Genomic DNA, 68,948 nt, shown 5'->3' on the forward strand with positions numbered 1-68,948 from the left:
TAAAAATAGAAAGCTGAAATTTGGTATGGGTATATATATTATAAATATTTTTTGGGATTCCTTCAGTACAAAGTGAGGATGAATTATTATTGATCGTCTACTCCATGGTGGTGACCGTATTTTTATCGATTTTTTTGTGCATTACTTATGGGATTAAACTGCTCATCTTATCTACGGAATCCTACACTGCACGTGGACCGATACGCACTTGGCCGGTTTTTTTTTAATCTAGTAGAACATTAATAAACAATCTAAGATCAAGTGTCAACTAGCCTATTATGCCGAACCAAAGTGCAACATAAGCCACAGTTCGTTTTCCTGTGCACTGGTTAATAAGTTATGTAGGTACATTTAAGTCTAGATTTATCACGGTCAAAGACTTTCATCAAATGGGGGATCGAAAGCCTTTAACCCTCAAAACTTCCCCCGCCATATTGGTTTATTGAAACTTATGCCATATTATGAAACGTCATGCAAGGGTGTTATTTATTTAACGTCTGCGATCAATAAACTGAATATACGGGATATACTTATGAGTCTCGGCAGCGGACAAGTTAAATATTTACGTACAGACGGCTGACGCAAATTATTGCTATTGTGGTTTGGATTCCCCACTGCCACTATATTTGAAATACTAAGGGCAATTCTTGTATGAATAATTATATTTTATTTTATAACAAAAAATCAATTATTTTTACATGTGTTTTTTTTTTATAATAATTTAAAAGTAACATTAAGTCTGATCTAAGATCCGGCATTGGAAATATATACCCTCATCTGCTATTCATTAGTGCTATGTAATAAGTTAATGTTCGCAGTGTCACATTGCAAATAGGTTGTTTAGTTTAAAAAAAATATTTAGCACTATCAGGCCGCGATTTGACTAGGCAACCTATGTGCAATGTGTCAGTGTGAATTATTTCTTATCCCTATATATTATAGAATTATTATTAAATAACAGATGATATTTCTTAAGCTTGATCTCGTACATACATACATACGTATATAATAAATAAACACCGTTTTAGTATTTAAAAAGATATAGATATCTAATATTATTAAAAAAAATTTAATAATACGAAAATAGCTAGAAATTTATTTTTTTAAATTATATTTAAAAGTAACATTCAGTAGCTAAGTTCGTTAAGAGATTAAAAGCTGTTTACCTGAGAAAATAACTACGAACAAAGGAAGCTTTTAAATCGTTAGCACAAAGATTTTCTCTGGCGTCGCAGATATTAATTTAAAAACAAAGCTTGGCTTATAATATCTTATACATTATAATAGGTATTAATTTAGAAGATAGTCTGGTTTTTCATCCTTCGTGAACAAATAAATTATGTGTTTATTTATTATCTCATAGCTGAATGTTTGAAAGAGCACGTAATAATATATTTAGCTGTTTACTTGAAATTTATGATTATAATAAAAAATAGCATACTTTATTGTTAAAGATAGGAAACAAAAGCTTTATGAGAGCGGCAGCGAAACTTATTGTATATCGATTTATGGATTGATATTATGAAAACAAACATAACAGTGAAAATCATTACGATATCAAAAAGCTTCTACCAATAAGACTCAAGAAACCCAAGAAGCTTTTGCTTGGCTGTTAGATTAAGGATCGGTTTAGGCTCTTCAAATGGCGCGATAGTGAGGAGATTTTTCACTTTTCTGGAAAACTGTGAATTTTTCACTCTGGAAAACGTCTCTCAGTTGAGCACTAAAAAGCTGCGAACCGTTTATTTATTTATTTTTAAGAAAAATCAACAGCGTTACCAAGAATACAATTTTATAATATTTCCTCTGTTGTATATAATATGTTACAGCCAATTACAGATTTTTCAGAGTTAGAACAATTATAAAAAAGCAAAATCTGAAAATACACTCAACAACTATAACAAATAACAACAAAAAGAGAGAAAAAAGAACACATTAAAACGTATGTAGTGAACGTTGGTATGAGAAATTGTGTGTGTGTGTGTGTGTGTGTGTGTGAAGACGTGTGTGCTAAGTGTTTAACCATTAACTATTTAGTTTCCGCTAGTCGCTTAAAAGTATTTTTTAACCGACTTCCAAAAAGGAGGAGGTTCTACGTTCGGCTGTATGTATGTTTTTTTTTATGTAGTATGTGTATGTCCATTCCGTCATTTATGGACTGATTTTGAAAATTCTTTTTTTTGAGTATCGGAATAGGTCAATTTGTGAGTATTATTATTGTTTATTGTTTAAGAAAACTTTTTTATACCGGCTGACACAATACACGCTAAGTTTCTGTTAATAAAACCAACAAGAAATGTAAAATGAATGCCTATTATATTCGCCGTGTATCCTTATACGGGCTCAGATGTTTCCAGATTACACGAGAACGGATTTAATTGGACGGCGCGCCGGACAAATAGTACATATTTATCCCCGTCTTACCGCTTACCGGCGATGATATTCATCCTTGGATTATAGGAAATTAATTTTTAAAATACAGCTTTTTATGAATAAAATATTTTTAATTCTATGTTTTAGGGTTCCGAACGTAGTTCTTTTGTTAACGCTGTTTAGTTTAAGATAAGGTACATCTAAATATGAGGCGTGATAGCCTAGTGGATATGACCTCTGCCTCCGATTCCGGAGGGTGTGGGATCGTATCCGGTTCGGGACATGTACCTCTAACTTTTCAGTTGTGTGCATTTTAAGAAATTAAATATCTCGTGTCTCAAAAGGTGAAGGAAAAACATCGTGAGAAAACCTGCATACCAGAGAATTTTCTTAATTCTTTTAATTAAAAAATTAATTCTAATGCGTGTGTGAAGTCTGGACATCTGCATAGGGGCAGCGTGGTGGACTATTGGCCTGATCCCTCTCATTCTGCTCGTTTCTATGGTAAGAGAATGCTCACATTTCAGCTTTTATGAGTAAATTTGTAATAAAATAAGCTTTTGTAATCTGACTTCAGATTAACTTTTTACCTTAACAATAAGTTTAATATACTCATAATAGGTAACTTAACAAGAACCACAAAAGATCGAGAACGGGCTGGGACTACATATGTTCTGCACCAATTCAAGAAGAAGGTGAACATTTAGATATACACTATGTAAAAGTTGTCTAAAATCTTAATTTAAGAAGAAGAACGTTTAATAAATCCAATAATCATGTAAAAGGTAAGTCCTATAGTATGTGAGTACGTGTAATAAAACACGTGTTTAGAAGGAAACAAAGGAGAGAGCAAATGAACTAAACAATTCCGCTCCGTGACAAGTCCATCTGTACAAAAAGGATGCAGCTGCGTAATTGAAACTGTCCACCGGACTCATTAGGAGCCTCTCGGCCGCAAGGCAGATAAAAAATATATTGTCTCTGCTCCTTTTTGTTATGGTATTTTGTGCTACGGTTTGGAGACTACCATTTACATTTTTATTATCCAGTAGGTATAATTAATCATTCTCAATGAATCTATACTAATATTATAAAGCTGAAGAGTTTGTTTGTTTGATTGAACGCGCTAATCTCAGGTACTACTGGTCCGATTTGAAAAAATCTTTCAGTGTTAGATAGCCCATTTATCGAGGAAGGCTATGGGCTATAATATCCCAGTATTCCTACGGAAATGGGAACCACGCGGGTGAAACCGCGCGGCGTCAGCTAGTTAAAGATAAAAGAAAGACTTTCGTCGACTGTGCTTTTACGGGTTTTAAAGTTCTTTGGCCACATCTCCAGAAATCATGATTCAATAGAACGGTTGGTAGTGCAAGGGCAAGTTCAAGGCAAAAGATCCAGATGCCGATCTCCAACCTGCTGAGTACATACAAAAAAAATCGTTGAACATAAAAAGTAATTAGTCCCGTTTTTTGAAAAAACTTTTTTGCAGAAGAAAAAAATTGTGGGTAGTTGGTGTGTAGTTCTGAAATTATTAGCTTAGCTCTATCCGGATTCTGCGAAGTCACATTATATGATAATTTGCATAACACAAAACAGACGCGGTGGTACGTAGGCTGTCATCGAAGCGAGCCCCTTGTTTGTTTAGCATTCCTTTTGTTTTGCCATGGAGCCTTTCCTAACGGAAAATATCAATTATCCCCTTTTGTTGTACGAACAAGACCGGAACAAATTATATATTAGACGCGTTAAATGTAAATTTTGATTTTTCGTTGTATATTATAGGGGGTTTAAAAATAATATTATTTATTAGCTTACCTATTTATGCAAATTATGTAATGTAAAAATTGAGCAATCTTTTACACATCTTAAAGCATTGTAAGATTTAATTTAATTTCTTAATTTCCCTATTATAACAGCGCTCTGCAGAGACCGACGTCTCTTGTAAAATATTTTTTGAAAAAAAAAAATGATTTTAGACCCATGTTAAGCTCGATAGTCGGTAACACTATGTTTTAGTTCATTTTTGTAAACCAAAAATTTTCGGTTTGACGGTTTATTTTTATTTGTGGGAAAGAATTAACCGCGGCTTTTTTAATTCTTAGTAGTATTTTATATCGATATACCAAACATTGTACATAGGCAAAAACTACAATAATGATAAGTGGAGGAGTAATCGTGAAACTATTTACATTTAGGTATAATAATATAGATTAGACTTTTACAACAATAATTGAAAACAATTTTATTATTGTTAGTATGTAATAAATACCTAATCAATGCTGTATTAAATTGTAATAATTGTTACACCACGAAATAACATGGTTAATGCACTGTGACTTGCGATTATTTGTATGACAACTATGTAGTTATGCTTACATGTATTACTAATATTATAAAGCTGAAGAGTTTGTTTGTTTGATTGATTGAACGCGCTAATCTCAGGAACTACTGGTCCGATTTGAAAAATTCTTTCAGTGTTAGATAGCCCATTTATCGAGGAAGGCTATAGGCTATATATTATTCCCATATTCCTACGGGAATGGGAACCACGCGGGTGAAACCGCACATTCATTCATTCATAAAAATAATGTTCAGTTATGTAACTTCATAAAACTCAGTCCACATAACTCGTAAACCGTAATCTTAGTTTAGCAGTCACGCGTTTCGCTCCCAACTCACTTTTTGTGCTAATGCAAAGTATAATAATAATTATTATTCCAACAAAGGTCCGCGGCTCGTGAAGCAACCGTACCTTCGCATAAATTGTCGCAACCGTCCCCGATATGGTTGTCGTTTATTGAGGGATTGTGTGCCGCGTCATGGATAAGCTTGTGGTGCAAGATAATAAGAGATGGCGAATTATAGGTATGCTAGCGGACGCCCGCGACTTCGTCCGCCCTTTGACCTCCTTATCGCAAAATCCGTTCTTAGTGGATACCTACTAACTATAAAATACCTCCCTGCCAAATTTTTATCTTTATACTTTATTGTACATATTGTACGAGTATAGTATGATGGATCTTTATCCCAACCTCAGATACCAACTTAATATCGTAAATAGTTTTGTGACTTTGATTGTAACACTGTCTGTCTGTAACTTAAAGTCTACTGTAAGTATAAAGTTCACTGTAAGTCTGAACCACTAAGCCGATACGATACTAGGGCATTCGCTAGTGCATTATTATAAACGAGTAAAAGGATAACTGATTGACTTATCAACGTACACTAGTTAATAGAATATACCCATAAGAGTTTATTGCTGTCACAATGCAACTAAATTTTAATATTGGCAGATACAAAAAGTTAAATAATGTTATTTATACAACCTCATCAGTTATTTAGTTGTCTAATATGTCAAATGAAAGCTTATTTTATGCGAAATTTAACTGTATCAACTATGATCAAGTTCATGGTTTCCTAGATTTTGTATGAAATATGTGTTTGGCCGCAATTTAACTAGGCAACCTATTTACAATGTGTCACTGTAGATATTATCTGTCATTTATTTCTTATCACTAATAAATGACAGATGAGGGTATATATTTCTAATGCTCGATCTTAGACCATATGACAACAAAATTTAGCAATACAAGTAAGCATAATTAATAGAAATAAATTACCTGTCAATATACCTACAATAATACTATGTTAGAGTTTTATGTTACATTGTATTCGAGTAGACCTAGATATTGTTTTAAATATTTGATTTGTCTGATATAATTTTATGTACGCATTCAGTAGCTGTTAACTTGGACCAAATTAGCAGTTTTTGGTGAAGTCAAGCTCATCAAAACGTTGAGGACGTGAATGAATTTTTCACCAACTTTTCTGCACGGTAAGCTGACGCAGTTCACGAGAGATATTATGTATAATTATGCGTGAATAGACATCATTTTGTTATGTTCTTTATGATAAATGCTTTAATTTTCTCTCATTTACTTGTCAATTTTTTTTAATTATAACAATGTTATTAATACAAAATACTATTAAAAATTTATATAAAAATCAACCTTCCAGCTGCGGGTCATTTGAGTGCCCAAGCAACCGGTGGTCAGCGCTCCAGAGTGAGGAACCTCCTCACAGCACCGTCTAAAGAATCACTGCCTTCTGTATCCGACCCATGAGTCATGAGAAAAACATAAGTAAGTATTTTATGTAGTAAAACAGCTTACAACACAATAATAAGTTAATCTTACACTGACCATTGCCCGCAATATAATAGCTTTTTCGACTTCCAAAAAGGAGGAGGTTCTATGTTCGGCTATTTGTACTTTTTTATATACTAATAATAAATTTTCTTATACGTATTATGTGGTATAGATTCTTAGATAGATATTTGAGCTATAGAAGGGACACACTAGCCTTGAGTGTTACTGGCGATATTTTTATCCGTATTCCCATGGGAACAAATTTGTACTACGTTACTAGCAGACGCGCCGCGGTTTCACTCGTGTAGTTCCCAACTACACGAGTGAAACCGCGGCGCGTCTGCTAGTAACGTAGTACAAATTTGTTTTACCTTATACTAATTTTCATTATCCGTAAACCTACATTTAATGGATTCATAGAAGTGCACAAAAGGAGTGATTCCGGAGTAAGCGATGATGCAGTCTATGGTGGAACACGCTCGCCTAGAAGATGCCTACAAGATGCCTTTACTCTTGACTTGAAGGTACCCCTATTGAAGGTGGTAGGGAAAACGGAAGCTGAAAGAGCATTCCACATCTTTGCAGTGCGTATAAGGAAAGAGGAACTAAACTAAAGTAATGTAAAAACACGTAGAAAATAAAATAGTTGCTAAAATTGATTTCCCGATTACAGTAGTTTTTCACGAGTTCTTACGATCTTTTTTTATTATTTCCATATCCCGTGAAATTTAAATTAATTTCAAATCACGTTCTAGTTGAACAAAGTTTAAATTCGTGTGTTTTTACGTTCTTATTTTATAAAAGTTCGCTCAGGATTTACAATCCGGGTACTTCAGCGTGCCCGAGAGGGCCATAAATAACCGGGTCCGTGGTACTTCGTACGGTGGGCGAAACGGGAAAAAAAGGTTTTAATCGAAAATAAGCTTTATGCTTAATAGTATTTAGGATATGTAATTTATGGTACACTGTACCCCTTCCTCCCTGTACCCACCGCAAGCGGCTAAGGCTAACCCGGAGGGAAGATGAAAGAACACCCCAATATATCTTTTTCCAAGTGTGGATGGTTTGAGAATTTTAATTTTGCGAGTGAAAAGGTTCAAGGGGTACTTAATTTTACGTATTTTTACAAATGCCCACCGATATCGCATTCGGTGTGTTAAACAAAGGGTTTAAAAAGGGATATATCTTTCTACTATGTATTTTATTTATTTTGCTGCAAAAACAAACTAACAGCTTGTTTTAGAAAAACATCCATTTTCTAGTTACTTCGCTTATTAGTTCCATCTTCTAGCTAGCAATATTTATAGCATTCTGAATTATTAGTTGTACAAATATTGTTAGTAGTAGGTACCTGTGCAATAGCAGGTGTACTTTCCTCTCAATCTGGTAGTCCTATAGGACGGCACACCACTGGAGAGATATCAGATGCAGCAGCGACCACTTCGAGGCATGGACTTAGTCTGAAAAGAAAACTTTTTATGTTAATCGGATATGACACCGTCCCAGCGCTGGATAGCAAGGAATCGCAGTCCGCGCACCGAATTAAACAAGCAAACTTATATAGGCCAAGATGCCTCAGCCACGAAAGGGGCTGGAATAAATCACCCAGGGAGGTAACATCCCCCGCGTCTTACTCGGTCAAAGAGGCCAAGGCTCGAGGCCTCGACACTTTCGGGAGGAACTTCACTGCTGCTTTTTTGGTTAATCTGATTCAATCTGGATTTAGGTACGAAATACGAGTACGTTGTTTGACTATAGACTATATAAACTAACGAAGCCCTTAAATTAACAGATTAGTTAATTGATTATAGATTTATCTAAACTAGCGAGGCCTTTAAATAATCATATTGAGTTCGATCAATTTCTGTGGTTACTTAGTTGGTTAACTATATACTATCTCAAAAATGTAGCGAGGCTTTTAAATTAAAAGATTTAGTACGAACTTTATCCATGGGTAGTTAGTTTTTGACTATATACTATCTAATTTAGCGAGGCCTTTATATTAACAGTTTTATTACGAACTTTATCCGTGGTTAGTCAGCAGGTTGACTATCTAAACTGGCGAGGCCTTTAAATTAAAAGATTTAATACAAACAGTATTCGTGATAAGTTAGTTGGTTGACTATAAGACTATCTAAACAAACAAGGCCTTTAAATTAACAGGATAAAAATCAATTTTAGCCTCATAATTTTAAATAGATAGGCTAGTGACTAAAAACAAACTGGAAGCACATTTTGAAACAAATAAATACGTGCACGATGTTTGAACGTTAAGTTTACTCAGACCTCTCATATTTCGTCAACACCACATCCCGTAATTAATTGCCCCAAGGAATTCCCTCGTAACGACCGGATCCTTTTTCCCCTAAATCGGTTTTTTATTTCTTCGTAAACCCAGGCTGGGTTTGAAATTGAGGGACACTCACTTATCTTTATATATTTACGTAATTAAACGGATTAAAGGGTAAAATGTACCTGTGGTATAAATCTGGTGTATAAATGTGATTTAAAAATAGTGTAATAATGAGTAAAAGATAAGGGTAGATAGGGCTAAAATGTATCTGGTTGTAATTTTCTTTAAATATATATTTTTTTCACTACTCTTGCTCAAAAACACTGTCATATTACCACTCCACAGCGGGGCTAAACAAGCATATTAGCCTCTAGGGGCTAAAGTAATTTTGTTTTTTTAATTCTTGTCTGTTACGAGTACTAGCTAAGTACTAGCCTACTATAAAACGGAGGAGGTTTTATTCGAAAATAGAATCATTATAGGTAAGGCACTGATTGTTTTGAAAAATAAATAAAAAACTTTAAATTGGAATGAAATGCAGCGTTCTTGTCTGTGTAATGCGTTTATTTTTTTATTTAATTTTGATTGAGTTGCGAATAGAACGAGATTTGAAGACATGAGACATCCTTTACGGTGTAATACCTTTGCCTCTTTCTCATGTGAAAAAAATGAAATTAAAAAGCGAGAATTTAAAAAACAATTGGCGTGAATAATACACACTTGATTTTTTTCAGAAATTCATTGTCAATTTGTGACCGTAACTTACATATTTTTCAACAATAATTGTTATTATTGTCTTTATCTAGTGAGAATGGTGATCTTAATTTGGAGATGGATGAAATTTTCAATATGTTACCATCAAAGTCGAGACGCATTTACTTAAATAGGTACTTACCTACGAAAAATTTTATAAGTGGAGAAAACAACAACGAATGTATTCACTTACGAAAGGAGTTTTTTAAACTATTATCTCCCACGTTTATCTTACATACTTATTATTCATCTTCACAGTAGTCGGAAATTATGTTACTGGGTAAAAGCATCTCCCTAATATCCAAAATTGTAGACTTTGTATATTTAATTTTCAATTAAAATAAATCATTGAATATTGTACTAAACTATTTTATTTTCTCGCAATCGTAGTGAAAACCAGAGTGTAACATGTGGGGCTAAACCCATTATAAACTCGGTTTCTATTTAGGCGTAATAATGGCCTAAAAATACCTCGTATATAATGGGTCTTTTTAGCCCCTTGTATAACAATCTACTATTTATTTTTATGCCTACTATCGGTTGGGACGTCGGATTGTAATACCCGGAAGCTCAACAGTAGATGTTTTAAAAAAATATAATATTTATTAAATAATTAAGCACTATGCTCTGAGTATCTCTGCGTGATCGAATCAGAAATGAGAAGATCAGATCAGATGAAGTGGCAATGGGCGGGGCACATAGTTCGAATAGCCGGTGGACGGGGTCACAAGGTTGGAATGGCGACCCCGCACTAGAAAACGCAGTGTTGGTCGACCTGGTCGACTGACGACATCAAGCAAGTCGCAGGGATTTGTTGGATTCAGGCGGCTCAGGAACGAGATGTTTGGAAGACCCTAAAGGCTTATGTCCTGCAGTGGACATCTATCGGATTATATGATGTTGTTCTTTTTTTGGGTGATTGTACTTATAGGTTCTATTAAGCATTTTTAACAGACTTCTAAAATTAGAAGGTTCTATGTTCGGCGGCTTATTTTATAAGGTTTTATTGTATCTCCTGTCCTGTAGAGGTTTGACGTTAATAATATAATAACGATGATATAACAAATTGTAACAAGATTAACTCGCTCCGCCAAAACTAGATGGCGCTAACGGTAGATTAACCCGCTCTATCGGTTGTCGCTCGGCGAAAGGCTAAATGGCACCCAACTCAAGTCTCATTATCAATCATAAATCATCAAATCTCTTACCATTAGGTTGAGTAGAGTGGTAATTAGTGCTTCCACCTTGGATGGGACACTATTGAAAGCACCAATTCGGTGTATAAATTGTAAGTAAATTTTATAATCGGCAAATAGTGCTTTCACCATGGGACGCTATTGAAAGACCTCATTAAATTGTAGTATTATAGAATTAATAAATAAATTACTTTACAAATAAAGTAGTGGTTAAATAAAAGGGTAGCTACATATTTAACACGGGTATACCTACTTAAAATTTCCACGTCCGCCCCGGGGCTCCTGGGCAAATAAGACCCTCTTTATTTAGTCTACGCCAGCAACATATTTTAATGAAGTAGGCCTGTCCAGCCTACTTCAGATTAATTAACATAATTAAACCTTTGTCAGTTTTCTTTGTGTATACCTTTTGTATAAAGTAGCAGTTTGGATTTAATTCTGGAAAATACAGAGGAAAAGATCACTTTTTAAGGTCGCCTTTTGCCTGTAGAATATTGCGTTTTTTTTTTCTTTTTTGTGCAATAACGTTAATAAATAAAAATGATCTTTTAATTTCTAAAATCTGTTTTTGAAAATATGACTATTTTAAAGCTTGTAAACTGTACAAGTATGCTAAACAATCTTTAAAAAGAGCACTCAATTGAGTTTCTTGGCGGCTCATCTTCCTTATAGGAGAGATATATTTCCTATTATGGCTAACTTGTTAGGAGGAGGATGAAAATCCACACCCCTTTCGATTCCTCGTACCGGAACGCTAAATCGCTTGGTAAGCCAGCCAATATATCTGAAAATTTCCAAGAAAGAAAAACCCGCTCTAGGGATTTGAACCTAGGACTGCGTGATCCAAAACATAGGCTAAGCACTTAACCAACGAGGCAGAGAATAAATGAATTTTTAATTGAATTAATCGGACTTTTCCAGTTTTATATCCAGGGTTGTTGTCTTCGACAGCATTCAATTTGAATGTAATCTCCATGCATTAGGCCGATGTGATTGGCGATCACAATCGGCTAATTAGATTCCCGCCCCTTCTGATTTAACGTTGTTAAGACGACATTTATCGCTCCCGACTGAGTTGGAATTAATGCGGATGTTCTATATACATAGATCTATCGACATAATTGTTATAAACTCGAACCAATTCGTAGGTGTATATGATGTTAAATGTGAGTAAGTAGGTACATGCTGAAATTATTTTATGCCTTTATATGTATATATTTTTTTTAATAACAACCCATACAATAGCTTACTTATTCTAATAGGTCAAGCCATATTCATGTGGGATGATGGCAAGAATACTGGCTGCAATTTCGCGTTTGACAGTTAGGCTGATCCATTGCAAAGAACATAAATAATAAAAAAAAATTAACCGACTTCAAAAACATAAAATGTACTGACTAAACTTAAATGCGAAAAATAATATCATTCGAAGTTCTTTAAATCATATTATGTACCTACTAACTGATGATCAGTTTGAAGGCGGAAAGGAATATTTTTTATTAATTTTTTTTATATTCTGATTTCTCCAGGATCCCATTATCAGATCCTTATATGGTGACAATGGGACCACTTTAGGAGTATACACATTCCAACGAAGAAAAACAAAACATACGCGTTGAATAGAGAACCTCCTCCTTTGTACAAAAATGTATTTTATTCATAGTAATGTTTACACTAGGTATAGTCGTCTATAACTGAAAATTATTATTTAGAGTGACAACTATAAGTAACATTTCTGAAGATGCTTTAGGTATACTAAAATTATAAAGAGGTAAAGCTTGCGGTATTGTTGGGGATAATCTCTGTATCTATGAACCGATTTTGAAAATTGTTTTATCACTAGAAAGCCACGTTATTTGTGTCGATCATAGGCTATATTTTATCCCTATATTCTCACGGGACTAGGAAATACGCGTTTGAGGCGACAGGGCGTCGGCTTGTGTTAAATGATGAAAATAACTAAAAATATATGATGACCAAACTTTATACTGGTCAATTTTGTACGTAGTCGAGTAAAGAGGTAAGGCTTTTCTGCCATTTCTAAAGTGTAGGTGTAGGTGTGATCGGTGGCGCGAGGCGGGGAAGTACCGCGGTGGAAGTTGGGCAGAGGCCGGGCGGGTCTTGCGGCTCCGCGCCGTAATGAGTTGGAGGTCGCGCTGAGTAGGCGGCCGGCAGATGTGCCGATAGGCATAAACGTGATGGCTTAATCAAAATTATAATAAAGCCTTAATAGCTCAACACTAAAGGGTCGGACTCATCAGTGGTTCATTTCCTGCCCCGTTGGACTATTGTCGTACACAGTATTTTGCGACTAGTTGAAGAGGATTAGAATTCATTTGGAAGTCATATTAAAAAAGCATGACAAATATTTGTTAAATATAAAATAAAATTATATATAACGTGGTGCAGTGGGCAATAAATCTGCTTTCTGGATCCATAGCCGTGGTTTCTGGGTGGGTTTTCCGGTGTCTGGGTGTATTTATACACTCTCGTATAGGTATTTTATGTCGTTTATAAATACATATAATATATATGATAAAATCCGCTATCTTAGTACCCATAACACATGGTTACTTTGGGGCTTACTTTCGGGCTTTTTTTGGTGATGTGTGTATTGTGTAAGTATATTTTTTTGTTTATAATTTTTTTGTTTGTTTATTTAATAAAACAATAATTGCACACCATGATTGAGTAGTTCTCTGATTTCCAAAATAGGGGTCACTGTATCTGAATCCAGTCGATTCCCTTTATTGTTACTTGGTACTTATTAAAACAAAGTAAAAGTAAAAATTTACTGCAGAAGACAAAAGCACGAAAAGCAAAATTATTAAAACAATAATTGTTAGTGTATAATTGGGGTAGACCTGCCTTCTGCATCGAAGGTCGTGAGTTCGATTTTCACAACTAAAAATATTTATGTCACGAGGTTGGGCGTCTATCAGTGTGAGTTTATTCATATAGTTTAAGTTATACGTCTATCTTATTTAAAGCAGCTTATGTTTGTCGCCGATAGCTTATTAGTTGCTTGCATAACTGTACTAATCAATACTACGGAAGTCGTCACGACACGCCACTTGCAGGGCCTATTTCTAGCAATGAACGTTTATCGACTGATGTTAATGATAATAATTAAAATTTATAAATAAAAAGCCAATTGAGACACAATTTTTAAGGATCGCGAAAGAGGTTCAGGTCCTGATTCAGATCCTGATTCAGAAGAGTAGGTAGTGACATTATAAATTAGTATAACGCTTCTGTAATTTATTATTCTATGATCCAAGTTAAATTTTGGGTCCGCTCTCGAGACTACTGATATTTATCTGGCCGCGGTCCGACTTTTTTAATATAAATGTTCTTTGTTCCTGACGGGAGAAAGTTTTAATGAAAATTCAAATAAGGACAACTTTTAACCTTTTGCTTTTTTGGTGTTTTTAGAGAGGAATTGTTTTTTTTTGTTATTTCAAGGACCAAGGGTTAAGTCCTTTGGGACCATTGCTATTGCCTCTGTTTTACATAGCATTTATTTACTTGGCCAGAATTATGTAAAATTTAGGGAGTTCATAAAAATATTATATAAATAAAGTCATTAACGGTAAAAAATAATATATTATTTTGGTTTTTTTGGATAATATTTTTCAAAAGAATATTTTTTTTCTTTTCATTTAAATAATAGGTAATTATAATTTAGACTTTTTAAGAAGGTTTATACCTTCTCAAACCGGGACAAATTAGTAAGAGGTCCGGCCCACAATGTTAAACGTTGAGAAAATTTTCAATACTCTAATTAAATAAAGGAATAGGTGATATGTCGTGTAGAAACCGAAAGGAGTGTAGATTTCATCCTATTCCTAACAAGTTAGGCCGCATCTGTCTTAGATTGCATCATCACTTACCATCAGGTGATATTGTAGTCAAGGGCTCACTTGTAGAGAATAAAAAAAAAGATAAACGTTATTTCTCTTTATGTTTACAATAACCTTTAAACAATTTAACCGATTTAATTTTTGTACGTATTCTTATTATTTGTAGAAAGTTTTATCAGTAAGAACTATTAGGAAAAGTGCGCGAAAATTTGGGAAATTTCAGAAAAGTGAACGAATATTTACTGTAGGTATGCTTGTTACTCAATCATAACTTAATGGCTTAATGTAGCTAACATTTTGAGATACAATTACATTGTAATATAAAGCATGGCAACTTCGTTAGTAACACTCCCGAAAGGCCGAGCGGGCTGGGGGGCGTGTAGCGATGAATGAAAAACCGACGACTGCCCGAACGCACAATTTCACACCCGCGCAGTCTTTCCCCACGTCGCCCGCATATCATGGGATTGTCATCAATGAACTTGCCAGAATAAAGCTTTGGGCGTGCGGACTTTTATTCCATTATTCCCAAAATAATATAATTTACGCGGGGGAAACCAGGGGCATAGTTAGTTTTTATATAATACTCATTTTAAAACAATATCCTACAGAAGTTATGTTATCTTAAACCAACATAATATATATTTTCAGCTTAACCGAGGATCGAAAGTTTTGTGAAATTACCGCTTGCCGCAGCTACAGAGCTTTGCTTCATGAGAATGTACCGACAGCAACGAAATATAACTAAAGATATAATCTGTAATTACTATGAAGCTTATAAAGAGTAGGCCGCGATAGCGCAGTGGATGTGACCTCTGCCTCTGATTCCGGAGGGTGTGAGTTCGAATCCGGTCCGGGGTCCACCTCTAACTTATCAGTTGTGTGCATTTTATGAAATTAAATATCACGTTTCTCAACCGGTGAATGAAAACATCGTAAGGAAACCTGCATAGCACAGAATTTTTTCTTAATTCTTTGGGTGTGTGAAGTCTGCCAATCCGCATTGGGCCAGCGTGATGGACTATTGGCCTAACCCCTCTCATACTAAGAGGAGCTCAGCAGTGAGCCGAATATGGGTTGATAACGACGATATACAGAGTTTTCTCAAAGTCCCGAAGCAGTAGCATCGCTGCAAATGACAAATTATATTTTTTTTTCAATTTGTGAAAGCATTTTAAGACTAACTTCATTCTAGTACCTAACTCAAGTAGGTACCTACGTTATGTGATATATCTTTTTAGAAATAAACCCGTAAGTGGCACAAGTATGCCTCTCTGACTGAAAGTTACATATATGTACCTTTTGCCGTGGAGACCCTTTGGCCATAGAGTCGCAGTGCCAAAAAATTTCACGGAATCATTTCACCGCGGCTAGTTGCCTCGACTGGTGACAGAAGGGCTGCCAACATTCCACGTGATCCTAACCTTCGCCTTGTGACGCCTTCGATTCCTAAATCGATTTTAGGAATCGAAGGCGGCGATAACTTAAACCATTCGCTGCGCGCGAGTATTTTATCGGTGAGCCCGTCTGCGTTGAAGAAGCCGACAGTCAGGGAATGCGGTTTTAATCTACCGTTGTGAGCCATTTAAAAAAACTTTATATTCCTCTATCGCGCGGAGCATGATACTGTGCTCGCCTATTGCCCTTAGTTTACTTTATATTTTATTACATGTCACGTAACGGATACGATTCCGGCGACCGGTCGTCCATTTAGGAGTCAAGTGTTAAAAGCATTTAAGTCTTCAGTCTTCTTTCAGTCAACTTAAAATTGACCTCGCCATTAATGCAATAAAAAGTAAAATAATTATTTTAGTTTTTTAATAAAAATAGATAAAATGATTAAGATATTTTTATGCTAACCGTACTCAGTATAAGTTGCCCCCCACATAAATTACGACCGCCAAAGGACAGCGCCGTCTAACTTCGCACTTTGCTCATATTCCGCCTAATGGATATATGAGCGGTTTTAACTTCCTACGCAACTTGGTAATTGAGTGCGTTATGTATAGATACTAGTGGTAAAGCACAATATTAAAAAAGTTTTTATGACGGCCTACGTGGCGCAGTGGTATGCGCGGTGGATTTACAAGACGGAGGTCCTGGGTTCGATCCCTGGCTGGGCTTTCATTTTCATCCTCCTCCTACCAAGTTAGTCCGCTTCCATCTTAGATTGCATCATCACTTACCATCAGGTGAGATTGTAATCAAGGGCTAACTTGTATAGAATAAAAGTAGCATCGTTGGCCCAGTGGTTTCAGTGAATTCCCAATTCGGAGTTGGAAAGTAGGTGATTTTAGAACTCCGTGGCTCCGTATTAACATTTCTTGAGACGCTTATTGAAGAAGATTAAAGCTTAGAACCACCGCGCTGCCTCATTGCGGATTGGCGGGCTTAGCGGAATGATTGATTTTTGTCACAATCTGCTCATTCTTCGTTCATTCTTTCTTAGGTTAGTCGATAGTCCAATAATTTACTAGCTGACACACCGCGGTTTCACCCGCGTTAATCCCATTACCGTGAGAATACAAGCAAATAACGTGGTTTTCTAGTGGCAAAAGAGTTTTCAAAATCGTTTCAGTACATCCAAAGATTACCTTGTACAATACCACTAACTTTACCTCTTTATAAACATAATATATAAATGCGAAAGGTCATAAAGATATCTCAAAAACAGCTTGATGTACAAAGTTTTTTTATATTCCTTTTTCTCTTTTCGTGTGTACACGCTTCCCTATATAAAATTATTTATTATTTCCGCTATTTATAGGTTGCCTGGGAGAGATCGCTTCTTACCGATAAGTTCGCCTATTGTAGGTACCTACCTAATTTATTTCTTTTATATTCATTTTATAATCGGTGTACAATAAAGAGTATTTTCATTTCATTTCAAAGTTGACATGCAGGGAGGTAGTTCATAAAATAATTTCTTAGAAAAAAAATGACAACACACAAAAAATTCACGCGTGCCTCGAAGAGCTGGTTAATCTGTCGGTCTCTGTTATTATCATTAACATCGGTTGTGATTGTTAGAAAGTCGAACCCTAATTTCGCCTGGTAATTAGAGCAGCGTAGTGGGTTCTCCATATCCCCTCTACAAAAAGTAAGCTTTGCCTTGTAGTGTACCGTTATAATAGGCTGATACAGAAAGTTATATATATTTATATATCTTTACTCTGGTTATAGGTACCTATTGAACTAACACAATGGTAGGAGCATCATGCATGAATTGAAAATCTTTCAGCTTTAAATTTTGAATGTATCGAACGGGAATCGAACCTACACCGCTTTAATTTGTACGCCCTGTTGAGCTATTAAAGTTTTACTTAAGTACATAAAATAGTAAAAGATTAGTAAACGTACTATATTAGGATGTTCTTCGGAATTAAAAAAAAATTAAAACATCTTTTAAAAATAAACTGAAAATCACATTACCAGCGCCATCTAGCGGATAAGGCTTGAACTCGGCTGTCGGAAGGGTCCCAGAAACTCGACTATTAATTTCCTAAGGGAACTCTACACCCGCAACCCCCGTACCACGATTCGCTGAAAGAAAATGTTTTATTTTTTATCTGATTTCTTTTTTATAATTTTTTGTTGTAATAAAAAAAATAATTTAGTTGAGCTCGTAATTTATACTACACTTTCCTAATAAATTAAATAAAATAACTTTATTGCCAATAAAAGGTAGTTGACTTATATCAAATTTAATATAAACAATATTAATTTCGTGTAGTACATGGAATAAGGGTCCGAAATATATCGATATCAATTAATAAAAGTTAAGGATTTCTTATAAAACTTAATTAAATTAAATATCATGTAAAAAATCGCATTTGAGCAACTTGCTTTTAAATAAATGCACAACAGACGTCGCGGGACGATGCCAGTATCTAGCGATAGGATAGCGATTCCTCATCCGAGGAAGTTGATACAAAATTTCTTTATCTCGGAAACGCATGGCTATTGATTTACAATAAAGTCATTACTCCGGTCTACAGTCCCTTGAAGCTGTGAATAATTAATGTAACTTTTAAGTTAACGTAAAAAAATCGCTTTTGAGCAACTTGTTTTAAATAAATGCACAGCAGACGTCGCGGGACGATGTCAGTATCTAGCGATAGGATAGCGATTCCTCATCTAGGAAGTTGATACAAAATTTCTTTATCTCGGAAACGCGTGGCTATTGATTTAAAATAAAGTAATTACTCCGGTCTACAGTCTTTTGAAGCAGTTGAGCAACTTGTTTTAAATAAATGAACAGCAGACGTCGTGCGACGATACAAATATCTAACGAATTCTTTTGACAGGAGAGCAAGTTGGTACAAATAAATGAACAGCAGACGTCGTGCGACGATACAAATATCTAACGAATTCTTTTGACAGGAGAGCAAGTTGATAGGAACAGCCGACATCGCGAGACGATGCAAATATCTAACGAATTATTTTCACAGGGAAGCAAGTTGGTACTAATAAATGAACAGCCAACGTCGCGCGACGATGCAAGTATCTAACGATAGCTTTTCGCATCGGAGCAACTTGGTACAGGGCGGGACACGCCGGTCCCAACTCCGGGCTTATCTTCACGCGCGCATGACTATCCTATACTAATGTAATGAAAAATTACGCCCATCTGATACCGCCGGCTCCTTTTTGTTCTACCTTCCATTATAAATACCCGGTATTATGTAATCTGATGCGCTAACTTAATTGGCTTGCTGCGGCGGACGCTTTGTACCGTCTTCTATTTAAATGGGCTCTATAAGATATAATGGAAATTATTGATGCTTTCCATGTCTGTGCACGAGCGTCTTTTTGAATTTTATTGCTTAATTAATTAATTTTTTGTATGATATGCGATGTATAGAATATTTTTACCAATATTGACGTAATGTGTAAGGTTTTTTTTTAAATGAACGTTCTCTATGCGTTTTATCAATTTATAAGTAATTTAGTTTGGTCAGTGGCGTAGCGTGCCTTAGAGGGGCCCTGTATCAAAATTAGTGGGGGGTTGTACCAATAGACAAGCGGCAAATATATAGTTATATAGTTTTTTATTTACTCTACTCTAACTCTGTCAACACATTGCTTTTTTTTATTTACTTTAGTAATTTCTGCAGTTTTTTTATTTTTTTTTTACAGATTAAGTAATATTGTAGATAGTTTTTACAAATTTTTGCTTTCATTCGTAGGTATCAATGATACGGGGCCCTTGTCGTCTAGGGGCCCCGTATACGGCTGATACGGCTGATACGGCGGTAGCTACGCCCCTGGTTTTGGTCATTATGGTCTGCTGTAGTTCATTGTCTTTAGACAATGTAGTTCGATGTAGAGTAGTAGAGGGTGATGTAGTTCGATATGCAAATTATTTTTACACGATTAAAAATAATCTAGAAATGAATTGGCTTTATATTTATTTATTTGAAATTTTAACCCTCATTAGCTGTGTGGTTAAGGGTAGGACTCAAATGTGAGAGGTCTAGGTATCCTTGAGGCCAGCGGCGTGCATAAGGTTTTGTTTAGGGTATCACTCTGCCATATTTTTTAAATATGACCAATACTCCCATTCCCGTCCAACTAGTCGGGAAAGACTGTAGTATTAGGAGTGGGCACGACAATAGACCAACGGGGCGGGGATCGAACCACCACCCCTCGGTGATGAGTCCGACCGCTCTTACCGTTGAGCTATTGAGGCTCTATAGAATATGATTAGAATAGAATATGATAGATAATTTCTGTCAAAAGTTTTATTCTAGCTAAATTCGTGACGTGCTGAGCGTTTTCAAAATTTCTGTATATTCGTATACCTACTCGTTTTAGACTTTTTTTCTTTTTTTTTTTAAATAATACCTTGTTGGATAATTCGAACTACGTCGCCTGTTGGCATCCACAGTGACGGCTTCAAAGCGACACATTCATTTGCCAATTGACCAGTGATTCACAAGCGGCTTTTATTTTAGGCTTAAAGTAATAGGACGCGTAAAGTGATTGAATTCAAACTTTTTTTTACCTTTGAAATTGTTTTATTAAATATCAGATTTAAAATCTATTAAAACCTTAGAGAGCTGTAACGGTAGAATATTGAAAAAAAACGGGGTTTTTTGGTTTTTATAAGCAAAAAACAGAGTGTTCCTGAAACTGACTTAAATCAGTGAAATTTTTATGATTTTTATTAATTAAAGATTTCTTTAATGATAAAGCCGAATGAAGCCAATTTGGATGATAGGCTTTTATTTTCACTTAAAAATTGTAAAAATGTGTTAATTATTGTAAATTTTTAATGTTCTCTTGAGTCTTTTCCTGTAGTGTCTGCCTTAGTAGGTTGACTAGAACCAGAATTTTAATAATAAGTTGTTTTACATAATACTTATTATTTACTAGCTGACGCCGCGCGGTTTCACCCGTGTGGTTACCGTTCCCGTAAGAATACGGAAATAATATAGCCTATAGCCTTCCTCGATAAATGGGCTTTCTAACACTAAAAGAATTATACAAATCGGACCAGTAGTTTCTGAGATTAGCGCGTTCAACCAAACATACAAACTAACTCTTTAGCTTTAAAATATTAGTATAGATGTGTAGGTACGTAAGTAGCTAAGAACTGTGATAATAGCCCAGTGGATATGACCTCTGCCTCCGATTCCGGAGGGTGTGGGTTCGAATCCGGTCCGGGGCATATACCTCCAACTTTTCAGTTGTGTGCATTTAAAAAAACATACATACAGTCGAACGTAGAACCTCCTCCTTTTTGGAAGTCGGTTAAAAAGCAATATCACGTGTCTCAAACGGTGAAGGAATAACATCGTGAGGAAACCTGCATACCAGAGTATTTTCTTAACTCTCTACGTGTGTCAAGTCTGCCAGCGTGGTGGACTATTGGCCTAACCCCTCTCATTCTGTGAGGATAGTTGAGCTCAGCAGCAGCCGAATATGGGTTGTAAACGATGATGATGATGATGTAGGTACGTACGTTATTATAGATTTTGCATAAATAATTTGTATTAGTAATACGTTTAATCGTATAGTTTCCGTTTACGGTTCAACAATAGATTTATTTTCAGTGTTTTTCACAATAAATAGTCGGGGTACTCAACATAATTACGTGCATTGTGAGCGGGTTTTTGCGCGCGGCGACCGCACAATTTAGTTAGGGTAAACAGCTGCCTCTAATTTATAGCGAGTTTTATAATTGCGCAAAATTCACATAAAACAAGCCATATTTAAACCATAATCGATTGTCTGTATTGTTGAGCTGCCAGCCAGGAATAACGGTAAGCCGAAATTTGCTTCTACAAAATTGTGCAATTTAAAAGGGTATCTCGTATTGGACATGATGATTGCCCTGTCTAAAATTACATGACGAAAATCGTGTCAATTAGTTATTTAATAATATGAAATCAATTTTAATATTCATGGCTTAATTTGTTGTATTAATAATAATTATGCTTTGAACTTCCCTCGGTGATTCCCTTTTTTTGGAAAGTCAATCGATTTTTTTAAAAAGAAACTTGCAACGCCATCTTGTAGTAGTTTCAGGTAACTTAAGTTTTTGGTAAAAAAATATTCTTTCACGTTTTTTGAGGAAATTAATGTAGATATTTATTTATTTAAAAAATAAAGTAAGTCCTTTTTTATTTGCGAAATTTATTGAAAAACTTAATTTAATTATTATGATATAAAAATGTTGTTTTAGATATTTAATTTTTTCAAGGACATAATTAATATATAGGTAAGGAAAGAAATTAGCATTCCTATTTACATATTTAGGTATTTATTAAAAAACAGATAGGGTATACATATAAACATTTAATGTAATCTAAATAGGATGATCGGTTATGGCTAAACGACGTCTTTACTCGAGCATAGGTCTCCGAGTAATGCGTCTTGTCCCCTTGCGTACGCGGACTACCATCATCCCCACAATTTCACCCACCTCATACCCAGCTTTAAGCTACGGGTGGCCTTTTTATTGTTCACCGCCTTTACACTGAGTCCTCGGCCGTTATTGCTATGCGACTTTTAAAAGACGAACTCTCCATTTCCAAATTTACACTATAATCAGCCTTATTACGTTAATGATAAAGGTGACATTATTTTTTTAAAGAAACAAGAGTTAGATCCTTGTCTAATAGGATGACAGATAAGCAAAACTATATGCTCTTTGTAGAAATTTGTCCGCGCGATTGTACACATGAGTTCCAAATTAAGCCGTATTGCTTTGGCGGCAGATTCGATTTTTAGAGAATGGAATTTGGTACAGATAAGTCCAATTCTCTAGTGTAGAAATGGAGGTGCAATAATTTAAGCAAGGGTGGAAAGCGATGGAGAGTTCTTTTTGGAGTTTGTGCGAGTGAGACGTGCGTAGAGGTCGAGGGTGCGGGTTAAACGCGCCACAGGGACGTATTGTGCGTGCAAAAAAATGTGTTTTTATTTCGTTTTTTTTTTTCTTTAACCTTTAGTTGCTTTCCTAATCGAAGATATTATAATGCTTATATAATTGATAGCAACATGTTTCACCATATTTTGAGTTCAGTAGGAAGATACCTGAAAGTTAAATGAAATAAATTTAAAAACGAGAATATTTGAACTAATGAATTTTAATCGTAAATACCATTTTTTCATCTATATTGTTTTATTATAATTGTGAAATTGACAATGAATAAAATGCTATTAAAAATGCCAGCAGCAATTCATCCATCGACCAATAATAATCAAGGGAAGTTTTGAAATGAAAACAAAAATACATATGTACAAATTTAATAATTTTGATATGCCTAGGTAACAACTAGGTCCACTTCACACTTTTATGGATAGGTATTATATCCGAACCCCTTTCATTCTGAGAGGAGACTCGAGCTCAGCAGTGAGCCGAATATGGGTTGATAAAGACGAAGAAGAAGAAGGGACTATATCCGAAAATCACCAATGACCAAAATGTTTCTTAAATATTAGATTGAAACACAATATTGCACATCTTTAAAGTAACCTTCACTTAGAAGATTAAATTTACCAGAAATTTTAATATTTTTTGGAGACCTATTTTAAATGTTTTTTTTTTTTTTTGTGAAAAGGACATCGCATTATATGTATTTAAAAACATTTACAAAGCCCGCAAATACCTACCTCCCATGGATTTTTCAGGTATAAAAAGTTTTTTTTAATTCTTTACAAGTAAGTCCTTGACTACAATCTCATCTGATGGTAAGTGATAATGTAATTTCTACACGACACTGTACCGAAACGCTAAATCGTTTGGCGATACGTCTTTGTCAATAGGATGGTAACTAGCCACGGCCGAAGCCTCCAACCAGCTAGACCTGGACCAATTAAGAATATCTCAATCGGCCCAGCCGGGGAAAGAACCCAGGACCTCCGTTGTAAGTCCACTGCGCCACGGAAAACGTCATTTTACATTATGTTGCTCAATTTTCAATAATGTTCAATATCTTCAAGTAAAAATCCCATTAAAATTGGTTTGGCCGTTCTGAAGATTAGCCCACATGAACAGACAGACAGACATAAATTATAAAAAAGAAGTTTGTGTATGTTTGAGTATCGTATTCGACTTCGCAACTCCGACCGGCATCTGAGAACTTTTTAGAAATAAAATCCTAATACCAAATCCGGGTCTAAAACCCGTCCCTAGCGTGAGAAGGCATTTAACACCTGGTATAGAAATGAAAAATCCGTAGAAGTAAAAGTTAAGTAAAAAAAAAATAGATATAAAAGTTTTCGTATTCCGACCCTGACACCCATCAACACCCGAATAGGCCGACGCTGCGAACGCTAAAAACATTCCCCTCTTCCCTTTCTCCGATTTTTAAGCCTACTCCCACCCCCTCTAACTCCCGGGTTAGCCAGAGGTACATTTATGCGCAATAAATTTTGACCGCCAACATCAATTCAAAATGGCGTCACTCCCACACATCCTACTGTACAAAAAGTCACCCTAACACGATTGAACAGAATACACAATCGTATGCGTCAACATTCGCTATGTAAAAGAAACGGTTTTGAGTTTTGAACGCAACTGCAAAGCTTAGCAATAAATGCCTTTCGACCTTTTATTATAAAACTCGTTTTCGCCTGTATCCCGTTGATTGTATAAAAGAAGGCGCCAGCTTTGCGGCCGGGCAGACAGACAGAGGTAAATAGGGTAGATATTGTCTATTTCTCATTTGTCTTGGTGATAGTGCGGTAATAAAATCCATTGTTCTGCGCGACCTCCGTTGCTTTTGAAAGGCAGTGAATAGAGAGAGGTAAAATGAGTTTGATTAGGACTGCAGATTTATAATTGCTATGAGGATTGTATTACGAATAAAATTAAAAAAAGTAATATGAAGTAGGAATCGGCATAATTTTATTGTTTTATTTCTAACGACATTTGTCGGTCTACGGTTGGTATTTGACTGCAATCGCTTGTGACTAGAGATAATGCGAATTAAATCAACTAGTAGACGCCGCGCGGTTTTACCCGCGTGGTTCCCGTCTCCTTCGGAATAAAGGGATAGTATATAGCCTATAGCCTTCTATCTATCTAATGGGCTATCTTACACCGAAAGAATTTTGTAAATCGGATCAGTAGTTCCTGAGATTAGCGTGTTCAAACAAACAAACTCTTCAGCTTTGTAATATTAGTATCTATTGTAAGACAGTCTCACTAATCATTTAACAAAAGTATAACTCGAAACATGAACGATTTATATTTAAAAAACTTCAACCTTTTTTAACCCTTTAGGGGTAGAATTTTGAAAAATACAAACTATCAAGCACTGTTTTAGTATCTATCCAATAACCTTTTAAGTATTATGATCTCAAACCGTGCTAAGCTTCATTTAAATTCATTAAGTAGTTTCAGAGTGATGCCCGGTCAACATAAATAGGATAAGACAAAAAATTAAAAAAGATATATTTCTCTGTATCGATTAATCCTAGTGCAAATATTTTTTAAAAATATCTTCAATGGAAAAGATTTTGACATGATAGTTTTATTTTATGTAGGTTTAGATAAATATCATATTAAAATTGTCTTTAGATTAAGATATTTCCACTTATAAAAACAAATCAACTCATTCGCAGGAGTTGGGGACTTAGATCACCCACCAAGCTACTCTAATTCGGGTAGGCGAGCAACATCATAGAGCTCGTCAAAATTGATGCCTACCTGGGTCTTGCATAGAGAATTCATAAATTTGTTATCAGCAAAGCACTTACGAAGTATCCAGTAAAAGCCGTCACACGCTGAGCAAACTTTCACCATAGATTGACACAGCTCTCTATTTGTTTGGTAATACGATGTTTTTAGGCTTCAGTGTGTACCCATTCGGGTACGTTTTAGTCGCGTTGTATCAGAATATGGGGTGACCCCCGTATTTACTTACTGATGTCAATTTGTGACTTGGTTTTAAACTTTTATGTCGAGTTTCCCTAGACATACATTTTCGAGGACAATTTTGTCACAGTTAAAATATTATTTTGCGATATAATTTACTCGTAATTTATGTCTCTGAAATGTTAAAAGGTTAAAAACGACTTTGAGATCGGTGTAAGCGATATTGAGGTCAGATAATTAAGAGAAAAGAGTTTTAAGAGTCCCATTTGAGGATAAACGATGAAATTTTGTGAGGTCGTTTTAGAATATTTTGTTCATCACTGGGAACATCTCTGGATCTACTAAATCGATTTTGAAAATTCATTTAACTTTAAAAAGCCAAGTAATTAATTAGTGTCATAGGCTACATATTTTATAATATAGGCTATTATAGGCTATTATCGGACGCGAGAATAGAATTTAGTATTTCACAAATCCCGCAGGAACCATGGATTTTTCCGGGATAAAAAGTAGCCTGTGTTAATCCAGGCTATAATATATCTTAATACCAAATTTTAGCTAATTTGGTTCAGTAGCCGAGGCGTGAAAGAGTAACAAACAAACATTCATATCATCCAAAATAATCAGTTTTCGCAAATCTCGGGAAACCATGGATTTTTTGGGATAAAAAGTAGCCTATGTAATAATCCAGAGTAAAATCTAGTTCCATTCCAATAACAGTAACAAACATACATCCAAACATCCATACAAACTTTCGCGTTTATAATATTAAGTAGAAAGTAGGATATTGTAACTATTGCGGGGCGTCGGCTACCTACTCAACAATTTTAACATGGAAAGTAGCTTCAACAACAACATTTATTACAATATCACATTACCTAGTAGCCCAGTGTTACCAACTCTCCAAAATATTTATCCCTAAAGTTTGTGTCAAAAACCCCTAAAATCGCCTTAATTATTGAGTCGTCCCCCTAAAAATATAAATTCATAATAATTTAGAAATAATATGTTTCAAAAGTCTATATTTAATACAGACTAAATATTACGTCTTTATCTGAAAATTCAGATTTTTTGAAATCATAGGTACATGTTGACAATGAATAAATTTAACATTTTTTTTATTCGATGAAAATTGCTGCCAGTTGCCTCAGAGTGGTTGTAGAATAACGTATTATATATCGTTATAAGTCGCTAGGTCAAGAAAGAAATATTAAAATTATCATCAATTTAAGAATATTAAAGAGTCAAAAAATCCCTGAAAATACCCCTTAAAATTTCAGACCCTTTTTTTAGGGGTCTGAAATTTTATGGGGTACTTTCAAGGAATTTTTTATTCCCATTTCACTTATTTGCCCCCTAAATCTGGGGGGGAAACCCCTAAGTTGGGAACCCTGTAGTAGCCATTTAATTATGTGTCTTTACGATAAATAGAATACTGCTGGTACTTATAGCCTCTGAGAAAATTGAATTTCTTGATAACATTCAGACGATATCGCAACAAAATTGAATATGTAGAGGGCTTTCATTTCGAGTTATGACAAGTAAGTACGAGTATAACCCGCCTTTCTTGTGCTAGAAAAATAGCGATAAAGCGCTGTTGACTCGTCGTGTAGGGTAGAATAAAAAAACGTATAGGATTATAGGTATTACCGAGTACCTGTCCCCAGCAAAAAACAAAGGGTCATCAGTATCGGAAGTGTGAGCCTCATCAAGATAAATAGAAATGTCACAATGATGGATTACAGCTCCAGGCGAGCAGCGGCTACCATAATTTAGTCGTTTAAACATCGCAACGAACGATCTTATTCATAGTGACATAAGGTTGAAATTCGTGTGCGTTCAAGTTTAAAATTTACAATAAAATGGCTCGGCTCCTGCAAGGCTGTGCTATCTGCAGCAAGTAAATAGGAGTGTACATACTATGGGGGTTTATCGTTTTTAGGGAAAAGGGTGGATCTATTTGCGCAGGGTAATTGAGTATACAGATAATGTGCGGATGTCGGAATAAGCCTTGGTTGGAGCAGACTTGCCCCTTTTTATCCGAGTGTGCAAAAGTAGGATGTTTTAAATTTTTGTGTTTGTAAAGGAGATGGTCCATTTTACGTCCACTCTTGTACCCCGTATCATTAAAATTTTAAAATTATAGGGTATTTATTAAAATCTAAATAGGTGATTATATGTAACTAAATAAAAAGAAATAAATAAAATTAAAACCCAAGTTTTTGAGTTATATCAAGATGGCGCCCATACCTATAGCAACTATGACATTACATTTGACAGCAAACGTCAAAACGACTATTGCGTTGAAAACGTCATCAATCCGCCATTGTTACTCATATTAGTGTCGCATTCCTTGGGAGAGAATGAATATTATTTCGAAAGAATTAAAGTAAATTCATAGACTTGTAAAGGTAATGGAAAATAGTTAAAAGTTATATTTTCTATTATTTCCGCCAGGGTACAATGACTGATCCTGGGCTCCATACAATTTTTTACCATCTCCTTTGTAATTTTTACATTTTTTAAGCAATTAGTTATATCTTTAATTTGCTATCTATACTAATCTTACTATATAAATGCTAAAGGTCATTCATCACGAATTCTCTAAAATCACTTGACGTTCAAAGATGAAATTTGGCAGGGAGGTAGTTTATAGTTGAAATAGCTCCATCTGTTCGGGAGTTATGGTATCACAGACACCCCTCTTTTTGCGTCAGGGGTTAAAAATTAATTTTTTATCTATATACTAATCTTAATAAATAAATGCTAAAGGTCACTCATCACGAATTCTCCAAAACCACTTGACGTACAAAAATGAAATTTGGCAGGGAGGTAGTAGGAGTAGGGAGTTTTTAGTTAGTAGACGTCCGCTAAGATCGGATTTTGCAATAAAGCCGGATTAAGGAAGTCTAAAGGCGGACGAAGTCACGGGCGTCCGCTAGTATTGTAAAAAGGCAAAGTTAGTGGTTTTGTTGAGGGATAAACTCTAAATATACTGTAATGATTTTAAATATTCCTTTACTTTTTTTTTTTTTTTTTCATTTTTTACAAGTTAGCCCTTGACTACAATCTCACCTGATGGTAAGTGATGATGCAGTCTAAGATGGAAGTGGGCTAACTTGTTAGGAGCAGGATGAAAAATCCACACCCCTTTCGGTTTCTACACGGCATCGTACCGGAACGCTAAATCGCTTGGCGGTACGTCTTTGCCGGTAGGGTGGTAACTAGCCACGGCCGAAGCCTCCCACCAGCCAGACCTGGACAAATTAAGAAAATCTCAATCTGCCCAGCCGGGGATCGAACCCAGGACCTCCGTCTTGTAAATCCACCGCGCATACCACTGCGCCACGGAGGCCGTCAAAAAAAAAACTTCTAGAAAGCCACACTATTTTTTATATTTTTGCTATACTTTATCTCCATATTTTCACTGAAACGGGAACTACGCGGGTAAAACCGCAGGGCGTCGTAAGTTATACTACGTATGCTAGGAATAGGGGGTAGTAAGAAATACTGCTAAGTGAACTATAAGTGCATATTTTATTTATTTTAATAATTACTGAACATTTACCTCAATGTAGTTATTTGAATTTCTTTCATCACCTTCATTATGTGATTTTCATGTGTGAAGAAATTCTGAAAATAAGAAAAAAAAAGTTAGTTTTAAATGGTTTATTAGTGATGGCCAGAACGCCGAACACGAAGACTGGCCGGAGACGAATATCTGCCCAAGCGTTACCAGCACGGCTATTCCTTGTTATATCTACTGTGGCTATTGTCTAATGATGTTTTGCATTACTCGCAAGTGCGAGTTTCGAATTCACCGCTATCTTTTTTTTTATTCTCTACAAGTTAGGCCTGGACTATAATCTCATGATGATACTGATACTCATGATACTGATGGTAAGTGACGATGCAATCTAAGATAGAAGCGGGCTAACTTGTTAGGAGTAGGATGAAATCCACGCACCTTTCGGTTTCTACAAGTCATCGTACCGGAACGCTAAATTATTTGGCGGTACGTCTTTTTCGGTAGGGTGGTAACTAGCCACGGCCGAAGCCAGACCTGGACCAATTAAGAAAACCTCAATCGACCCAGCCGAGGATCGAACCTAGGACCCTCGTCTTGTAAATCCACAGCGCATACCACGGAGGCCTTATTGCATCACAAACAGGAACTTGTTTAGATCAATTCGGTAGCTGCAAATAGGGATGATAACAGTTTTTTAAATTGTATATAAATTAGGAGTATGATAATATAAAGCAATTTTGTAAAAATAACAGGGCATCTGCGAATTGCGATCATTACTTTCGGAGCTACAGGGATTTAGAGGGTCAGATTTGCGGCATCCCTGAAAAACGCCCCATACAAAATGGTACGCTATGATGACGTCGTTGATCATAGTGATCGTTAGATTTGTATGGGCGTTCAAACAAAATTACTAATATTTTTGTTATTTGTGCGTTTAGGTTCGTAGTTAATGTATTGAAAAATGAAACATTTAATGTAAAAGTCGCCACGATCAAATATTCTAACGTTTGAAAAGCAAACGGCAGTACCCACGCAGCATACTATACAAGTCATGTACGCAGTGACCAACACATGATCAATTATAGTCGTGGGTGCTACAGAAACGTGAGAATAATTGACCGTTTGTGGCTAGCATTGGGAAAAAATTATCATGTTCGTTACAGTTTTCTACTGGTCTATATTGTAATGCAACAGAAAATGTTAGCTTGGACGTGAAGTCGAGCATGGGCAAAAATGGCCACTTGTTTTTAAACAAAGAGAAATTAGGTTAATTTTCTTCAGTTGAAAGCAGTTTATGCAAGGTTTGTTATGAAAAAGTTTGTAACAAAAGGCAAGTAATTAAGTTTTCAATTCCAGAGCATATTAAAACAGTTGTCTGGAGAGAACTAAAAAATAGATGAAAAAAAATGCAATGACTGCGCAAAAACAAAATGGAAGGCTAGCTTAGGTATTACTGGGGCGAGATTCAAATACGCATGTGCGTTCGGGCCGCCCTATGCGACGTGCCGCGGGGAGACAGGGGTAAACCAGCACTTGGGGCAATAAAGGGAGGTGGGGTTTTATTTTCGTAGGCACGGTTCCGTCCATCTTTCTTGAGCATTTCCCTTTGATATTCGAATAAATTTGATGCGGTTTATGATTCTACCCTAAGGCACAATACGTACGGGCAGGTACAGCTACATACGTATGCGGGTGGGCTTTTGTGTTTGCAGAATTAATTAGAGGGTGCTTTAATTTTTGCTCCGCTTATGTTGTTTCGTATTAGGCGTTCGTTATAAAAACATAGGACTTCGTTTTTTGTTTAGGGTCAGCTTTGAAAACAAACGAATTCTTAATGAATCTCGTGGCGCGTGTGGAATGGAAAACGCGGCGAATATTTTCCTTCATCAAAGACGGCTTGATTTGAATATCTCATTATCCTCCTCTTTTCTGTAACACGCGCGAATGCAAATGGTTTGGTATTCGTGGAAAAATTCCTACGTAATGCTTGGTTAAATTGTAGTTCGTTAAACAAAGTAGGAATGGTTTGTTTTAACTTGCTGGGTGTGGAGGAAAATTTCATTTTATTCTGTAGGTGTAGGCGGGGAAAACTGTGTAGCCTCACACCTTGTAAAATAGTTTCATTACTTACTTATATAATAATTTATACAGTTATTAGTATGTTTGTAAATTATAAATATCCTTAAAATAATTTCAGATTATGGGGCGAGTTAACAATGCTAACAATGCATTTAGGTATTTTATGCGTGTTACAAATATTATACTCATATGAATAACATTTGTGAATCGTTTACATTTTTTGATGTCCTACATTGAATAACTAAACAAATTAATATCAATATATTGTGACGAAGTTATTCCGGGTAATTGCTTATTGAAAATATCGTACTGCAATATTAACTAAACATCAAATCGATATTTATTCAGTACCTACAAAAAGTTCAGCATTGAATAGGAAAACCTACAAAATTATTGGAAAAAAGTCCATACTAAAATACGCTCTGCCGCTCTAAAGCCCAATTATTCACTTTGACGTCGGCCGTAGATAATCATCTGTCATATGACGCTGGGCGGGAAGCGTCCATTTTACCCTGACCTCCTCGCTCTCTTTCAAAGCCTATTTTTTAACGTATTTCGTGTACAGGATCAGTGCGGGTAGGGTCTTATTATGGTGGTTGACGCGGATGCAAAGGACAACGGCATATTTTGAGTTGGGTCTGTTTGTGCGTAACGTAAGATTCTTTGAGTGACGTTTTTTGGCATGGTGAGATAAACCGGAACGCTGTTGGCAGGTGTTATTGGATACCTACCTACGTCACTCCACTTAAGTGGACGAACGGATTTTTTTGGATAAATATGTGACCTTAATATTTACCATATTTTCTTTGGCAGACAAGCATTAATGACCTATTCTGCTTTAACATTGATATGCAATATTTAGCCATTTTTCAGCATCGCTATTTTATTTTAAAGGATCATGGTTGCTCGTACAAATACTGGTATAAACTCTTTACACCTACCTCGGTGCAAAACTGACCTTTGTATTAGGAATTGTTCCTAACTTGCGCTATGCCAGCAGGATGATTTTTTTATGGAAGAAAGATTTCCACATAAGGTCAGGTGGATTGTCACCTTGTTCCGTCAATGAATGACGAGTAATGTATATATATAAAAATCAATGCCAAATTTCGTAGTAATTTTATAACTCAAGAACAGGTTCACAAATACAAACCAAATGTTAAGGCTTTGTTCGGACTATTTAGTAGATGGTTTATGTGAAGTCAAGCGGTTCTACATATATCACATTTTTTTGTAACCGATGAATTTAGGGGTAGGTTAGTAGGGCCTACCCTACTAACTACCCTACCCTACTAACTATCCTACCCTACTAACTACCCCTAGGGGTAGGGTGGGGATCAGGCAACTGCTGATTTTCCTTTCGTATCGGTAGTAGAATCACTACCTATTCGCTAAAAGGATTGACTTTTGTTTGTACTTGTGTTTTAATTAAATAAATCTGAATAAGCTATGAAGTCCAGAATGACAACATAAGTCTATTCGCTGTATTCTAAAACGATTTGTAAGTAATAATTATAGAATCCTGTAAAATAATAATTTATTTTAGATTCAGAGCATTTACTAAAAAAAAAATAATTTTTAATGGCCAAGAACAGAGGCAATGGTAGTGCAACTTCGTAGAAAGTCATTATATATTATAATTTAATCATTAGAATCATAATTTTAAATTGTATATACACTTGCAAATGCGAATGCACTGTTTGTATGTTCTGTAGTCTACTGTCTAACGCCTACAACCAACTTTAATTAAATAACCAAGTTACCAAAATGAAACTGTAACTGACAGACTTGAAGTTAAATTAACCGTCTTTACAATGAAGCATGTTGCCTACAGCCTTAGTTAAAAGACCATTCAACCCCTCTTCCGGGCGATCCTATAAAACCCCATTAGGCCGAAGCTCGAGAACTTTCTATTTAATTAGGTACGGTGAAAGCATCCTTAAGTAAACCGACACAACTCGACGAGCTAATGGACTTCACCATTGTTAGTGTGCACCCGCCTTAAGTCAATAAAGTAAAGTAATAGCCTATTAGGTCAAGCGTATGAAGTTTTTATGAAGCTGATTAACGTATTAAAACTATACAGTATTGACAATCTGTACATGTATAGAAAAAAATAATCTATATAACCTACTTAAGCTACTAATATTATAAAGGCGAAAGTTTGTGTGTAAGTATGTTTTTTCCTCTTTTACGCTGCGGCTACTTAAGCGATTAGGCTGAAATTTGGAATGGTAATAGATTTTACTCTGGCTTAACTCATAGGCTACTTTTCATCCCAAAAAATCCACGGTTCCCGCGGGATTTGTGAAAAACTGAATTCCACGCGGACGAAGTCGCGGGCGTCCGCTAGTAATCTATAGAAGTAGGTAAAGTTTGTAAGTAATCTCAAGATCTACTGGGGTTCTAGCCATGTTGACTGTCTACATTGATAACGCTCACGAAAACTTAGGGGGTCAATCATCGATACCGATATGTCACGTGATCGACGCTAACGAATAGAAAAGTCGTAGCCATATTTACCACGATAACTATTCGTTCAACAAAATTCCTAGTATAAAATATGTAAACAGAGATCGCTAAGTGGTAGTTAAGTTGCAATTTCGACAAGCACTTACGCTTCAAAGTCGAAGTTAATTGACGATATGTAGACGATCGCTCCAACCCTGTAGATTGCGCTACAAAATGGCAATATTTCAACTTGACTAAGGCCCCTGAACAGATTTTGAAAGTCTTTTACCTACAGAAAGCCCCGTTATTTGCGAGTGTCATAGGCTATATTATACGTATTCTCACGGTAGAACTACTAAGCTAGAATAAACGAAACTCTTGCAATTTACGTCATCGTCAACAAAAAAATAAAAATTAATTTAAATCCCTCAGTCTAAAATGTGGAGCAAACAAGAAAAAAGGCAATGAAATAAAATCGAATGAGATCCGTATGTATTAATCCTTATTGTGTGGACCTTTTATGTAATCCGGAAAGTACGAATAAAATTTTATCACGTACCGAAAAAAAAGTTAGACCTCCCACAACCCTTATGCCGGGGAAAAAGGGAATATTTCTTTTTGATTACAACAATATAAACTGTGCCTTTTGGTCAGGCCCAAGTTATATGACATAGGCGATTTCATTACCTAATTTGCGTTGAATTTTTAACGTTATAAATAAATATATCTACTATTTATTCACGTCTCTATTTACTGGGCTATCACGTCTCACCTAGATATGATAGATTATGATCTCTGGCTTCGATTCGGAGGGCGTAGGTTCGAATCCGGTCCGGGGCATGCGCTTCCATTTTTTTAGTTCTGTGCATTTTAAGAAATTAAATATGGAGGCAAAAGAATTTATGACTTAAAAATAACCCTTTGTACCTAAGTATGTAGGTATATAAAACATAATTTTTACGAAGACACGCATTTATTTTAAATAAGTTTGTAAAATGGTGGTAAACAAAAAAAAATAAACCTTGGCTGAGTTTGTTGTGGGCTCTTATCGGACCAACCCTCGTAACTTTATTTTTAAGTTTTCGACTATTATTACCACCATTAGATTAAATTAAATTATGACATAATCCTGACATTTCAAAAGAGCCTTTAAACTAACCCTATTGAAATAAATGAATTTTGAATTTTGAATTGGAATTTTGTAGGCTCGCAAGGTAGATCGCGGAGTCTAGTACCTCAGACCATACCAAGTAACCCTTTTCAGGGTACGGCAAATTAAGCAGGGACGCCCTTTGCGGCTCGAGGCAAAAATTCAATTACAAACTTCAGGCCCATCCCAAGAGCACGCCTAAAGGGTACGTTTTTGCCTCTAAATTTTTATGCCGCCCTTTACAAGGCCGTAAATAGGGTGTTTTTTATGAATATTACATTCATGCAACCTCCAGGGTGTTGGAGGGATACATAATGCATGATTATGTATTTGAAAAAAACGGCTATTATATTTGAGTTTATGTGCCTTTACTCTACATGAATTGTGTATACTCGTATATGCGTAAACATTACGTTTCAGCGTTGTGTAAAGAGGGAAAATTGGTTTTAATTTCTCTGTTGGAAAATCTAGGTATCTGCCCCATATTAAGGAAAATTCAGATCATCTGAATAAAATGACACAACCTTGTGAAGGCTAAGATAAACATTATTTTACAATTTAAATTTATGAGTGCGGATGAAGTTAGGTTAGGTACTTTTGTTATATTTAATTCGTAATAATTTTAAAAGTTCATCATTATTAACAGCCGATGGACTCCTGTACATAGGCCTCTTGCATGGACTTCCAAACACAACGTACTCTAGCTATAAGCATCCAGCGGCACCCTGCAACCCGCTTGATGTCCTCGCTCCACCTAGTGGGGGGGTTATCAATCACTGAGCTTTCTAGGGCGGGTTCGCCAACCCAGGGACCTAACGTCCATCGGCTCATCGAAGTATGTGCCCCACCCATTGCCAGTTCGGCTTCGCGGCTCGCTGAGCTATGCCAGTGACTTTGGTTCTTCTGCGGATCTCCTAATTTATGATTCGAACACGCAGAGTAACTCCAAACATAGCTCGTTCCATTGTCAGAGTTTGAGCCTTCTTATGAGGGCCACATCTATTCAAACAAAATGGAAAATCTTTTTATTTGTAACTCACATACCTATTTCAGTTTCAGCAACGTTTGTCGTAAAAAGGCTCAATATTTAAAGCGGGCCGCAAATCACCTAAACTTGGCGCAAAAGCCCGCGGAATTTGCATAATGACTTCATATTATACTCCACTCGCCGAGCGAATTTTAATGTTGCTGTTTTAACATAGGTATACATAGTATTTTTATACACTTACATTATGTTTAAACTTCACCCATTCTATGCCACGCCCACTAACATAAGGTTAACGAGAGAACTTTTATTTATTTATTTTATTTATTCATCATATCAGCCGATGGACGTCCACTGCAGGACATAGGCCTTTTGTACCAAACATCACGATACTGAGCCACCTGCATCCAGCGAATCCCTGCGACATGCTTGATGTCGTCAGTCTACCTAGTGGGAGGTCGACCAACACTGCGCTTACTACTTCGGGGTCACCATTCCAGCCCTTTTGGACCCCAACGTCCATCGGCTCTTCGAACTATGTGCCTCGCTCATTGCCACTTCAGCTTCGCAACTCGATGAGCTATGTCAGTGACTTTGGTTCTTCTGCGGATGTCCTCATTTCTGATTCGATCACGCAGAGGAACTCCAAACATAGCTCGTTCCATCGCCCGCTGTGTGACTCTGAGCCTTCTTATGAGGCCCATAGTTAGCGACCAAGTCTCGGATCCATAGGTCATCACTGGAAACACGCACTGTTCGAAGACTTTTGTCTTCAGGCACTGAGGAATATCGAACGAAAAGATGTCGCGAAGTTTCCCGAATGCAGCCCAGTCAATTGTAGTTATTATTGATAGGTATATAAAATGCCTCGTAATCGAAGTCTAGTTTAAATCCCCGACCGTTAGACTATTGTTTGTTTGTTTTTTATTTTGTTTTTTAGATTGAACGCACTAATCTCAGGAACTACTGGTCCGATTTGAAAAATTCTTTCAGTGTTAGGTAGCCCATTTGTCGGTGAAATAATAATATATATCATCGGCTCTATAATATCCCCGGCGGTGAAAACGCGCAGCGTCAGCTAGTTAACTATATAAGATCGTTTAAAAAAAGGGTCAACTAGCCTATTATACTCGATATATGAGTAGCTTTTTTCGCTTCCAGATATGAACTTAGACAACTTAGACAACTTACCATATTTCGTTTTAAAATAGCACTTAAAAGTAACAATGACGGGTATTTTAATTAATATAAAAAAAAATAAAAGTTCATTACATTGTACGAGCAAACGACGTTGGTTTTCGGATTAAAAATCTCCAACGAGGTACAAAGCTGATGCAGTGCCGTGCAAGTCGATACCTATTAAGCGCTTTTGAAAGAAAACCGCTGATAAATTGAGCCCTTTGTCTTGTACACCCACTTCTCTGCCTGCCGTTAATCCTGGCCATATTGAATTTAAAACGATTTTGCTTTGCTTATTACAATTAAATAGCCTTAATCACACTTTACACTAATATTATAAAGGCGAAAGTTTGTGTGTAAGTGTGAATGTGTGTAAGTATGTTTGTTCCTCTTTTACGTTGCGACTACTGAAGCGATTTGGCTGAATTTTTGATTAAAAATAGATTTTACTCTGGATTAACATATAGGCTACTTTTTATCCTGGAAAATCCATGGTTCCCGCGGGATTTGTGAAAAACTGAACTTCCACGCGGACGAAGTCGCGGGCGTCCGCTAGTTTACTACAATCCATCATCATTCAATATCATTATTCTCACTCTCCGTTTGTAATAGGAGAATAGAGCTCATACCCACCACGCTGTTGCATTGCGGGTTAACGGGCTTGGGGTGAGAACGTTAAATTGTTTTACGACTTTAAAATTCCCAAACTTTTGGTAGTTTTATACCCACGTGCACATTTGTAACACCACCAAATTCCCAAATTCAGGCTGAGAAATTTCTTTAAAAACAAAATTGTATTTTACAACCTGACCCTGGACTCGATCCCAGTACCTCTTGATCTGAAGTCACCCTCGTTGGTCTACTCCAATCCATAATATTACCTACTCGTATAAATGTAAAAGTTGGTTTGTAATATGTCACATTTTCACGCATTGTCTTCTCAACCAATCGTCAAGGAATTTTTGCATACACGTTGTCAGGGGTACAAAAAGAACATAGAATACCTTTCATCAAGGAAAAACGTACTGTTCCCGAGGGATAGAAAAAACCAACTGATCCACGCGGCTAAAGCTATGGGCAATAACCAGAAAGTAAGTATTAAAAGTGCGAATTTGACTTTTTTTGCTTTGCACGCCAATATCAATAAATCCTCGTCCCATTTTATTTTCAGGTTCATCTTCAACCGTTGATTATTAAATATGGAGAGCGAACGACAGCCAGACCTTCGTCATTCTATAAAAGCTGAAAGTTTGTCAGAAAGTTTGTCAGCTTTTATAGAATGACGACAACTTTTATTAATTCCATGTACCTACTATGCAAAATTACTATTGTATTCAATTTCATATGAGTCATCTACCCTATTCTCAGACCAAACACATAAGGACTAGTATCGCACCCAAATTCACGAACAAAATTTTCTGCCACTTTCTAAGGAAAACTAGCTTAGATTTCATACATATTTTAAACTAAACTAGCAGTTTTTGTTCGTTTTTTACCCCATATAACTACATAAAAAGGTATTTTTACGGAGGTTTTTTACCGACGGACACGATTTTAAACTACGAAACATCGATTCTTTAGAGACAGTGTTTATAATCGCTTATGATCGTTGATCATATACGTTGACAGAAAAATAATGTCTTGCGAGGCAGGTCCTTATCTAATTAGTCTGAGACCCTATTACACTAGAAACCATAATCTTGTGAACCTTCGCTGTTACGGTCTAGAAGGTGTTGCTAATAAAAGGTAGGTAACGTGTCATTAATTTTTTTGACTCCCAATATTTAAAAAAATCCTGTATCTAAGCCAATGGCCACCCTAGATAAAAGGGTAATCCCTACGATTTACGTCACGTCGTTACTCATTACGCACGCGAAGGCTTTGAAGGTAAAATTACTGGCCCTTGAGGGGAGGCTGGGGTCGGATAATAAATGACGCCGGCCGCGCTGGGGCGAAGTTGCCAACTTTTTGTGACAAATTGCCCGAAACTGCGTGCGACTAAGCGAGGAGTTGAATTAGGTACACGTCCCAATTTTGTAAATAAAATCTGTTACATAGAATTTTTTTGTTCTAACTACACATATTTTTATATAATTTTTAGTATGTTCGTATAAAGCAAGATTATACCTACACGTTGATTAAATAGTAAACATTTTGTCAGTAGTTGAGATTACACCGAGAAATTTATTATTTTTTTATAACTGTGATATTGGGTCACAGTTATTAAAAAGTAATAAATTTCTCGTTGTAATTATATTTGCATCTTTAAAATATTTATTTATTGATTTATTAATATTTTAAATAAAGAAAATTTAAAATAAACTAATAATAAAACGACATTACAACTTCAAGTAACAGTTTTATCCATAATAATTACCTATATCGTAAACCTGTAAATTATTTACCTTAATTTTGAAGTGACTAAAGAATGATCGATGAAAAGCACCCATTCAATCTCAAATTATTGTCTTATTAAGAGGTTTACAATAACATTTTGATAGGCATTCAATTTATCTTTAATTACACATTAACTACACATTTTATCTTTAATTCTGCAAACTATTTTTCCTTATTTAGAAGGCATCAAAAATGAAGAAAATCATTGTCTCCTTAGGAAATCCACACTTCCATACATACTTAGATAGATATTAAAAGATTAAGTATTCCAATAAAACTTACCACTAGCACGCCAATTTAAACAGAATGTATCTAGGAAATGAGAAAATTAATTAAGTGGGGAGACAAACACAGCCAATAAGCGATGTTGTTTGTTTAGGACCCGAAACGATTTCGCGTTACAGGTGGCTATGCAAGATTCCCCGATTTCCCCTCGTTTGCTCAGCGCTGTGTAAGGAGATTTAACATATTTATTGAAATCCAATTAGGGATTTTTGTTGTTAAGCTAAGTTAGGTACTCCCACCTACAAATACTTGAATGTGTACATAAGCTTTTTGTTATCGTTGTTTAAAGCGATGGACTATCAATATTGGTCATTGGTCTTTTAAAAGGTTATCATTATCGTTACCAGCCGATGGACGTCCACTGCTGGACTTAAGCCTCTTGCATGGACTTCCAAATACAACGGTCTCGAGCCACCAGCACCCATGGTCGACCTACACTGCGCTTTCCTTTAAGGGGTCGCCATTCCAGCACCTTGGGACTACAACGTCTATCGGCTAATTGGTTAAAGAGTTAAACGTCTTTTAAAATTCACAATAATGTTCTTTATATATGTTACTGCCCACTAACTTAAAGTAAATAACAGCTTATATACATAAAATATTTGACACTGATTTTTATACAGTATCATACCGGAACGCTAAATCACTCGACGGTACTTTCTTGCTGGTAGATTGGTACATATAGGTATGTACCATGTATCGTAGTAGGTACCATGGTGAACTGACTAAAGCCTTTTTTTGCGGGGGAAATCTCTTTCTGAGATACCCGACTTATTGGGGGACAAGACGGGTTATGTGGAATTTAGCACTAAAACCAGAGGGTTGCAACCCTCAGCGCATTTTGGTAGTCTCCGGGACCTCACTTAAACTCGCCGGTGCCTCTAGTGCTCGTCTTCGAGTGCCATGACTAAAGCCTACAGTCAGATTATAGCTTAGCAACACTGCATCTCTCTGAAACAGTTTACAGTACCAGCTTAAAGGTATATAGGTACCTTCTGATTGGTATTAAAAAGTAATGCTTGCTGAAATAATGTCCTCCATTAATTCTAACCTCAGCATAATCCGATAGGCGCTGCCCACTCCAATCACAAAAGGACCTCCCCAAAACCCTCGGCGCTAAAAAAACGTAAAAAAAAACAAAAGTTATTTAAATAAAACCGGGCACCCGCGCTCTGTGCGCATAAATTGCCTTCATTAATTTCCGGACCCGCGAAATATTGTCTTGAAAGGATAATCAAATACAAAAACAGGGAAATGGCGGTGCGTCATTTCCATACATTTTACCCCTCCCCTTGCCCCCTTTTCGTTCCATTTCGTCCCCTTTTCCGGTCCCTCCGACCCCTTTATGAGTCCTCCAATTACAATTCAACGGCCGAGCTTAAGGTAGCATTAGAGAGAATGGTAATGGACGCAATTATCTATATACCTACATCGCTAATTAAAAAAAATAACAATTTGGATGTGGAATGTCGCTTCCATGTAAATTTAATGGCGTTATGTGTTTGTACATGGGAATCACTGGATACTTGGATAGGTATTGTTGCTATGTTAACTTATTCGATTTTAGCGGGTATCCGCAAACTTGCACGATAGCTATCGAATACTTACCTATTTCGGCCTCACTGCTTAGCCAATCTTGACGAAATACATTATGATACTTGTTAATCCCAACAAAGTAAGAGTACCTGCGGGATCTTATTATCTTAAAACACCAAAATACAATATAGGACAATGTCGCGAGGTTTTATTTATCTATTTGAAACTGCAATTCTTGTACACCTACATACAACCTATAATACATCTTGAATCATCATCATCATCATCGTCATCATTAAAGCCGTGGAACATGTGTACTAGAACCAAATTATTAAGTTTTTCGATAAGCACTATGTAAATATATCTATGTGAATATGTACACAAATCACAAACACCCTTATAGTTGGAGAGCCGAAGAGGGGATTTTTGCAGTTACTCGAGCGCGACAGATAAATAGGACTACACCTTACACGTTATTGAGAAACTCCACAAAGTATGAGGTATACCACCATAATATTGGTGGATACGTTCAGGCAACCAAAAAAAATTAACTTCAGAAATACTCAACTAGCACGTCAGATTAAGATAAGGTAGGTGAATTGATAGCTTAAAACTGCGCATTTCGAAAATCTGACGATTTGAGCGTAACGTGCCTAATGGAACGGGATGGTTCCAAAGTTACAAAATAAAACCCTTATATTTTAGTTCTCGAATTACCGGCTATTTTTAACTTATTTTGAAGAAAATAACCTCCTATACAAAATTTTCTGACAATTTCAGTTAGCCAAATTAATATTTTTTTTAAAGTCCACCGCTAAAAGCATAAAAAGTAAATTAACATTTATTCTTCCTATAATTTAATTACCAAATGTAATTGGTCCCCATGACATTTTAGTAACTGCTAATATAGCATCCCAGGCTCTCCTACTATGAGATTCCACTATATAGATCCAACTCACCACAATACAAGCTTCTAGCGCTAGCAATTTAAGTAAAACAAGAACGAATATCCGACTGTTGTAGACTGTAGTCTACAGTGAGACCACAATTATTTTACTGTCTTCCTTTTCGTTCGTTTAAACCTATTCTATTTTAAATAAAAGCGGGAATCTTGTCCAATATTGTAACCACAATGGTACTAGAACTTTTTAGATATAATCAACTATCTATACTAATATTATAAAACTGAACAGTTTGTTTGTTTGTTTGATTTAACGCGCTAATCTCAGGAACTACTGGTTCGATTTGAAAAATTTTTTCAATGTTAGATAGCCCATTTATTGACAAAGGCTAAGACTATATATTATCCCCGTATTCCTACGGGAACGGGAACCACGCAAGTGAAACCGCGCGGCGTCAGCTAGTAGGTTGATAAAATGTGACTGCGTTTTTTGAAATGATTTCACGCTCTAACTATAAAACTGATTATCATGAAAATCTGTATACGCCATGGTGTCACGGCTACAGAACATTTCATCCAGAATATCGTACTCGGAGGATGAAAAATAACTTTTTCGTCTTGTTGGAAAAGCTTGACAGAATCAATAAGCAAAAGACAACAGTCCCGAACTTGTGAGATAAAAAAAAAATATATTTACTATACTAATAGCATTAACAACTGAGTCTTAGGGCCATAAATCATTTCTCTATATCTATCTCGCTTGCACTTATGGGTCTTATGGAGCCGTCTAGTGAAGGGTGTAAGTAACAATGAAAGACATATTATCGATAAGTAAAGTTTATTATCGTATCTTGTTCACAAAATTAAAAAAATTAACAATATTTGATTTAATATAATACATATTTCATATTATATAATTATTAACTAAATAAAATTAATCTTCATCTGAGTCTTCATCATCAGAATATTAGTATCCATAGTGCGCAACGAGTAACACATGAATGTATTTATTTAATTGCAGTAAACACATTTATAGCAATAAAAATACGCAATGCAATTACATTAGAAACCGACCAATCAGAATCGTCCAAATCATTATTGACTCATCATTAGCACGTGCGCAGGTAGCCGTTTATCGATAATTAGGGTGCGCAGGTAGGCGCGCTGCACATTCCTATCTTTTTTGACTTTTATGACCGGACGACTCAGATGATAATGCGCATACTATAACCAAAAATATCCTGCGAGAAACAAATACAAAGATCATAAGATGCTGAACACCAAAGGATTAAATAAAATATACCAATAATACGTGACAATGTACTCATGCGTCTTTCAAAAATAACCGCACTACGGCTTGCAGTTAGGTAACGTATGGAAAAAGGTCTTAAAAGAGAAAAGGGAGCTAAAGAAAAAAAAACGAACATAGACAAAGTTTATTCTAGAGAAAACGTCTAGCATATTTAGGACCCTAGTGCTTCAATGATTATAGCTAGGTGTCGAAATTTACCTACTGCTTTATTCGGGTACCAAATCCCTCTACTTAAAATTTTGCACCAGTCTTTATGATATCTGTACACAAACCTTGCTGTTTTACGAAGCAAAATAAAACACAACACTAACGTTTTAAAAATAGAGTCCATTTTCAAATAACAAAAGATAAAAAGATTGTGTAAAAATCTGTTTTTTGCATTCTAAATCGTATCCCAAGGCGGGAAAGCCTCTTTTCTATTAGTGAAATCTAAATAAGCCTTTGAGAAAACGCGCGTTATGTAATAAAAACATTTATTTTGTCCGTACGCGAGTAAATACGAGCTCTCTTCCCCTTATATACAGTGATTTAGTGCAACGGAGATCGTTTTGATAATTCTTTCATATTTCGCTTGGTCGAGCGTTATCTTAGTAGAAAACGCGACAAAATAGACTTCTATTTTCGCGCTGTTTGCTGTTCGTTAATTCTTTGAATACTTATTTATTTTTATTGCTAGTAATATTATGGTTCTTAATACTTACGTGTAGGTATAACGGTATCATATATTACTACTGGGCTTTTTTGAATGTTTTGGACAGTGCCAGATTTGAGCACAATTTCAATTAAATTGGCAATCGAATCTAGCTGTTACTGTTGATAAAGCGACTAACATGTATACACTAGACCTTTTTAGTTCTTGCTAGAAAAAGTGACGTCATATTAACTAAATTTCCAGAAATTAATTTCCAATATGCCAATTCTAAATAAAACATAAACAGTTAATACGAAGCTAATGTAGGTAATCATAAAATAAGGCTCAAGTTCTGCAAAGACTTTAATTATTCGTACGGTTGTTGTATGAATATTCACTACGAAAAGAACTATAAGAGTTAGGTTTACAACTAAGTCAGACAAGTTATTATGTTAAATAATGTTGTTTTATACTTTCGCTACCAGTTTAAATTGTTATGACAATACAGTAATTTTTTGCGTAACGTTCATTTTACTTGCGCCAAACAAAACTTTGTTCGACGCAACTTCGAAAAACGAACTAAAAATGGTTGCCAATTGCAGCTGTTTCCCGCGCTCCGTTGCATTATACCACATCCCCTCATTGTAATCGATTACTGGCAACTTTATAAAAAAGCAACAAAGAGGTTGTTTATCGAGTCGCGATCCAAACCTGTTTCTGCAGCTACAAGTTTGCATTCCGCGTACCTGTGGCGTTGCAAAATCAACCCTTTCGAGAGTTGCACGTTAAAGAACCCTTAATATGTTTTTAATATGCCTATTGATATAATTGGACTGGTTACAAACGGGTTCTATGTGTTCGTTGAGGACAATGTGCTGCAAATCAATGCAGCGACGTTGGCTTGCAAAAATGAGGTAGCTATCTCTTGTAGGTGCCTACTAATAACGGTTGACGTTTTACGTTTCTGGTATTATCGTGGCAACGAGCACCTACGTGATTGATCTAATAGTTCACTCATATGAAATTTAATATACCTAAACAATATTAATTACATGGAATAAAAAAAACTTAAATTCATGTATTTTTTAAAATTTTCCAAACGTCAAAATCGCTGTCGCCATTTTGACGTTTGGAAAATTCTAGAATGATCTGAAATGAGAATTTTTTTTTTGCTATTTAGCAACAATCAAATTGTCAAATTAGAAGTTGAAAGGAAATTTTAGAAAATATAAGAAAGTTAGAGGTGCATGTCCCGGATCGGATTCGAACCTATGCCTTCTTAATCGAAGTCAGAAATCATATCTACCGAGCCATCACATAGCTATCATTCTTATTTTAGGTATTTATAAAAGTAATGCTTGTAAGGTTGTAGGAGGTGACCTCTGGATCTACTGAACCGATTTGGAAATTTCTTTTACCACTAGAAAGCTACGTTATTTGTAAGTAACATAAGGTATTTTATCTCCGTATTCTCTCGGGCATGGGAACTACGCGGATGAAACCGTGGGGCGTCGACTAGTTCTTAAATAAATCATCATAGCGTAGCAATTTTCGATCACGAAGCATTTCATAATTATGTGAATTTTACATTTGCGGCATCAAATTACAGCAAGTTCGACATATTCTACGCTATAGAAATATTAAAATGTATCGGATTATTCGCCTGAGGCTGTACGCAATTGTAACATCATGATATTTAAAAACATACGTAGGTACAAATGTTATTTAAAACTAATAATATAACAAAATGTATAAATATTACAAATGAAAACAGTAATTTACATAAAATTTCATGATTTGCTTATTTGATTAATTAATTTAATTTGGTTATAAATTACTGAATTGTGATAATGCCTTTTTAGATAGTAGGTAGGTACAATCTTGAAAAGGGCAAAATACTCGTAGCATAAATCGTCAATGTAGGTAATGTTCGTTTATAAAAAGTTTTATTAGAATTTGAACTGTTCAGCGGAACCCAGTAACCCGCTTGAAATCCTCGGTCCACTTAGTGGGGGGTCGATCAACACTGCGCTTTCCGGTGCGGAGTCGCCATTTCAGCACCTTGGGACCCCAACGTCAATCGTCTCTTCTAACTATGTGGCCTGCCCATTGCCACTTCAGCTTCGCGACTCGCTGACTCAGTGACTTTGGTTCTTCTGCGGATCTCCTCATTTCTGATACAATCACGCACAGAAACTTCAAGCATAGTCCGCTCCATCGCCCGCTGAGTGACTTTGAGCCTTTTTATATGGGCTGCAGTTAGCGACCAGGTCACGGATCCGTAAGTCATCACTGGCAACACGCACTGTTCGAAGAGTTTCGTCTTCAGGCACTGAGGAGTTTTGGACGAAAAGATGTTGCGGAGTTTCCCGAACGCTGCCCAACCGAGTTGGATTCGGCGGTTTACCTCCTTCTCAAAATTGAACTGGATTGTGTGTACTAGGTATATATACTCGTCATCATAAATCTGAGTCCTTATTTCATATTAATTTACACATACCTACTCGTAGTACGCGCTCCTGAGAAAAACGTCTTGCAAACAACTACAGATACAAGTGATTCCAAATTCCTTTTCTACAAAAAAAAAAAAATCTTTTGAGAAGGACCTGAAAAATCACTTTCTTCAAACCAGTACTTCTGACGTCTATTCAAAAAATCTAGGTATAGATACACAAACCGACTAACTCACCTACAATAAATTAATGTATCTATTCCTCACACTACAGAACTCTAAAATGTTAGAGAAGTTTTATATTTGCAGTGAATCGTATTATTCAAACTCGTGTAAAATGTCCATCGAGTGACCACATCCACGCAAACACCTATAGCTAACTTTATGAATTTGTTTTGAAATTGGGCCGGCATAGCATAGCATAGAAGATAATCAATAAGGTCCAATATGCTACCAGTAATGCGGTTGCTTCATTTGCATTTAGATTAGTTCTGTGTTTTACTTTCGCGCCGACCTTTTCACATTTATTTTAATAGATTATAAAATAGATACATAACTAAGCCTATGTTTTAGACTGTAAAGTACAGGTTTCCTATGTTTTAGACTGTAAGCCTATGTTTTAGACTGTAAAGGTTAAAAGGTTATTGGATTCGTTAATATTTCGTCATTATCAACCGATAGACGTCCACTGCTGGTCAAAGGCCTCTTGCATGGACTTCCAAAAACATCGGTCTCGATACGCCAGTGTCCAGCGGCTCCCAGCAACCCGCAACCTTGATATCCTGGGTCCTCTTAGTGGGGGGTGGACCAGCACTTTCATTCCAGAACCTTGGGACCCCAACGTCCATCGGCTCTTCGAACTATGTGGCCTGCCCATTGAAACTTCGCGAAGCTGAAGTGGAAGTGGAAACCTTTTTTTTGCTATATAAAAATTAATTAACGATTTAATATGGATTACTTTGTTTGAACCTGCTCACATTTTAAACTACATACTTGGAATGTTATGTATTGTGTGGTATGATCCACTTAACATCCGTACTTATAATAGAAACATAGACTGCTAAACAAAAGCCGAAGGTATGGCTATGGCAGGCTCTTAAACCACTATGTATCGTACAAGTGTCGACATAAAACATGCGACCGTGACCACGTCACAGCTACTACCCAATTTTTTTTAATTTGATACCGTACGAAGCTTTCTTGGTTTGCATATTTCTGCCACTGAATTGCACATGTCCGCTAAATTAAACCCGCTATCGTGAATGAAATTTTTATATATCTGAAATATAATCGCAGTCTCGCTATGTGGGTTTTTTTTCAATGAGATTAGCCCTGGACTGCAATCTTTTTTTTAAATCCCCTTAGGTACTTAAGTTGAGGGCACCTTTTTATGTTAGCTTGAGCTTGACTACAATTATGCCTGGTGGAAAGATGATGAGTTCTATGGTGAAGCGCGCTTGCCTAGAAGATGCCTATTCAGTCTTGTCTTAAGGGTGCTCAAATTATACGTGGGAACACAGAAGCTGGAAGTGTATTCTACATCTTAGCAGTTGATATACGGCGTTCTGTTGTTCTGTGGTAGAATGGAGATGGAGGCACTAGATTGTAAGATTGTAAAGTTTCTGTGCACACTCTCCAAAGTATGGTGTCGTTACCCTCCTCACAAAACGTGCCATTTCGAGTATTGATGTATGGGCATAATAATAAGCCGTATGTAGTCAACCCTTGCTCCAACAGCTAATTAAAAACTTATGGATTAAGAGGAAGGTCTAGCCAAACAGTCACTCGTTCTATTAGTATTTCTTTTCTTTTTAATTCTACACATGTTGTAGATTTTTAATAATAGGTAGTTCATTTAAAAAATTTGTATTACAACCTAACTAATATTACAAACGTTTAAGTTAAGTAAGAAAATATCAAAATTCATATTTTCAAGCGAGCGAAATCGCGGACGAGACTAGTCTCATACCTACCATATACCTACCTACATTATCTAAGATCCGTCATAATTATTATCACCATAATACGAACCAACCCTTATATAAAACGAGTAAGCACGGATAAGGGTTAAGACCCTTCGCAAAGAGCTCGGTTCTGCATCAACGCCACTGCAAGCTTATTTACCTGCACACTCCAGTATATAGGCTAAAGCTTTGCCAAACAAGAATTGAAACCAGTTTGGGAAACTTATTTTCATCTGAAATTTGCATGCGGTTATAAACTTTATGTATATTGTAATAAGGATTATTTAATATAAATTATTTTAGCGAAGATGTTTAGGTGGGGGGATGATTTATAATAGCTGGTCAATAGTATCGCTGATTTCATTCGGTCGATATTCTGTTCGCGATCATGTAGTGCACATGAAATTTGTGTGGCCAATATTGGCGTGCTTTGGGCCAATATTTGCGCAAATTCTAACAGTTTAATTATTGATTTAAAATTGTGTGAAAAGTTTGTAATGTGAAGAGTGCTTATAATGGTGAGTAGATTTTGAATATTTTTTCTGGAATATTTTACCTAGGTATATTAATCGAAGCCATCAAGAACTTTGCGTGTATAGAAAACCGTCTATTTTTTTTAAATTGCTAGCATATGTTTCTAGTTGTGTATTTTGGTAAAAATAATGGCCTTATTGGTTAGCCAATGTAGTTTCGGAACACGAGTTTCTGGGTTCGAATCCTAGATCAGACATGATCCCTAAAAATTCTTTCAAGGACACCTCAGCAATAATTTTCAGCCCAGAGTCCAAAATTTGTGGTGTTACACCCCCGTGTCTTGAATCAGATCGGTCTGATTTCCCATTCCGTCAATCCTTATTGGAGTAGCGTAGTGGGTGTGATCTCTATATAACCTCTCCCATAAGAAGACCTGGCTCTGTAATGAAGATTTCATTAAAATAACTAGCGGACAACTAAAATTGAACCTCGAACCGAGAACCACGAATTTTTCAAGGATAAAAAAAAGTCTATAAGTTCTGCAGTGAAATAGTAATAAAGAAATATCCAGTAGCGAAGACTGAAATTTTCTCGTAGGTAACCCGCTCATGTGGTTTTTTTAGGCTGAGTGTTTTTGTCTGAGTACATTAAATTATATAGTCCCTTAAACTCGTGGATTTTTAAAAGGCAACCCGATAGAAATCGTATTGTTAGGAACCATCGCCCCTGGTAATATCTTGCAGTGAAAGTCCCATTAATAACAGCTCAGCCGTTCCAAACATTAAACAGAAAGACAGAGAGACAAACAGATAGACAAATATTTAAAAAAGAACTTGATTATGTTTTAGTATTTTGCAAATAGCTATAAAGGTCTTGAAAAAACAGTTACGTATTTATAAATCGCAAACAGACACTTTTATTTAATTTATATGTATAAACTCCCAAAAAAGTGACAAAACAGTAACTTTAATAAAGTAATAAAAAGACAACTGCAGTAAAAAGTTCCGCATTCCCAGTATTAGTCCGATAGCAAAGCAGACCGCAAACAAAAAAAATGTTTATGTATTTTTTCCCGGAGAGACGCACGCCATATGGGCGACGGATCGTACGCAAAATGACAACAATCACACTGAGACAATTGTTGTTGTGTACTTTCAGAAGCTCCCATAGACTTTGTATTTTTTTTTTTAATTTGACTACACCATTCCGACTGTCAGACCATAGCGCTGGGTTTAATTTATTTATAGATGAATTTGTGGGGCTTGGATTGACATCTTTTCTTTTGATTGTCTATGTGAGGATAGGTTTAAATGTATCTACTCTTTTCATGGTCATTTCATGATCAGCGTCATCATCATCATTATCCAATTTTAATGATTCAGTTTTAATAAATTAATTCCCTATTGGAGAAGATTAGGAGCTTAGAGCTTTTTAAACTGAAACAATATTGTCGTTCTATTCGGAAGCTCCCATAGACTTTGTTTTTTTTAAACTTGACTAAACCATTTCGAGTGTTAAGCCCATAGCGTTGCGGTATTTAATTTATTAATAAATGAGTTTGTGGGCTTTAGACTGCGACATCTTTTGTTATGATTATCTATATATACCTACACTAGCGGACGCCCGCGACTTCGTCCGCGTAAAAATCGATGTCAACTTTCAACCCCTATTTCACATTCTATTTTGCAAGTTTTATAACTTATACCTAATAAATAGTCCACTTATTATTTTACATTTACAAATGTACCTAGAAAAATTGAGGACTTTCCGTACAAACTTTCTACCCCTACTTCACCCATTTCTGATTTTGTTTTCGCGACAAAAAGTATCCTATTATCCTTCTACGTAGTATGAAGGCTTGTATGACAAAAACTGTGTTAACTCGGCGAATATATATCATACTAATATAAAATATAGCCTATAGCCTATAGCCCACTCCCCGATAATGTAGCTTTCTACTGGTGAAAGAATTTTGGAAATCGGACCAGTAGTTCCGAAGATTACCCCATTTAAAAAATGTGACAAACTTACAAACTTTACCTCTTTATAATATTAGTATAGATATAGATTAGGTATAAATTTACTCTTGTGGTTGTCATTTAATGGTCATCGTCATAATTATTTTAATGACCTACTGTATGGCCAGGCCTCTTCCAGGAGTGGATTAGGAGCTTAGACCTACAGTGCTACAAATCGGAGAGGTGCTGTACAGCTGCTACAAATAATATTTGTATCTGTAACGATGACAAATAAATACCAGAACCGTCATTATTTGTCACCGTTTAAAGCTCAAGGTTGTAACACTACAGTCAGTAGTGTTACAACCTTCAGATTGTTACTGAGAATATTTTAGAACAAGGAATGCTCAATATTTTATAGACCGACCTAGGTCTCGAACCCCATAACCTCATGACAACGAGATAGTGTAGCCGATGAAAATGTTACTTACGGTTACGCTATACCTAGTAGTAAAATGACACTTATTATTAGACGTAGAGTCATCATCATTTCATCATTATCAACCCTCGGCTCACTGCTCAGCTCGAGTCTCCTCTCAGAATGAGAGGGGTTAGACCAATAGTCCACCACACTACATACATACAGTAGGTACCTACTCGTTTTTCATATTCAAATAAAACAGACTGACATTGTATAAAAATCCGTCAATGAACGGGATTAGTAAACAACCTTTTTTGTTCCAGAAAAGGCGCGAAAACATTTCATTGACTGCGGCCATTAAAGAAAAAAAATAAGTTTGAAAATGGAACACCAACCTCTAACTCGGCCACGGGCGCTCCGTAAAAAGACAACTACAATATTTGACTCCACCGTTCGAAAATCGAATATTGTTTCATCGACGCAAGCCGGTATCAGTTTGTAACGTGTTCTACGAAATTTATGCACTCAGAAGCAGTTTATCGAAATGTGACAGATATTTAATATCGTCAGAAAATAATCGGTATTTTATTCTTCATTTATATCTGTCTGTGAACAATTCTGTTTATATTATGCATTACTCATTACGTGTTTTACATTTAGTTTAGTTACCATGAATCTATTGTAAGGCGTTAGTGTACAAAAAAATAAAATTAACTATCAAAACGTCTAAAATTTACGTAGGAACAACTTTACTTATTTAGGAACAATATTATGTAGGAACAACAACTATTGAAATATAACTTATCATACGATCTTCTCTACGTAGATTCATTATTTAATTGGTTTGAATATTAAATTTGTCAAAAGTCAGTTTAATGAGCGAGCCTGTCGTTCATTACATTTCGTTCAAAATAACAGTGTAAACTCAATGTTACCTAAAACTATGACTTCTGTTTTTTCCCTGCCGAATTAAAAAAAAAAACATAGCCCATATATGATTAAACTCAAATATAATATCTTTAATTTTTGGCACAAGTATTAGCATGAAATAATCTTCGCTACCGAATGAAACGAAAGTGAAACTTGTGAGTGTTGTGAAGCGGTAATAATGACGAATCGACTTCAGCATTCGGAAACCGATAACTCTTTCTACGAAATGTTCCACAGTTAATTCATATTGACTGTTGTTGAAACTGGTGATTTTAGAAATAATGTATAAATGTTATCAATGAAATAATTAATGAATTTGTGGGCTTTACACAAATTCATTAATTATTTTAATACATATTGAGAAAATAAAAGGAGACCATCTAAAAATTTATGGCAATATCGTACTCGTAACTCATTTGTAAGGTAAACATAGAAATGGCATCTTAATTTCTATTTAATTTAAAAAAAAAACATCAATGTTTTTATTATGGATTTTAAAATACGCAAATTTTTATATCTGGATATATGTCATAAACTAATATATATCTCTTCCTTTTTTTGAAGTCGGTTAATAACTCCTATAAAGAAGAGAAAGAAGAAGCCTATGTAAAAAGAACTCAATGAAAAAAAATACGAAAACGACATACTGCATATTTTTATTGTTGTAATTATTACCGATGTTGTTCTGTGATCGTATCTTTTTAATGTATAAAATACTCGTCGATCTGAACAGTCTACTTTAAATCAAAAGCCATGATAGCAGTTCCATATATAAATTTATACTGGTCATTATATTATACCTATGTCGTCTATATGTATGTTTATCTTTGTTATTCTAACAACAGCTGAGTTTCAGTAAACATCATCGTCTCCTTCACTTAAAATATCAATATCCGGAAGTATCAGGAATCGATAATCAATATCAACAGCGTATACTTTTCTAAAACTAATATTGTAACATGCTCGAAGCTTTTTATTTTGTTAATTTTTAAAGCCACGGAACTTAATAGACTATAGAAAAATATTTACATTTATGCTTACCTATTACAAAAAGATAAATGTATACTGCTTAAAACTGTAGGGTGTAGGTAATATTAATTAAAACTTAAAAGAGTTTGAATAGCTAAACGCTACAATTATTTTCAATGGATGATTTTCAATTTTTAACCAAGGATTATTTCCAAAAAAAAAAACAAATAGAAAATAGAATAAAAATTTTAAATGTAACTATAAGCAAGACTTATTTTCAATAGAGGATTTTCAATTTGAATCAAAAAATAGAAAAAATATAGAATATTTCGGAACATATTCAATAATGTTTCGAAAAGTAGTTTTATTATCCAAATATTCCTTAATGTCAGATACTAAAACTATGTTTAGATAAACGTACTATAAATACTGACCTAAATAAGACGAAACAAAGAAAGTTAATGTCTAATTAAATTTATAATTTGTAAAACTGTCTAGCCTCTGTAGAATAATTCTGCCCTACTGTTTCGCATAGCCTAATTGCGCATAGCATTACTCTTAAAAACACAAACAAAACAACATTCATTTTTCACGAAAGAGAATTTTTAAAATTCAAACGACATTTTCTGGGAGAGGTTAGTAATTATACGAAAAAAGCGCGCAGCGAAACGCCGCCATCTTGAATCCGCGAGGCGTCACAAGCGACCTTTTTGCTAAAAAAAGGCCTAAGTCCGAGTTTAATACATACGTATTATGTGGGAGACAGCGGTGATTAAGTAGAGAAAACGTTTTAAGCGAACGTATGCTGTATTCTAAAGTTCTCAAGGTGTGTTTTCGCTTGATTCAAAATTCGTTGTTTTTTACGTTTTAGCGCATAGGGATCGGCGAGGCACATTTAGCGGACCCACCCTCGCAGGGATGAGATTTCTTATATAGTGATATATTTCTCTATCAGAGAGGGGTAGCAGAGTGGAACTGTGTAATGGATATGGAAACGCGGTGCTTTATCGCCGAGTCTGATGTTTCAAAAAGCACAGATTTTTTTTTCATTTTGCATTGTGCTTAACTACCATAGACAATTTTTAAGTTCATAATCTACGTTTGCAATATATTAAGCAACCATAAAATTAATTCAACTTTACAAAAATTAGACCAATCTAATTGATTTCCATTAATTTGAAGTTAGGAGAAAAGCTTGCAGCATTGTTTGGTTTACTCATAATGCTATTTTCGTGATAAACTGTATTGAACAATACTTAATAGCTATCTCGATTACATTGCTTTTTTATTTGTTTTATCGTTTACCTTAATTGTAGTCTTCCTTGGATATGTATGTACCTATTTATTTTCAAAATATAGAATCTCATTACAAAAATAATTTTCTTTCCAACTTGCATAATGTCTCTGCAATAAACATTTTTTAAAAAAGTTACGATCCTATTCACGCTCGGTTTTAGTTTTGCGCGCGAAAGATAAAGGTTGGCTGTTGTGTCGCTTTGCTTTATGCTTTATGCCCGTGGAATTCAAAGGCTTTAATTTTTTAAACTTCACAAAGAAGGAAAGGATTCCAAAGAGTATTTATTCATTTTAATGATAACTAGTTTCTCTATACCTTTATTACATTTTGCTACCTACTGTATGTTTTAAAATCGCAAACGTTTGATTGTATTTTTTTAAACCAATAACTTTTCTAATAGTGCGATAATATTTCATTTTACTAATTTTAATTTGCTGTATTTAATTTACAGTTTTTGAGATTTCATGATTATGTCATCTGTAATTGTTTTCTATGTAGTTGTCCATCTACCAGTATTTTGCATTAGATATTTCATTGTTATTTATTCATAATTTATTAATTAACCCACAACAGAATTAATAATTGCCATGACAACTTCTTTCATTTCATCCTCAAAACTTACGCTAACTTTGCAAATTAAAAAAATTCCAAAATTCTCTAATAATTTTCTAATATGAAATAGGTATGAAGGTAGGATATATTGACAGAATCTATCCCTTTTGTATTTGTAAAATCTTGTATAAAGAGAACTCTGGACATTGGATTTCCAGGTTGGTTGAAACAAGACAGTATTCTATTAATATACTCTCCAGTTCCTGTATTTAATTCATTTGCAATAAATTTCGATATGGCGAAAGCCTGGAGAGGCGTTAACGTTTACTGCAAGCAAAAATCTGGTCAACTTTATGACGTCTCTGTCGTTTTCTGTATTTTTAATCGAATTCCCTATTGAAGCTTTTCGTTTTTTACTATTAATTATTTTACCTTTAGATTGAAAATTGCAACTTTATATTGCAGAATTAAGCTCCATTTACCCTCTGCTTACATTGCTGGAGAATAAACTTCTCCATTGACAAACATCGATATCTCATTTTAGATGTGCATTCAACTATCTAAGTACAACTGAGGCGTGGTTCAGATTCTACGTTTTATCAAATTTCTAATGCAATTTCTTCTGATTGTATAAACTGAATTATTTTTGTATTGCAAATGATTTGACAGGTATTTATAATTGACAGTGGATAGAAATCCATATTTCTGTTTATTACTTTGGCCATCTTTGAGTATCGATGGAAAGTAAGCTTAATTTTTTCAAACAGTGCAAAGAGCAGTTTTAACTTCTGTGTTGAACAATGTTGTGGCTGCAATGGCGACTATACGAGCCACAACTTGTTCTGATTTTTAATGATGAATCTCATCATATTCCACCTCATTGCAGATGAACTCCTGCCATATAGCTTTATAGTTTGAATGATGATAAAAATGATTAACATCAAGGATTTTAAAATTCAATATTAAGATTGAGATAAATAAATAACATTGTTATCCATTCTGAGTAATTTATAGAAATAAAAATTAAAATATTTAGACCATACATTTTGTTTCCGAAATTTGCCTAACTTAATTACATATTGTCTGTTTTTAGTTAGCATAGGATTAACATTATTATATTCAATTCGAACAATAACAGCTAAATTCAAATAAAATGTATTTGTTAAAAAAAATTAAATAGGAACATACTGATTAAACTAAAAAGTAGGTATACCTACTGGCTTAAAATAGACGCAAAATATGTTTCGTAAAATTTGATATAATTTTGATAATGTATAACAATGTAAAATAATAATCACCAATGTAATACCGAATTATAATGTAACATAAAATGTTATGTCCAATAAACAAATTCAAAATTCTGTAATGTTGTTTGATTTTTGTACTCAACCTGCATTTGCAATGTTTCCTCTAAAACATTACCTATTTTTAGTTATGCTAGTTACTTGTCAAATTGTATATATCACCGTAAAATTGTAAATACCGTTAGTTTATTAACTATATCGCGAGATTGTGAACTGTCCATAGATTGTGATCTCTATACATACTCCTAAGAACCAGAACTGAGTAGCTCAAAAACCAATGGTTAGGTTATGTTAGTTATTTTTTTATTTGTGAACGTACAAATAAAAAAGTTCCTTACAATCTACCGAATAATAACACGTTAAATTGTAAGCAGTAGATAGGTAGTAAGTAAGTAATAGTAATTTTACAATCAAAGCATGTATCACATTCTAGCAAATTAATAATAATTAGTAGGTATGTTGCGCGGTTCACAAACTATCGAGAGTTTACAATCTCACGAGATAGATTATAATCTAAAGCATCGTTTCCCAACCTGTGGTCCGCGGACCTCAGGGGGTCCGCGAGTATGTGTATGGGGGTCCGCGGTGCCGTCTCTAGACCATCATCATCATCATCATCATTATCAAGCCATAATCGGCTCACTGCTGAGCTCGAGTCTCCTCTCAGTATGAGAGGAGTTAGGCCAATAGTCCACCACGCTGGCCTAATGCGGATTGGCAGACTTCACACAAGCAGAAAATTAAGAAAATTCTCTACTATGCAGGTTTCCTCACGATGTTTTCCTTCACCGTTTGAAACACGTGATATTTATTTTTTTTAAAATGCACACAACTGAAAAACGGACACGGACCGGATTCGAACCCACACCCTCCGGAATAGGGGGCAGAGGTCATATCCACTGGGCTATCACGGATTCTCTAGACCATATGTAAATGCTAATGTTTCATAATTGCTATGCTTACTTAGCATTAGATTTGAGATTACAACTTAATAGCAACATCAACCCGAATATCACTGATTTAGTTGCAAAAAAGCAACACCAACCTTGAAACATGATTTTTTTTTCATATTTTTCATATTATGCAGTTAGGTATAAGTACCTATTTTGTAACTGTAAAACTAAAATAAATACCTAATCGCAATTTTTTGCTGTTTATTTTATTAAAGAGGTCCGTGAAAACTGTGCTTGGTTTCGTAGGGGTCCTTGACTGAAAAAGGTTGGGAAACGCTGACCTAAAGATATTTACGGTGACATAATATTAATAATTCTATATTGCCTTTAATTCAGTTACCCATTCCTAACAACTATTGCAGGTAGTGTTACAGTGAAGCGGCAAGCCAGAAAAAAGCCTACACAGTCGGTTTTATGTAAACATAGATTTGGTATGTACTATGTAGTTATATAAAAACAGTGCTAACCAAAAATCGACTCTATCCATTTCGAATACGATTTAAAATTAAAGTGCATCGAAATTCACTCCGCCCTTGTCTAGGCGCCTAGTTCGCTACAGGGGTGAACTATTTTAAAAAGGGGTCGCTATTCTTTTGTAATGTTATGTATTTATATAAATTATGTAGTTTTATATGTTTTCTTATTGGTAATTTTAAAACGTGGGTGAATTATTTAATAATATGGTAATCTATGTAATTTGTGGATAAAACTATGTAGGTACCTTAATAATAGGGTTACTATTTTACCCTATTATATCTATGAGCATATAAAATTGTAAGAGTAAGGTGTAAGTACATGGGCATTAATACTTTTTAATTAATATTTTAATAACCTAGGTACAAATAAAAATCAACAGCTTTAAAATTTTAGTCTGTATGTTATGTTTGTTAGTCAAAAACTAGTCAATATATGAAATGAGAAATGTCTTAATGAATTTTATAGAATGTACATACGAGTAAATGCTCACTCATCACGAAATCTCGAAAACCGCTAGATGTACAAAGATGAAATTTGGCGGGAGGTAGCTTATAGTTAGTATACGTGTCCGCTATGAAAGGATTTTGCTATAGGGCCGGATTAGGGAGGCCATACGGCGGACGAAGTCGTGGGCGTCCGCTAGTTACAGTAATCACACTATCACATCACACTAATATTATAAAGGCGAAAGTTTGTGTGTAAGTGTGTAAGTATGTAAGTATGTTTGTTCCTCTTTTACGCTGCGGCTACTGAAGCGATTTGGCTGAAATTCTGAATGGAAATAAATTTTACTCTGAATTAACACATATACTACTTTTCATCCCGGAAAAATCCATGGTTTTCGCGGGATTTGTAAAAACTGAATTCTAAGCGGACGAATTCGCGGGCGTCCGCTAGTTTAGATAGATATAAGTCAAAGTCAAAGTAAAAGTCATAATTCATTTATTTCAAATAGGCTTACTTTTCAAGCTTTTTCGAAACGTCAGGTAATAATATTAAACTTAAGATAATGGTGATAATAATCATTCGAAAACTTAAAATAACAGTTACGCGGGTTCCAAACGCGCTTTGAAGAGCCCCAACAAACTCAGCTAAGGTTTATTTTTTTTTATTCATTTTTTTATTTATAAGACAGTGATTTTGTAAGCCTTTATTTGTAAGAACATAACACAACAACTGACGCGACTCGTCAGTGCGCTATTGTTATCATCTTTAGATTGTTAATTTGTCTTTTAAGTTACTACAGTTGTATATTTGAGTTAATTAAGTAGGTTTAATATAGTTAATAAGATGAATGTGCAGTGTTTAGAAAAGCTGACAATCGCTTACGAGCGAGCTAGCGAGCAAGAAAAATGTGTTATTAATTTCATATGTAAATAAATTAAAAAAAAAAATAACAATAAGTAACCTCAACAGTAACAGGTTAAGGGGCCGAACTCATCACTGGAACTTTAATGATTTCAACACTATTATCGTACCCACTAGTTTTCACGACTAATGGAACAAAAGAGATATGGTTTTTTTTTACCAAAAAAAATAAAAAATGTCCAGCTAATTTTAAAAGAAAATGCTCGGTCGGGGGTCCCCGTTAAGAACGAAATTCTTCTTAATCAAAATCAAATAGAAAATAACGAATTTATACATTCACTGACTAATGTTAATAATAAGAAGGTAAACTTTGTGAGGTTGTTCACGCTATTTGTGATAGTCTATTGTCATAGGCTAAATCTTCTTGTAGCTCCATGCAAAGCTTAATATTTTTGTAAAAGAAAACAACATGAAAATGTTTGGTTTATAACGTAGTTGTTACGGAAATAAGTGCTAAGATAAATGAAGACAGTAAGCTCATGACAGATAGAAAACATCTTTTTGTGATATTTTATTCATAACTCACCGCTTCCACTCATTGCTCATACTACAGTCTTTATGTTAGATAAATCGGCTTAGAAATGCAAATGATCCGAGAAAGCTGAATTTTGGATATTATGACGTAGCCTTAAGCTTAACTTCAAATTCTCGACCAAGATTTCATAAGTGCATTTTCCGCCATATTGAAAAAAGGGTTGCATTAAGATTTTTTACAATAACTCGGTTTTCCATTGAGATACGAAAAGTTCGTTTCAATACTTTTTTGTTTCTTATTATAAGTTCTGTAATTAAAGTTCTCTAAATTTTCACATATCGCTCATCGTTATTGAGATATCGATCAAAAAAAGTAAAAAAATAGGTATAATTATTAATTTAAATTTTAGACTTTTGTCATTTAGAACCACTGCGTGGACTTTTAGTTTTTAATAAACTTTTAATCGTTGAACTATTTTATTTATTATGTAACATACTGATTAATAACCGATTAATTATTATTAATGAAAAAATAAAGTCAGGAAATCGTACAATAATTATAGACAGGTCTACCTGAACCAAATATATTTAAATATCATATACCATAAATATATTCTTTTATTACTTTAAGAGCTTTATGTTATTTAATCAGGATTTTAATGTAGTTCTAGGTACGAGAAGGTATTATCTAAATTTAATTTTTACCTACCTGTGCCTCTGTCATACCCGCCATGAACATAATAATAAATACTCGTAAGTAACTATTATTATAGTTACTTTTAGGTATTTAAGGGTATTTATAGTTACTTAATTAAATTAAGTAACTTAATTAAATTAAGTAACTATAAATAAATATCAATATCACAATGATTTGTTCATGAAATATCAAAAGTTGAAAGCCTATCAATCCTAACGATGTTTAAAATTAACAAAAATCTGTATTATTTTCATATGTGTAAGCCGTGGATAGTGTTGTTGTTTACATAATTATTTATTTATCCTTTTGCATGGTAATTTAAGTCTATCATCATCATCATCATCATCATCATCATTAATAGCCCATTTTCGGCTCAATGTTGGGCACGAGTGTTCTCTCAGAATGAGAGGAGTTAGGCCTTAGTCGACCACGTAGGCATAATGCTGACTGACTTAACATAGGTAGAGAATTAGGAAAATTCTCAGGTATGCAGGTTTCCTCACGATGTTTTGCCTTCACCATTTAAGACTATTTAATTTCTGGAAATGCAAATAACTGTTTAAGTCTTTACTAACCTATATTAAATAAATCTGTCCCAAATAAATAAATTAAAACATTTGAAAATGAAAATGAATTTTATTCGTTTTATAAACATTACATTACATAATAGGGCTGAGACCTTCTTTTAAGTAAAAACCTGTGTCAGAAGGTCTCATAACATAACTACAGTCTTTAGAAAGAATAGATGCACTTGGTTTGCTTGCTTAGCTCTTTGATGAAAGATTATAGCTGCGAGTTCGTAGCCGACTACAGACAGCAGCATGCGACGAATGTATTTTTAAGAAATACCTTCCATGGCGACACGTTGTCGTTGGTCTGCTGCTAAGGGCTGAGTGCCAGACACTGTCGCCGGAACTCAGTAGTGCCACCTATGTTGGTGCGACATGTGATTTTTGTAGAACTACATACAAGATTAAAAAAATAGTTTCTCCAGTGCCGCGATGACCAGTGTTGAATAAAGTTATTCAATAATGATTTGCGAGTGTCCCTCATTCGCTCTGCACTGCAGCATTGAAGTGTGACTTTACGTTTTTTCTCTGCATACTTAATATTACTAATAATAAGCCTTTTATTCTGAAGTTTACAAGTAAAGTACCTAATATTAGGTTTTATTATATCTCTCATTTATTTATTAGTTCTTTTTTTTAATTTTTTACAATGTCAATATAAGTATAAAATACAAAACACTATTAAAAATTTATAAAAAAATTCCCCCTTTCGCTGCGGGACCTTTGAGTGCCCAAGCAACCGGTGGTCAGGGCTCCAGAGTGAGGAACCTCCTTACAATACGCGCCGTCTCAAGAATCACAGCCTTTTTTATCCGACTCTTGATCCAACAGTTAAGCGACAGCTTCTTAAGGTGTTGGTCGAAGCTTTTCGCTATACGACCATTGACAGAAACAACTATCGGAACAATAATAGTTGACTCAACATTCCACATTCCAGATTATCGTTATGTGGAACTGTAATATCAACGATTATTGCACGACGCACTGACCGATCGACTAGCACGAAGTATATCAGGTCTATTAGCTACAATATACCTGTCAGTGATAATCGTTCAGTCCCAGAAGAGCAATGCACTGCTATTTTCAAGAACTGACGCTGAGTTTATTATATTATTATGTCTAGTTCAGAACACCTGTTGGCATAGGCTTCCTCTAATATTTTCCAGTCTATTCGATCTCGTGCTACCCTCCTCCAGTAATTTCTTGCCGTTAGTTTTATATCATCTGTCCATCAGCTGACGTCCGTTCGTTTTCCGTCTCTAGTACTAGTCAGAAACAACTGAACTTTACTTGTCTTTCCTATCTCGAATAATGTGACCAGTCCATCGGCACTTTAATTAGTCTTTCGTGTTAGGAATTGTATGTTGGCATTTATCTTTATGTTATTATTACTTTATTTATACGCTGCTTATATGAAGGTTTTTTATAATGCAATATAATGTAATTATAACTGACTGTCACCCGTCACCCGGGTCTCAGCTGAAAATCAGCGCTGGGCATTCCTTTTCTGCGATGAACGGCTAATACTGAGCTGTAACCATTACTGTTTGGTGTCACAGACAGTCATATAATATCTTAGAAACAGTAAACAATATTAATTTCGTATCGTACATGGAATAAAAATCCGAAATATACCGATATGATTTAACTAGGTTTTTTGGATTTTATAGAAAACTTAATTTAAAATGTAAGTATTTTTAAAATTTTTCCAAATGTTAAAAACGCTGTCGTTCATTTTGTGTTACTTAACTAAAGGAATATACGTCAAACTAATAAATAAATAATAATTTTGTAAAACACTAAACCTAATTATTAAGGATAAATGTCTAGGTGACGCCATGAAATACCTATATAAAATATAAACCATAATGGCAGATAGATTTTGGGCTCGTATTATCAAAAAAAAAAAATATTTTTATGTATCCATGTCTCAAAACATATGATTTTTCAATTTAATAGAACGTTAATGAACAATTTAAGACCATTTAAAAACTGTCGACTACCTAGCTTATTATATTAATAATAAGCTAGGTAGTCGACATTATAAGCTAGGTAGCCTATTAACAGGCTAGTCGACAGTTTTCTTCACAGGCTATTAAGAGTGTGCAATATGTAATTTGGTGGTTACAAATGGTTCTGTATCTCTGATTCTGGAAAAGTTAGGAGCCTGATATTTGGGTATGATATTTCAAAGTGTTAGTTTCGTTATAACTATACAAAATACACAATTTGTAAAACTTTTCTCGATAGTTTATTTTTTTGAAAAATACATGTTTTGCTCACATTTTGCTTTTCAATCTCAGGAAAAGCAAACTTATTTTCTTAAATTTTTGTTTTGTATAGAAAATTAGGTATATATCTTGAACATGGCCATTTTGTTTTTCGTTATGTTGTTTAATTTACTTGCAATTAGGTAAAAATGATTTTGGCGCTCACGTCATAAAATTTGCGTCGCGCGTCAATCGCTCCGTGTTTTTCACTCACGTGAAAGTCATAATTCGACGTCTCGTTTGCGATTCGAATTTTATCCATATCGTACCGACGCGCTGCGCGCTCTTAAGACTGTAGTGACGACGACACGACATATCGCTGCGACATAACGCGGCGACATGTCGCCTGCTACAGCTGATGTCTACAGTCTGCTACAAACTCGTACGAGTACCTCAAGTTGTATGACAGATATCTGTCTAGTTCCTTAAGTTACCGCCAGATGCTCAGGAAAATTAATTCAATTATGAAAGTTTACTTTTGTATAAGTTCTAATAAAATGCTATTTATAATTTTACATATTATTTATTTTACGGTGAAATTGAAAGTTTACTAATTTAATGAAAGCATATTACTACCGAATCCGAATACTTATCGAAACCGCGATTCAGATTATTATTATTATCTTATTTTTTTTTTCAAAATATATTTCGCAGTGAAAATGTTTTATTTTTGTTAAAGCTTAAAATAATTTTTATTATAATTAAAAATAGTCTTTGAATAATAATTAATTAACTATAGCTTATTGCTAGTTAATTAAAAAGCAAAAAAAGCAGTTTTTGTTTTGCACTACACGACGCTACTCGCTAATAGATGGCGCTTTTCCAAGCTTAACTTTGATGTATCTTAATATTCCTATTAAATAAATCGGAAAAAACTTCAAAGATTAAAATTAAAATTAAATTGCTATTAAATAATATTTAGTTGTACTCATTACATGTGCATTTTTATTAGTTTACATAACTAAACATAGATGGCGCTGCAACAAATTTGTAAACTAAAAATTATGTTAGGGATTTTCAAATTAAACGTTTGTTCTGTTTTGAGTTTTATTACCAGTTCGAAGGTAAAATAGAATGGTAGAATTCGTTATTATTAATTAAACATAAGTGAATTTTATTTCACGCGATTAAGTAAAAACCTACATTTTTATTATAAGATCTATTGTTGAAAAATAAATTAGTAGGTTAAAAAAACATGAAAAATTATTGTTTAGAATTATTACTTATTATTGTGTGAAAACAAAGATTGAAAGACCCAAAGCTTAATTATTAATTATTAGGATGGATATGAGATTCTAAGTTTACTGTAAAGTAGGTATACAAAATGTAAAATCGCAGTATCAGTTATTTATTTTTATTTTCATATTAAAAAAATAAAATAGAGGATACCTACTAAAAACTTTCTTGTTATTCTCAATTTGAGTGTACAAAAGAAATGTGTGCGTCTCGGGACTGCCGTATGAGTAAGAGAAAGGGAAGCCAGACATAGTGGCGCCGTAACGCGTTACGTTATGAAGCGGTCTATCCTCCCATAAGAAGTCATCACTTCAAAATTCGCTCTTCGAGGATTGTGTCTTAGTGAATGACGGAATTGAACAATCGCTGAAGGACCTTACCGTACTGTACCGTACCGTATTTCCACCCGCTTTCAGAAGTACTGATATGATTCTGACGTTACCTGGTTGATGTCTTGTTGTTCTTTAGTCGTTTGAGAGCTTCTCGTATGACTAATGGTAGCGAATTCTATTTTTGTACTTTAAGAATTAATCTAAATGATCTAAATGATGATGAATGAAATGTGGAATAATTTGCCGTCTTTTGTCCGTGCCAGTAATTCAGTTGCCATTTTTAAGTTTCGTTTGAAACAACATTATTTGTCGTCGAATTAAAATTTCATTTTTCGAGGTATTTATTTTATTGTTATTTATTATTTATGTAGTTATATTTTTGTATTAGTTGTAATATATTATGTAATACATATGTAAATTTTCGATCAATCGAGCCGACAGTCTGGCCTAGAAATCAACTTCAAAAAAACAAAATTGATGACAAATGCATTAAAAAATGAAATTAAAGTTGAAAATACTTCGATAGAGTTTGTCGATTCGTACATTTATCTGGGCAAGCAACTCTCTTTTGATAATAAAAGTAACGAGCAAGAAATTGAAAGAAGGATAAAAGGGACATGGAAGAAATATTGGAGCCTTAAAGAAATTTTCAAAAGTCAAATGCCAACAAAAATTAAGAGAAATGTCATGAACACCTGTCTCTTACCGTCTCTCACATACGCCTGTCAAACATGGAAATTCACGCGAAATGTCAAGAACAAAATAAATTCATGCCAACGGAGCATGGAAAGAAGTATGATGAAAATCCGAAAAATTCAAAAAATTCGCAACTCTACTATAAGAGAAAAAACAGGAGTAATAGACGCACTAAACTATTCTATGAGATTAAAATGGAGATGGGCGGGCCATGTAGCAAGAATAAATGACGATAGATGGACTTCTCGGCTAACGGCATGGACAGGGCCTGTAGGTGCTAGAAAAAGAGGAAGACCTAGAAGTAGATGGGCAGACGACATTGAAAGGACGGCTGGAAAACAGTGGAGGAAAAAAGCCACAGATAGAGAGTACTGGTCATCTCTGGAGGAGGCCTTCACCCTCAAATAGAGGGGTTCGCACAATTTTTTTTTACAAAAATTTAAAAATTGTAATTTATTTTTTTATAAATTTTATTAACACTAATATGTATATGTGCTTACTTATGTGCGAAATAAAAGGCTTTTTATTTTATTTTATTTATTTTATTATGTAAATTTTAATATTATATTTACGTATATATTATATTATATTTATATATATATTTTTTTTAATTATTTATATATATAATTACATATAATTTATTGCACCTTCCCGCTCTTTCTTCGCAAGTTCTCTCGTCAGGGGTTGCCTGGTAGAGATTACTTATAGTAATAAGGCCGCCTTTGCATGCTAAGTTTAATTTATGTTTTTAATGTTTCAATTTATAATTGTATTTTTGTGTGCAATAAAGTATTTCTTCTTCTTCTTCTTCTTCTTCTAAATGATCAAAAGATTTTAAGAGCTCTTTCAATTATTTTTTTCGTAAAACATTTTTTTTGTAAAAATATTTTTTATTAGGTATGTCATTGTAATCTATTCATTCTATATTTCTTTCTTTATTTATTGTTTTTGTTAATCTATGATCTCAGAATAAGACGACTTTCAGCGAGCTGAGCGTGCTGGTTAGTGGATTTTTTTCGTAAAACATTTTTTTTGTAAAAATGTATTTTTTATAACATTGTCAGGGCCGGACCGTCCATACGGCGAACGGAGCGGTCGCTCCAGGCGCCAAATCCTAGGGGGCGCCGAAATGGTAAAGACAAGATCGAAAAGAAATTTATTTCTTTTGTATTGATGAGAACTTTCCACCTAGATAGGTTGAGACTGTTATTAAGGGTCTGACAATGAAAACTAAGGACAGTTAAGAAAACTCCTCAACGGTGGCTTTGGCTGGTCCTTTTACCCAAGTAAATATAACACGCGACCAAAAAACGAGCCAAGTAAATATAATACGCGAAGAAAAACGCGCGTCCTTCGGCCGCGCTTTACCATAGACCGGCCTTCGGCCGGATATCTAATATAGAGCCTCTGGCCGTGGCTACGGCTGGTCATTTTACCCAAGTAAGACGGCCGTGTGGCGTACTGGGTAGTGACCCTACTTTCTGCATCCACGGCCGTGGGTTCGATTCCCACAACTGGAAAATATTTGTGTTATGGGTGTTTTCCAGTGTCTGTGTGTATTTATACATTATATAAGTATTTATATGTAGTATATAATTGTATATTAATATTATAATATCAACTATCTTAGCACCCATAACACAAGCTACTCTGTATGCTTACTTTGGGGCTAGATAGTGATGTGTATTGTTTAAGTATATATATTTATTTATTTATTGATTTTCATATATCGTATTTTTAACATACGAGTATAACTAAAAATGGAAAATAAAAAGCCACTAAACTAAAAAGCAAAAAATAATATTGTATGTGCTTACCTTCTGATCAATTTGAAGGCGGAGCCAAGACAGTGATGCATTTACTTTTAAAAAAGGCCCAAAATTAATAATCTCATCTACCTAGGTATAGGTAATTCTTATTCAGACTTTTGATTCTTTAGTAGGTATTAGGTTTTTGTGACGGAAGACCCCCATTTTTAATTTATTCTGTACAAGTTAGCCCTTAACTACTATCTCATCTGATGGTAAGTGATAATGCTTTAAAAATATAATACCTACATATGGAACCTCGGTCAACGAAAAAATATGGGGTGAACCGTTACAACTAGCCATTTGGAGTAATCTATACTTCTAAACTAATATTATAAATCTTTGTTTGTTTGTTTGATTAGACGCGCTAATCTCTGGAACTACTGGTCCGATTTGTAAAATTCTTTCAGTGTTAGTTAGCCCATTTATCAAGGAAGGCTATAGGCTATATATTATCCCTGTATTATAACGGGAACGGGAACCACGCGGGTGAAACCACGCGGGGTCAGCTAGTAGTTAATATGGCATAAAAATTGTAAGAGGGCTCTGAACCAAGTTATACAGGTTCCACGATTCGTTATTTCCATACATTTTGTCGATTTTTAAAATTACACGCTAAGAAAAAAAACTGATACGTTTCGTTCAATTTACGTTCGACGATTACGAATCGTCGAACCTGTATAACTTGGTTCAGAGCCACCCGACAACTTTTATGCCATATTAGCTATTGCTCCAAATGGCTAATTCTAACGACTCGTGTATTTTTTTTATTGGCCGGTACGTACTTTCAAAAAGAACCCAAAAATGTATGGAGCGTGAATTATCTCCTTTAAAATAAAATCTTTATAAAATATAAATATTTTATTCATTAAAATCGTGTGCGATGCCTTATAAAGTCTGGGAGTATTTATAGCACGTGAGTCCGCCAGTAAATGCACCGGGCTACTAAAGGTTCGAACACTCCGTTACTGTACATACTATCTCAGACCAATTACCTTTGGACTTGTATCGCACTCAAATTCACCAACAAAATTGGCACGGACCAGGTAAAGTCACACATCGAAAATATTTAACAACAATAAATATATCCTGTGTCCTTATACTATACGAGTTACATCACTACACAAATACAAAGGTCCATTTCAGGACCACTCTTGTACCCCGTATAATTGAAATTTAAAAAATACAAGGATTTTATTAAAATTTATTAAAAAAAAAATGTAACTATATAAAAAAAAATTAAAACCCGGCTGGGCCGATTGAGGTTTTCTTAATTGGTCCAGGTCTCGCTGGTGGAAGGCTTCGGCCGTGGCTACTTACCACCCTACCGACAAAGACGTACCGCTAAGCGATT

General features: G+C 35.0%; 1 long non-coding RNA gene across 1 annotated transcript; it reads left to right on the forward strand.

The window, feature by feature from the left end:
• Nucleotides 1–49,188: 49,188 nt before the first annotated feature.
• On the forward strand, nt 49,189–56,771 carry LOC128199267 (uncharacterized). The gene is made up of 2 exons (XR_008251919.1): nt 49,189–49,327; nt 51,986–56,771. It is a non-coding gene; the product is annotated as an uncharacterized LOC128199267 (long non-coding RNA).
• The last annotated feature ends 12,177 nt before the right edge of the window (nt 56,772–68,948 follow it).

The sequence above is a fragment of the Bicyclus anynana genome, chromosome 21 (assembly GCF_947172395.1).
Source record: "Bicyclus anynana chromosome 21, ilBicAnyn1.1, whole genome shotgun sequence".
NCBI classification, from domain to species: Eukaryota; Metazoa; Arthropoda; class Insecta; order Lepidoptera; family Nymphalidae; genus Bicyclus; species Bicyclus anynana.